We start from the raw sequence: 72,089 nt of genomic DNA, 5'->3' as shown, positions 1-72,089 counted from the left end.
TATTAACAACATTTTAAAAGTTGAAGCTGTACATGGAATAATCTTGTTCCTGCTGCATCAATTCCTCAAGATGCTCCTAACACTATGAGTATTCCTATTGAAATCATGATGCCAAAAGACTAAAACGAGGCATTTTTCTCCAACGCTAAGTTATCCTGCCACCCATGAGAAGAAATATTTGAAGCCATCTTTCAAATAACAAAAAATGACTAGCCACCAGCATCTCACTAAAATCAAAGCCCACCATCAATGAACCCCCCCCCCCCCCCCTCCCAAAAAAAAAGAAAAAAAAAATTAGCCTCCTCAAGTCAAGGTCAATGACGGAGAAAGGAAATAGAGAGTTAAGGAGTTACATAAAACTTTTGAGCCAAGCACCATGAAGAAAAAAAAAAAAAAAAATTAGATCTTGTTTTTGTGGTCTTGTTACAGCTCTTAAAGTTTCCAAATTTTTTTACAAAAACCACTTTTTGATCTTGTTTGTTTTAATTTTGTTATTTTTTTGTATTTTTAACAATGGTGAGTTACGGAAGCCTAATGGAGTGAACCTCAGGTGAACAACAGAATTAACCAACCCTAAGAATATCAAAAACATTTTTTGTACAATGCTCCATTTTGAGGGGGTAGCATTACACATGATTGGATCTAGGACTAAGCTAGCATGACTCTCCAAAAAGCAAAACTTTTAACATCAGAGTTTGCTTAACAATCCTGCTACAATTTACTAACTAGATTTGGCAGTTGAGCTTCATTTGAAACTTCTGAGGAAGAAAAAAAAAGAGGTGGTTTGAAAGAGCTCATACCTGAATAGATGTGATTTAGTCGCACTAGCTTGCCCAGTTGGTGTCCCAGCAACTTTCCTTTTGATTGTCTGTAAATTTACCAAGACAAACCGTAAAAATTTAAAGACAACAATTTGAGTAACAGTTAAGTTCAAGCAAAGAATATATCATATCAACGAATCCAAGTTAAGTATATATAATAAAGGAAACATAATTAAAGCAACAAAAAAGGGAAAAAGCAACAAAAAAAAAATTCTTATGGTTAGATTATGTTTTCGTTAATCGTTATGCCCAAGCCTTAAGTGGGTTTCCGCGTCCCACTTTGTGGCAATAAATAATTTTAATGCAAGATCATGAGAAAACTATGATTTATTCTTATAAAATTGCTAAAAATATTACAAGTTTAATTATATAATGCATGGTTACAAATTGATATGTTATGATTGACCGACTTTAACCGCTTAATAAATAAATGTTTTAAATGTGTTTTGATGATTCATGATTGGTAATAAATTAGTTTGTGAATTTTGGCCTTCTAGTTTCTAGGTGATAAAAATTGTAGTATGCATAATATTACATTTTTTCTTAACTAATCTGCAACCCTTGCAACACACACAAAAGTTATACATCATATGATTTTTTCTTATCTTCAATTTTTTCTAAATATGAAATTTGATAATTAATAATATGAATTATTATGCTTATATTTTTATATAGAATTATATATTATAGTGTTAAGCATTTATTATAATTATGTTTATATATAAAACTATATATTTATAAATTAAAGAAAATATAATGTGCTATGATTTTAATGAATAGAATGCTATAAAAAAAATATTTAAATGTAGAATAAATTTTAATTTTAATCAGATATGAAAATAATTATGTGTAAAATTGTGATATTTCAAAAATTTATAAGGAAAAACTTTATATAGTTAACCAAAAGTAAACGTATTTAGTTTATATATATATATATATATATATATATATATATATGTAGGAAATTTTCACGAATTCCTAAACCTGTGAGAAACAAAAAATAGAGAAAACACACGCCAAAGAAAAATAATCACACGCATAAGACAATATTTACGTGGTTCGGCAATTTGCCTACGTCCACGAAGTTGTAGGAATTTCACTATTATCAGGGAAAAATATAAAGTGTGGCTATAGTCTTTTTCTCTCTCACGCACAACAACAACCACAAATCCTAATCACAAAAAATAGCGTTTTCTACATCTTGTGCACAAGATTCACAATGGGCTACAAAACAGGCCAATTTTCCCGAGGGCAACACCCCCGGACCCCAAGGAGGCTTGTCCATGAGCGCTCCGGCTTGGGTCTGTTAGCCCAAGCCTCCGTTTCATAGACTAAGCCTCAAAAAATCTCCCATTAAAAAATCACGCAACATTATTCGGGTCGGGCCTAGTTGGGTCGGGTCGGGTCATCAACCGGATAAAATATAACTAAGCTCCACAAAGCCCAACAATATATATATATATAAACAAGTACACATATGTTATAAATGGTTCTCAAATTGCCAAAAGAAAAAAAAGAAGTTAATAAACTAGGCTCATTTAGGCCATCCTCATCAGGTTTGATAGAAAATTAGACATTTTGATCAAAATAAAATGTGGTCCAATCATAAAAAGTGTAGAATTTCCTTTGATTTAACTAATTTTACAAGACTTATATTTTCTGACTTATTTATTTATTAAAAGAAATGCTACATTCACAATATTTTTACAAAAAATTCACATGACAGGTTGTTATTGGTTTAATATAAGACCCACCACTGAAAATGATTTTCTTGCTCACCAATAACAGCATGTTATTCACCACCTAAAATTTATTAGGGATATAAAATTGATCGATAATTTTGTCTTTAAACTTATCTTTGAACTTATTCAATCAAAAGAGTTAAAGACGTATTATGATGTCTTTTTTTGATGAATCAATCGACATCTTATGATTTTTTCTCTTCTTCATTTTTTTCTAAATATGAAATTTGATAATTGTGACAATTATTAATATGAATTATTATGCTTATATTTTTATATGGAATTATATGTTATAGTATTAAGCATTTATTATAATTATGTTCATATATAAAACTACATATTTTTAAATTAAAGAAAATATAATGTGCTATGATTTTAATGAAGTATTTAAATATGCTTTCAAAAATAAAAATGAAGGATTTAAATATAGAATCTGTGGGGGGTAAATTGATTAAAATATGTATTTGGGTCTTGGGCCTGACTTGGTGGAGAAAGCTTGTTCAAGCATAGCCTTTGAGACCCGCAAACCAGTTCATGCTCTAAGGGTTGGAGGAGTTGTCCGAGGAAGGGTATTTCCTTAGATGGGTCAAGTAAAGGTCATAGGACATGCCAAGGTGTTTGGGAAGAATTCCGGAAGATCTGTTGGGTAAAGGCATGATTCACACGGTTGTTGGAAAGAAGAGTATATGATAAATATTAAAGGGGAAAAAAGCTGCTACCACCACATTAACGGCCCTGCACCTACCTCCCTGACCACATTAATGGAGAAATGACCTTTGAACAGTAATGCTCAGCCTTCCAGCTAGTGGTTAAAGACTTCAAGAAGGTGCCGGATGGGACAAGTATCTATTTAGAAGATCTGTGTTACATGTAGAGGGAGGAAGGAAGAAGAAGATGGCTATAAGAGGTCAAGAAAGACACCAAAGAAGGGGCGGGGGTGGGGGGGGGGGGGGGAAGAAAACAATAATCGCAACATTTTTCTTAAAGAAAGAAAGGCAATAGAAGTAGTCCTCGGCTTTCGTCCGAGGAGGGTTCCTTTGCTATTTTTGTCTATTGGATATGTGGTTAATGACAATCTAGTCTGTTTGCTTTCTGTCCAATATCCACAACCTAGGTTTCAAGTCCACACTCTACAAATTTTATTGTATAAGGCTCTTTGGGCCTGAACCCATCACGTATCTGGGTCCGGGTACAAATTGTGCACTTACAATTGGTGCCGTCTATGGGAATCTAGTGCTGAGGGAATTAGAACGTTATGGCAGGCTTAGATTCGCATCATGCAGAGTCTCGAGAATCCCAGCGTGAAGATCATTTCGAACGTCTCGAGCGTCTGAAAGATCGAGAGGGAAGTGTGCATACGCTGCACCCCGGTGGAAGCCATTCGCGTGGTAGAAGTAGATCCACCCATCGAGACGATGCTAAGGCCATGCAAAAGGAGATTGACCACATTAAGAAAAAGTTACACCATGCGAGACGGAGGCAGACGCCATCTCTTTCGGACCCTTCTTCTGAGGGCTCCCAAGGAAGCAACTACAGTCCAAGGTCTAGAACTCCTCTTAGTGAAACCTTCTCGTTCGAGAAGAACGAGCTTCCGGGTAGTAGGCATAAAAAGTTTCTCTCCAGGGGCTTGGGAAATGACGCTATGAGTAGGGCGTTACACTAGATCTCCAGGTTCCTTTTTTCAAGCAGAATTGTGAAGGGGAAGCTTCCACGACAGTTTACCTAGCCCACTTTCACCATCTATAATGGCAGGACAGACCCAGTTGAGCACGTCAGTCATTTCAATCAGAGGATGGTGGTACACTCTTAGAACGAGACTTTAATGTGCAAAGTTTTCCCCTTTAGCCTGGGGCCGGTGGCTATGAGATGGTATAACGGCCTGAAGGCGGGTTCTGTTGACTCTTACATGGAACTCACCAGGGCGTTTGCGTCTCGGTTCATTACATGCAGCAGAGTTCCTTGGCCTTTGGACTCATTGTTGTCTATGGCCATGAGGGAGGGGGAGACCTTGAAAGTGTACTTTCACAGGTACTGAGAGATCTTTAATAAAATCGACTGTGATTTTGACGAGGTGGCCATTAACACTTTCAAGGTGGGCCTCCCAATTGATCACGAGTATACGTTGGCTCATGGATCGCATTGACTAGTATAAAAAGGTGGAGGAAGATCAACAACAAGGGAAGAGGAAGGCGAAGGTTATCCCTCAGGAGAGGAGGGATTTTAGGTCGAATAGGTACAATAATAATAGGCCGAGGAGAGATTTCTCTGGACAATCTGGTTCAACCACTCCTTAAGTAGCTAACGCCATATTCCGAGAACTAGTGCACCAATTGTTGGAGAAAGTTCTCAAGGAACCCTACTTCAAGTGGCCCAGTAAGATGGCAGGGGACCTTGCAAAGCGGAATTAGAACCTTGTTTGCCAATACCATCAGGATGTCGGCCATACTACCGAGAACTGCCGAACACTTTGGAACCATTTAGAACAGCTGGTCAGTGAAGGAAAGTTGAAGCAACATTTATATCAGCCCAGTAGGCAAGGAAGCAACTCGGGTTTGAATCGCCAGAGAAATAATTCATCTCGGCCTCCTTTGGGAACGATTAATGTCATCCTCGCAGCTCTAGGTGAGACCGGTTCCTGTCCTACTAGGGTGATGTCCGTATCACACATTCTCGCAGAGGAATCCAGCTCCCGGCCAAAGAGAATCAAAGGTGCTTCTCCGCCTATCTTGGGCTTCTCAGATGAAGATAAAGTCGGGACCATCCAACCACATGATGACGCCTTGGTGGTTACTCTGAGGATAGGGAACTACGATGTAAAGAGGGTGATGGTCGATCAGGGCAGTGGTGCGGATATTATGTACCCTAATTTGTTTAAGGGGCTTAACCTGAAGCTCGAAGATCTTACGGCTTACGATTCACCATTAATAAGCTTTGAAGGGAAGGTCGTCATACCAAAGGGACAAATTCGCTTGTTGGTGCAGTCAGGTCTGGAAACAGTTGATGTAGATTTCATAGTGGTTGACGCTTATTCCCCATATACGGCCATCGTTGCAAGGCCTTGGCTGCATGCCTTGGGTGCTGTTTCCTCATCTCTGCATGTTAAAATGAAGTTCCCATCGGGAGGACGAATCAAAGAGATTCTCGGAAGCCAATTAGTAGCAAGGCAGTGCATTTCGGCTGCAGTGTTGCGCCAGACCAAATCGGAGCCCTCGACCTCGGCCGCGAGAGGCTTATAGCAATTAACAACTCTGGATGTGCCTGTCGCGGTGACAACAGAGGAGGCAACGTGTGAAGAATTAGAGAGATTTGTTATTGATGATGACCCCGAAAGGTTCTTTCAGGTTGGGGTTCGAATACCACATCAGGAGAAGGTGGAGTTAGTGAAGTTTATGAAAAATAATATCGACGTGTTTGCATGGGATCCTTATAAGGCTCTGGGAGTTGATCCAAGTTTCATTTGTCATCATTTGAACGTCAATCCTGCCATTATTCCCAAGAGACAACCACCTTGGCGTTCCTCTAAAAAGCATGCCGAGGCTGTCAAGGAAAAGGTGCTCAAGCTCAAAAGGGCTGGGGCTATTAAAGAAGTTTTCTACCTAGAATGGTTGGCGCATACTGTTGTAGTAAAAAAGAAGAACTGGAAGTGGAGAGTGTGTGTGGACTTCACAGACCTGAACAAGGCCTGTCCCAAAGACTCATTTCCAATGCCTCACATCGATCAACTGGTGAACGCCACAGTTGGGCATCCTCGGATGAGTTTTTTAGATGCCTTCCAAGGCTATCACTAGATACCTTTGGCGCTAGATAATCAGGAGAAAACCGCCTTCATTACTCCTACGGGAAATTATCATTATAAAGTGATGTAGTTTGGTTTGAAAAATGCGAGGCTACCTACCAAAGAATGATGACCAGGATGTTCGAGTCGCAGCTTGGAAAGACTATTAAGGTATATGTGGATGATATGGTGGTAAAGAGCAAGATGGTACCTATACATGTGAAAGATTTGGATGGCACCTTTCAAACACTTAGAAAGCACAAGTTGCGCCTTAATGCCTCTAAGTGTTCTTTTGGCGTGGGTTCTGGTAAGTTCCTAGGCTATATGGTGACTCACAAGGGAATAGAGGTGAATCCGGTGCAGGTCAGGGCCATCCATGGCTTGCAACCACCTCGGAATCCGAAAGAAGTCCAAAAATTGACTGGGATGACTACTGCTCTCAGCAGGTTTATCTTTCGGTCCGCTGATAGGTGCAGACCTTTCTTCCAGTTGCTGAATAAATGGAAAGGATTCCAATGGATCGAGGAATGTGCTTTGGCTTTTCAACAACTTAAAGAGTATCTTTCTTGGCCACCCATCATGTCTCGACTGGAGGTTGATGAAGTGTTGTTTGCATATATAGCTGTAGCTATCCATGCTATCAATTTGGTTTTAATACGGGACGACAGTGGGGTACAAAGACCGGTTTACTACGTTAGCAAATCTTTGGGTGAAGCTAAGGTACGTTATCTACCTTTGGAAAAAGCAATTTTGGCCGTAGTGCCTGCTACGCGGAAGCTTCCACATTATTTCCAATCCCACACCGTTGTGGTTCTAACTCAACTTCCTCTTAAGTCGGTATTGCGAAGTGCTGACTACTCAGGGAGGATAGCCAAATGGGAAACTATTCTGGGAGCCTTTGATATCAGGTATATGCCTCGCACCTCCGTGAAGGGCTAAGTTTTGGCTGATTTGGTGGCAGAATTCGCCGAACCCTCGTTAGAAGAAACTGCAAAGGAGTTGCACATGGATGAAAAATCAATTGGCATGATCATGTGCAAGGGGCTTTTGGTGTGGAAAGTATATGTTGACAGCGTAACGAACCAGAGAGGGTCGGGGATCAGGCTTGTTTTGGTGTCTCTCGAAGGAATCACCTTTGAAAAATCGTTGAGATTGGCATTCTCGACTACCAATAATGAGGCTGAGTACGAAGCTGTCTTAGTGGATATGGATATGGTCCAGAAAATGGGGGGAAGGTTAGTTCATATGTTCTCAGATTCTTAATTAGTCGTGGGCCAGGTTGTGGGGACCATAGAGGCGAAGGGTCCAAGAATACAAGAGTACCTGACCAAGGTTAAATGTTTACAATCCAAGTTTGATTCTTTTATCCTGACGCATGTTTCTAGAAGTGGAAACACCCATGCAGACTCATTGTCCACGTTGGCAACATCCTCGGCACAGGGTTTGCCAAGGCTTATCCTCGTCAAAGATTTGCTGAGACCCGCTTCAACAGCTGCAAGTGCCATACGTATTCATCAGGTAAGACTCGAACCTAGTTGGATGGACCCCATAGTTTCTTTTCTAAAAAACAACGTTTTGCCCGAGGAGAAGTTTGGAGCAGATAAAATTCGTCGAAAGGCACCTCAATTCTAGTTATCTGAGGATCAGAAGCTGTATAAACGCTTTTTTTCCAGACCATACTTGCTGTATGTACACCCTGAAGCGACGGAGGCACTTTTAGAAGAATTGCATGAGGGGATTTATGGAAGTCATACCGGAGGAAGATCCTTAGCCCATAGAGCTTTGACCCAGGGGTATTGGTGGCCCAATATGCAGAGAGAGGCTCAGGACTACGTGAGAAAATGTGACTAATGCCAGAGATTTGCTCCCAACATCCATCAGCCTGGCGGTGTCCTTAATCCTTTGTCTAGTTCCTGGCCGTTCGCGCAATGGGGGCTGGATGTAGTTGGGCCCTTCCCGAGGGTTGTGGGAAATAAAAGGTGGCTACTCGTGGGAACTGATTACTTCACCAAGTGGGTTGAAATTGAGCCTCTGTCAAATATTAGGAGTGTAGACGCCAAGAAGTTTGTCTGGAAGAACATTATCACTAGATTTGGAATACCTCACGCGCTTATTTCAGATAATAGTGTGCAGTTTGATAGTAAAGCTTTCAGAAAGTATTGCGGTGACTTGGGCGTCACAAATAGATACTCCTCTCCATCTTATCCTTAGGGAAATGGGCAGGCCGAGGCTGTTAATAAAGTTATAGTCAGCGGACTCAAGAAGAGACTGGATGACGCAAAAGATAGATGGGTAGAAGAGTTGTCACATGTTTTGTGGATATATCGGACTATACCGCGAAAATCCATAGGACAAACACCCTTCTCCATGACTTATGGGGCCGAGGCAGTGATACCTTTGGAATCTAGGTTTCCGACATTAACGATGGTTTGCTGGAGAAAAGCCTGGATTTGGTTGAGGGACGGCAAGAGGCCACCATGGTTCAACTGGCTTATTATCAGCAGAAGCTCAAACGAGGATATAATGCTCATGTGAAACTAAGGCCACTTGCACCTAGAGATTTGGTCTTGAGAAAAGTCATGGGTACTTACAAGATATCAGCGTGAGGAAAATTAGCACCTACCTGGGAAGGACCGTAACGAATCACTTCTGTAGCAAGTATAGGGTCATATCATTTAGCTGATCTAGATGAAAAAATTGTACAACGTCCTTGGAATGTAAATAACTTACGAAGGTATTACTATTAATGAAAGACACTTTTTTCATGTTTGTTCAATTACCATTACGTTGTATTTCGATCTATTTGTTACAAATATCAAACAGAAACTTGGTCATGTATGGTCCTCGGACCACGTACCTTGTGGAAATTAATATCCTATTGAATGTTAAACAGAACCTTAGTTACGTCGGGTCCTCGAACCTTCTACTTTGGGAAAATTAACATTGCGATCTATTTGTTACAAATATCAAACAGAAACTTGGTCATGTATGGTCCTTGGACCACGTACCTTGTGAAAATTAATATCTTATTGAATGTTAAACAGAACCTTAGTTACGTCGGGTCCTTGGACCTTCTACTTTGGGGAAATTAACATTGCGATCTATTTGTTACAAATATCAAACAGAAACTTGGTCATAAATGGTCCTTGAACCACATCCCTTGTGGAAATTGATATCTTATTGAATGTTAAACACCTTAGTTACGTCAGGCCCTCGAACCTTCTACTTTGGGGAAATTAACATTGCGATCTATTTGTTACAAATATCAAACAGAAACTTGGTCATGTATGGTCCTCGGACCACGTACCTTGTGGAATTTGATATCTTATTGAATGTTAAACAGAACCTTAGTTACGTCAATTCCTCGAACCTTCTACTTTGGGGAAATTAACATTTCGTCGGGTCCACTACTCTAAGCATCAAAACAAAAACCATGTCCTGTGGTTACCTGCTTCATGGAGATTGACGTATTGATAAACTGTGATAAGATTTACGGTTTGCTTTATATCCCAAACAAAATACCAAGTTAAGTCTTAGACTGTATGTTGTTGTACTTCATCTATTACAGTTCATGCATATAATTTACATTAAGGTAAAGTGAATTAGTATTTTACTATTGGAGATTGGAAATCAATTAAAGAACAACCCTTCAAGTTTCTCATTAATTTTTGTCAAGAGATACATTGGAAATGACACTTTGAAGTAAAAAAGTTAAGATAAAAGCCCTAATACCAAAAAATTTAATACATAAGGAAAGTAGGGTCCTAACTGGCCTATACTTTAAGTCTTGGTGGGGGGGGTCTTGCTTGGACTTACTGGCAACTTCTTTGGTCTTGTCCTCCTCCTATGTTTGTTTAAGCTCTGCTTCAAATGAGGTCTGAACTTGTTTCCCTTTGTCCTTTGCCACTGGTGGAGGAACGTTTGGCTCAGCATCCTTGCTCGGACGCTTCTCAGCTTTGCCACCTTGTTCCTTCTCTTTCTCGGAACCAGCAAGTTCTTTAGGAGTTGGAATGGGTTCTTAAAGGGCGGATTGCTGAGTTGGAGGCACTGTCTCGAGGTTTGGCGTGACAGGAGGAAGCTCTTCGAACACTTGGATGTTCTGAGGAATCCAAATGTTCTCAAGTTTCCTCAATTCTGAGGTCAAGGGAATTCCAACCACGTTCAGAGCTTCTGCCCATACTTGTTGGCAGTATTCCCTACATAGCTCTGTCAACTCTTCTGTCAGCCAATTTTTAGTTATCTCAACCCTTTCATTGAAAGTAGCTTTCTTGGCAGCCTCCATGGTTTCCTTGATGGTGCGAGCCTCTTCCCTCGCTTGAGCAAGCTCTTTATTTAAGTCAGAGTTTTCTTGCTGAGCTGTAAACAGGTCCTCGTCCTTCTGTCGCAGGAGTTTGCGTTGCCCCTCCACCTGTGTTTTGATCGATTTGAGGCTAGCCTCGGCACCATTTCTTTCCCTTTTTTCATCTGCCAACTTTTTGGTCAAATCCTCGTTCTCCGTTAGGGTTTGGCCTAAGGCCTTCTCGATCTCGATTCTGACCTGGAGTTCTGCTGCAGCCTTTTTCCGAGAGTCTTCCACCCATCTCTCTGCAGCAAAGACTTCCTGAATGGCTTGCGTTGATATATTAAACAAATGCATTATTGTTGAAGCAGATTCAATGTGCATACGAGCGACTGTACGCTAAAAGGTAATGAAAGCAGTAAGATGGAAGTAATTGAAGGACACTTACCAAAGCCAAGTCCCTTTTTAGGGAGAGAAAGAGATGTGGCTGAGTCATCTTATCTAGAACCTCCATGTCCTTCGGTAGGAGAAGAGGTTGCTCTAGTGCGTCCGCCAGGTGATGAGCATGTCCTTGCTAGAACGCCCTAATGGAGGACTGGCAGGAACTGGGGGCCCCATCTAGTTTTAGCTCGGGAGACCAATTAGCCTGTGCCCGGCGCACCTCGGCCAGGTCGCGGTTATCCCCACTTTTTGCCGAAGAGGCATGCGTTTTACCTTTGCCTACTTTCTGTTGTTGTTGTTTAAGTTTCTTCTGCCTCTCCACCTCCGCTTCCTCGGCTTCGTTCTTCCTCTTCCTCTTAGGATCTAGGGCGTGAATCTTAGGATCGGTGGGAGGAGGGGGTGGTGGCGCAATGGGAGGGGGTTGTGATCCAACCGCGTCCTTTTTGGAAGCCTATGTGCCCCTCCTGGACATCAGCTTTCTAAGGGTAGCCATGTTGTCTTCCTCTGAACTAGAGTCAAGCTGTGCTATTATCAAACCCTTTATGCCAGAGGTTTCCACAGACACGTTTTCTTCATCTGAAAGGATGACGAGGTGATCCTCTTGAGGTCTCTCAGCTTCTTTAAGGCGAAACTGATCAATTTCCTCGTCGAGCGATCATTGCAAAGATGTTGGTTCTTCTCGGATTGCTGTTGTCTGAGAATGCGCCGAGAGAGGAACTGCTGCGATGGGGCGAGAGTATAAGATGATGGAAGGGTCGTCTGGAAGTTCGTGGACCATAAGGAAGCCTAGCCTTGAAATAACTATCCTTTTACGTCTTTGATCACCCGCCGTAATCGCGTTGCCAATCTCCTGGAAGTCGTCTGATAGAGGGTCGTATCCTAATATAAGATGGGCTGCCCTCACTTGCAGATCTTTGCTTACGAACACCTCGGATCGGAGAACGAGATTGAGGTCTGCGACGCTGCAAAGACTTAGACGCGGCCGTACATGTTGTTTATCTACAAAAACATCCGAGGAGACGAGCATGGTTAGATCAACAATAAATATCAAAGAAAGATGTAATAATATACAATATAACCAAAAATGGTGAAGTTAATTGGACTAAGTCGCAGGTTAGGGAATCTAACTCCTATAGAGTCACACCTGGGTCTCCCCATTGGACTGGACAATGAGGACCGTCAGACCAGTTTCCCGAGGCAATAAGATAGTTGTCTTTCATGCCTTTGTTGGATTTGGAAAGACAGGATATGAGCCTAACAATGCTAGATCTGGATTTAAGGTAATATCCTACGCCTTTAAGTTTATGGCACTCATACATGAAAACGACGTCGTGCCATGTGAGGTTCAGACCCATTTGTTCATTTAAAGTGTCGACACAACCTAAGACTTTAAATACATTTGGTGTGCATTGATCTGGGCATAACCTATGGTTACGTAGGTATTCGCTAGTTATGTTCTTCATGGGAAGGGTCATCCCACCTTCTAGGAATGCGATGATGGGGATGATAACTTCTCCTTCTGCTCTAGCGTTACCTATGGCTTCTACAGGGCAATATCTCAAGCCTACGTCTTGAGGAATATGATATTTAGCCCGAAAACCCTCCATATCGGCGTCGGTATCTACTAAACACTTGAATCTACCCATGTGGTGGGGGTGTGAATATATGTTTAGAAAGGGAAAGGGTGTGATTGGTGGCCGAGGACAAAAGCCGAAGAAAAATGAGTAAAGAAGATTGAGAACTTATGGGAAATAGTTAGACGATTCTTCACGAGCTTCTTAAGAGGAAAGAGAATGAGTGATTCTTAGATTTGATTGATTTCTGAAAGGATGGGTGGAGATTTGATTTCCTAGGCGTTTTGGCATGTGGGAGGCGGCCTCGAATCAGAGTTATCCCGCCCAATTTTTTTAAGGAACCCGGACCGTTGGATGCACATCTAACTGTTGAACGTGGGGAACAAGACGTAACTTGCAGTCATTAATGCGTGTGTTCCGAGTTTCGAAGCATTAGGGGCAGTTTAAAAGAAGCGAAAGGACCCCTACACGTGTGGTGGTTCGCAAAGTGTATGGAGGCTGTGCTGTTGGTTCAAAACTCCATTTCTCTCCTCGGACGGGGGAAAAATGAAGTTTTTAGGGGCTATTATGGGGGGTAAACTGATTAAAATATGTATTTGGGCCTTGGGCCTGACTTGGTGGAGAAAGCCTGTTCAAGCATAGCCTTTGAGGCCCACAAACCAGTTCATGCTCTAAGGGTTGGAGGAGCTGTCTAAGGAGAGGTATCTCCTCGGATGGGTCAAGTAAAGGTCATAGGACATGCCAAGGTGTTTGGGAAGAATTCTAGAAGATCTGTTGGGTAAAGGCATGATTCACACAGTTGTTGGAAAGAAGAGTGTATGATAAATATTAAAGGGGAAAAAAGTTGCTACCACCACATTAAAAGCCCTGCACCTACCTCCCTAGCCGCATTAATGGAGAAATGACCTCTAAACATTAATGTTTAGCCTTCCAGCTGGTGGTTAAAGACTTCAAGAAGGTGCCGAATGGGACAAGTATCTATTTAGAAGATCTGTGTTACACGTGGAGGGAGGAAGGAAGAAGAAGATGGCTATAAGAGGTCAAGAAAGGCACCAAAGAAGGGGGGGAAAAAAAGAAAACAATAATCGCAACATTTTTCTTAAAGAAAGAAAGGCAATAGAAGTAGTCCTAGGCTTTCGTCCGAGGAGGGTTCCTTTGCTATTTTTTTCTATTGGATATGTGGTTAATGGCAATCTAGTCTGTTTACTTTCTGTCCAATATCGACAACCTAGGTTTCAAGCCCACACTCTACAAATTTTATTTTATAAGGCTCTTTGGGCCTGAACCCATCACGTATCTGGGTCTGGGTACAAAATGTGCACTTACAAAATCCTATAAAAAAATATTTAAATCTAGAAAAAGTTTTAATTCTAATCATATATTAGAATAATTATGTGTAAAATTGTGATGTCTAAAAACTTTATATGGAAAAAAATTATATAATAAACCAAAAGTCAAGTGTTTTTGGTTTATATATATGCATATATAAACAAGCACACATATATTATAAATGGTTTTCAAATTACCACAATAAAAAGGAGAAGTTAATTAACTAGGCTCATTTAGGCCATCCTCGTAAGGTTTGATAGAAAATTAGACATTTGATCAAAATAAAATGTAGCCCCATCATAAAGAGTGTAGAATTTCCTTCAATTTAACTACTTTTACCCCTCAAAGATTTATACTTTTTAATTTATTTATTTATTAAGAGAAATATTACGTTTACAACATTTTCACAAAAAATTTACGTGGCAAGTTGGTATTGATTTAATCTAAACCTACCACTAAAAATATTTTTCTAGCCCTAGTAATAGCAAGTTATTTACCACCTAAATTTTTTTGTGGATATAAAATTTCTCTATAATTGTGTATCTGAACTTATTCAATCAAAAGAGTTAAAGAAATATTTTGATGTCATTTTTTAATAAACCAATGGACAGCATCCAAAAAATAAATAAAAGCACACAAGCACACCTAACAAAGGCAAAGCATCAAGGCTAAACGTAAGCAGCTTTCCTTAGACTGACAACGTTCCTTACTCCAGTTGTGCCCATACGGCCATACCAAACTGCAAAAGATAACAGCTTTAAAGTCTTTTCCTTTCAAATTTGAAGGCCACCAATCAATTAAATTATCCCAGACCAGCTTGGGCTTAGCTATCAAACAGTTCTTCCATTTTCATTATGGAGAGAGGGAAAAAAAAAATGTAAAATCGGCTTATAACTTGGCTGTCAAGATAACTAATTCCTCTATGCATGGCGAAAGCTCTTCGGCATGAAGGGATAGAAGAATATGGAGGAAACTGTGGAAGCTATATGTTCCACCAAAAGTAAAACATTGTGTGTGGCATGGAATGCTCTAATTCGTTGGCTACTCTTCAAAATTTGCGATCTAGGAAGATAGTAGCATAATCAAAATGTCAATAGGAGGATGGAACAACGCTTCATGCATTGTGGTCATGCCCTTTAGCTAGAAATGTTTGGGCTTTGGTGAGAGGCAAAATACAAAAATGGCCTACTGATACAGATATCGACCTCTTTGGTCTGTTTAGTAGAGATTGCGGGTGCAATATTGAAATGTGGGCTAGCTATGTTGGTGTGGGCCATTTGGAACTCTATGAATAAACATTACTTTGAAAATACCCAACTCCAGCAAATATTGGATATGGCTCAAATCCTGTTGCAAGATTATAAGAAAGCAAACAGGATTTCCTTGCCCGTGTCTAGCAGCAGCTAATTGTCGTTGGAAGTCAAAAGAACCAGTCCATATTTGTATATTTTTTAACTAGATGATTTATATTCTGTGTAGATGCTGCTGTAGGTACACTTGTTTGTATTTGTCTTGTACATACTTTATATCATTAATAAAATTGTGTATCTTTTATCATTAATAGAGTGTAAGTTTGGATAGAGTTGAAAAATAAAAACTAATGTAGATTACGTTTTATCTGTGGGTCTTGTGCACTATTTACGGGACCTGCAAGTACAGATTTTAGTAAATATAACTTTAAAAATGGATCTCACGGCACTATTCACACATTTAAAAATTATTTTGTTATAATGTTTTTAATTTTCAGCAATAAGCGGGATCTAAACAGACCCAAAGTTGCATAAAACACTTTTGCAGTCGTATTGACAAGTTATGGGTTAAATGACTTGAGTAAAGAGTTTGTGTTTGTGGATTTTTATTTTTATTTTTATTTTGTGGCTAAACAATTATAAGGAGAATGAAAAACGTAAATGAATGACTTATAAGAGACTGGAGTTGAAGGATTGTTAGTGGTTTCTCAATTAGTGGTGTAGAGATTGTGATAATAATAGCTTTGAAGCTTTTTTTTTTTTTTTTTTGAGAAGAAGCTTTGAAGCTTTATTGTGTTAAATAAATAAAGTTATTTATCTTTACAGTGTAAGGATAGAAATAGAAAATAACCTTAATTTCTTACTTATAGTTTCATCATAAAATCAAATTACAAGATATCACTTTCGTCAATTGCACTTTTCTCCATTGCCTTTTAGGAAATTGCACACAGGAGATAGTTTTTTGTTGTTTTTATTTTTTATTTTTAAAATGAGACAATCTTGTTAAACTCAAGGGATTGAGGTTTTTGTTTTTTAGCATAAATTTTGCATAAAATTCTTGAAATTATAGTAATAAAAATATTAAATAAATAATTTAAATTGAATTAAAACACTGAAACAAAAAGATAAGTGCGGCTAGAGAGTCTTAAAAGAAAACGAGAGACAAGTCTATTAGTGTTGGTAATAATACATGTATAAAAAGATAAATTACAATTAAGATATACATATTAAAGATTCAAATTATTTGCATTCATAGTTTAGATATATATTAAACAAAATATGTATATATACATTCGTGGTGGAATAAAGTGACCAAAATAAGTCCCCTTCCCCTCACCTCTTTCGGGTGGAACTAAGTATTTAATTTTACCATCACTAATCCCATTGCAAGCTGGGCTTAAGCTAACTAAAAGTTTTGTAAGCAATAGTAAATCTTAATTTTTTTTATTGGTTAAAGTAAATTTTAATCATGGAAGGGAGAGAGTCGTATTCCGTCTCATTCACTCAATTATTTTCTCCCTTAAAACCACCCCCAAGCCCCCCCCCCCCCCCCCCCCGCGCGCGCGCGCAAACAACCCTATTAATCTTGAATTAATGAACCTTATAAAACCCCTGCAAATAACAAGATATCACTTCGGTCAGTTACACTTTTTTCCATTGCCTTTTAGGAAATTGCACACAGGAGATATTTTTTGTTGTTTTTATTTTTATTTAAAAAAAAATGAGACAATCCTGTTAAACTCAAGGGATTGAGGTTTTTGTTTTTTAGCATAAATTTTGCATAACATTCTTGAAATTATAATAATAAAAATACTAAATAAATAATTTAAATTGAATTAAAACACTAAAACAAAAAGATAAGTGCAGCTAGTGAGTCTTAAAAGAAAATGATAGACAAGTCTATCAGTGTTGGTAATAATACATGTATAAAAAGACAAATCACAATTAAGATATGCATATCAAAGATTCAAATTATTTGCATTCATAATTTAGATATATATTAAACAAAATATGTATATACACATTCGTGGTGGAATAGAGTGACCAAAACAAGTCCCCTTCTTTCTCAAAAAAAAAAGAAAAAAAAGGCCCCTACCCCTCACCTCTTTCGGTAGGAACTAAATTTTTTTACCATCACTAATCCCATTGCAAGCTAGGCTTGAGCTACCTAAAAGTTTTGTAAGCAATAGTAAATCTTTTTTTTTATATTTATTATTATTGGTTAAAGTAAATTTTAATCATGGAAGGGAGAGAGCCTTATTCCGCCTCATTCACTCAATTATTTTCTCCCTTAAAACCACCCCCAAGCCCGCCCACCCCCCCACGGGCAAACAACCCTTTTTAATCTTGATTTAATGAACCTTATCAAACCACTTCAACCATTGGTTTAAACCCCCCCCCCTCAAATCTAAGCTACCCTATCAATTTCCTCTCATTCACCCAATCGTTCTCATCTAAAACCCTAACAACCCCTTTCGAACTTCACTTCAATCACTCAAACTCTTAATAAAATCCTAAAAACCCCCAAAGGCAAAGACCATAACCTAAATGATCTCGTCTTTATTGCCAAATGTCAAACCAATTCTTCTAAGATGCAAGAACTTACATGCTAACTAACATACTTTTGGATGGAAAAGATCCTAAAACACTTAATTTTTTAAAATAAAAAGAACACATTTGAGGAGGTTGTGCAAAAAAGATGGAGAAATTTGTGTGTAAAAAATTAATAATAAATAAATAAGTATATTTAAATAAAAATAGAGAGAGACTAGAAAATGTGAAGCATTTTAAGTAAAATTTCAGACTGATGTAAATGTTATTTGTCACTCAACAGTATCAAATTATGAACAGTAAAAAAATTTAGCTTTAATTTTAATAATAATAAATCACCTAATATTTTAGGCTTTTTAGCTTATACGTGGGAAGTCTAGAGGACCAACCCAAATATTAAAATTTTAAATCTAGTCACCATCCACTACTCTTCAATCATAAAGTACCTCACTCTCCCTGTCCCTCTCTCTCTCTCCCAAACAGTGATTTGGGAAGTGGGAGGAGGTTCGGGGTTTTGTTCAGAGACTCTAAGGAGAAGAGTGGGTTTGCGAAGAATGGGTTTATGAAGGGTTCCGCCATTTGAGGAGGAAGAAAAAGAGGTGTGACTTTCTTTTCTTCTTCTTTTTGTTTTTTGTTTTTTGGGTTAAATTGGTTTTTCTTTTGGATAGTGGTTTTGGTTTTGTTTGGTTTGGCTGGAAATGGTTGTGGGAACGTTCAGTTGGGGTTTAAGGTTTCGGTTTGTGTTTTTTTGATAAGTTTTCGATGATGGGTTCAGTTTGGTGTTTTGTGTTTTTGTTTAGTTTTGATGGAAATGGTTCTGAGATTTTTAATTTTAATTTTTGTGGAAATAATGGTTTTTTATTATTATTATTATTTGAAATGGTGGTGGTGATTTTGTTTGGTTTGGTTTTAAATGGTTCTAGGAAGATTTAGTTGGTTTCTGCTATGAGTAAACTCGACACTCTTTGCCTAATGATTCTAAGATCACAAAAATCAATCTTTTCATATGGCAGTTTACTTATCACTGAGTCACTCTTAAGGGTTCTTCTCTTTTCTAAAAGAATGATAAGAGTTTCTAAACCTCGACTTGTTTACATTGGTCAAAAGAATGTTTTAGAGGAGGAACTTCTTGATTGTTGAGACATACTTAGTGCTTGAGAACAAAAAACTCATTGCAGGTATTAGATTCGGGAGTTGACTATGATGGTTTTTCCCAATAAATGTAGTTCTTATATGTGTAATATATAAAAATTAAAAATTAAAGTCATGTCAATTAAGGAAATAAGGGAGAGTATGACTTTGAATAATATAGATCGACGGAAAAGAGTACATGTGGCAGACCTTGACTAGTTTGTTGAGATCCAGGATCCATACCAAACTCAAATTTTTGGAATTAAGGCTTCTTGTTGTTAGTGTTGTTCCTTTTCTTTGGCTAGTGTATGGTCAAAGGTTGAATGCATGAAACTTAAAATTAATAATATCTGATTTAATAATATTCATTAATAGGATCTAGGATGCACAGATATTCCATTTTTAATGTAGTTCACATTGTCAGCTTTTAAAAAATTGAATTGCAGAACATGTCAATCACAAAGGAGGTGAAGGCTAGTGACGCAACAGCACAAAAAATGTTCAGCAAGGGGACACTAGTTGAGGTTAGCAGTGATGATGATGGTTTTGAAGGTGCTTGGTTTGCTGCAAATATTGTTAAAACAGTGGGAAAGGACAAGTTCCTTGTCCAATACCAGAGCCTGAGGACTGATGATGATTCAGGCTTTCTGAGAGAAGAGTTTGATACCCTGCATATTAGGCCATGTCCACCAGAAACTCTTGTTGTTGATCGTTTCAGTCTTTTTGAAGAAGTTGATGCTTTGTACAATGATGGGTGGTGGGTGGGTGTGATTTCTAAGGTTCTTGGTGGCTCAAAATATTTGGTTTACTTTAGGGACACGGATGAGGAAATAGAGTTTAAGCATTCTGACCTAAGGCCACGTCAGGACTGGATTGATGGAAAATGGATTATGGCTTCCCAGGTATGACTTCTCTATACTTGAAACTTGAGAACCTTTGTTGATCTCATTTTGTACTTTGGAGTTAAGTGGGGTTGTCTGTTTTGCAAACTTGACATGGCTTGCTCAATGTTACTAGTAATTTAAGGTAAGTTCACAACCATTTGGTCAAATTCAGGTTTTGGGCAGGGAGCTAATTAAATAATGACAGTACAAAGTTCGGTTATTTTCCAAGATTTTCTCTTTGAAACTTGAATTTAATTAATTATTTTGAATCCTGCTACAATCCACCTATTTGGAAAATTTGGAAGCTGGTCAAAATAAAGTGAATTAAAAGAATAGAAAAGAGGTAAACCTCAATGAAATTTGCTAAAGCCTTGGCCAGCTTCTTGTGATTTTTTATCCAAAAGTAATATCTGATAAGCTGAATGCAGTGGGAAGGGAGTGATTGTGTCACTTTTTTTTTAACCTATATGATTCTTTTTTCTTATAATTTTTTTGATTCTGACCTTGCACAAGTTAAGTATTATTTAGCCCAAGCAATCCTATATATATATGGTATTGAATTTATACTGATGGTTGGCATGTCAGGCTCTGATGAAGTTGCTTTACTTGTGATTGCTTGAGAAATCAAAAAGGCATCCCTTGTGTACCAGGAGAGATTGCATTACATCTGAAGGACTCTGCTTTTTGTAGCAGTGGAAGTCAACTGATGATTTTTTGATGAACAAATTGCAATTTTTAGATGTCATTGCAACTTGGTAACCTATTATTAGGCATTCTCAACGATTTGTTTATCCTTACCAATTTATTGGAAGCATGGTTTGAAATTATAAACCAAAGCAAAAGGCTAATGCTGTAAATGATTTCATGTAGATTATTGTATTGTATTGGCAACTGACCAGTGACTCCTCTGGTACTGTTTATTCCTAATCATTCAATATGCAACATGAATTAATTTTAGAAGCCTCTTTAAGGTTAGATGCCTGCAAGTTAGTAATAGGTTAAATGCATGTGATTGAGTGTTACTCAACTGAAATTAGTCCTGTGATTTTGTATTAGGCATCAAATAGAGTTGTATTTAAGAGTACTATCTGAAGTCTACTCTGGCTATTCAAAGCCAATATAAACATCAATAATATTAATGAAAAAATGTTTACAACTAATAAGATAGCATATTATAATAGGTGTATAATAAAAATGATATCAGAAATAGGGTTATTCACAGCTTGACACTTCAACAAGTTACGTAAAAGATTGTGTTCACGGAAATGCACAACCTGCAAGCTGGTCAAGAATACAATTGGGTATTGTTTCTTTCCCATGTTTGGCTTTCTTCATTGGTGCAAACCTTGTGCTGGATTCTAGCATGAAATCATGTTCCTGATTGCCCCATCAATGTTAGCCCTCCAGCTGCATATGTTTACATAGTATAGCGAAGTACCACGCATAAGCCACGTATCTAGAGAAGAGATAGTCAAATTCTTTAGGAACAACTATAAACCAACCCACCCATGCATCATAGGAGGTGAGTCTGTAATGGGGTTACAGAGAATTGTTTATGTTTTGGATTAATTAAATGAGTTGTCAACCATAAGAGATTTATAGGGTGTTTGGCAAGCTAATTTTAACACATTTTCACACATTTTAAACAATATTACATACTTTTTCACCCACACGTATATCAAAAACACCCAAATAACATAACTCAAACTACTCTTCCAAACACCCCCTTAAAGTTGCAAAATTAGATTCATATAATCTTGGCCCTTGATGATGATGAAAAATCACCAGTAAGCCACACAGTTCTCACAAAGTTGAAACAATACCTGCACAACAAAAAGAAAATACCTAACAAGGAGCATCGGTGTGATGCCTTGCCAAAAATCCTCTGAAGGTCAAGTTAGAACTTTTCGCAACCCTAGAGTTCTAGAGTTGAGTGAATTATGCGTACCTTGATTTATGGGGGTTCATGGGTTTTTATAGTAGAGTCAGCCTCTATTTCTTGCACATCAAGACGTTTCCTTCTAGGGAAGATCTTCTTTAATGTACGTATTTTACAGAATCCTTTTATAATTTAGAATTCTTCTCGTACTAGGATTCTTTGCAATCAATGTGAGGCGCAAGTTAATTCTATTTAGGAATCCTTGGAGCCAAAGCAAAACAGATGACTGCCACGTGTCACTTACATCCGTCCATTGTACGTCCGTGCACCTTGGATCTGTCGACTACAAACCTGTTAGCCTCATACCGTCACATCCAGTCAAATAGATCTATCACCTACATTTTTACTCCTCTTCAGTTTCCCTCTCATTCCATGGATCCGTCACCTATTCTACGTGGACCCATGGAATGACGGTTTGATTTTACCCTAGATAGGCGTGTTTGTTTGCTTGAATCGAGGTGTCCCTTCGTCTTCCGCACCGTTCCCTCTATATACACTGTCCATGCCTTTCATTTTTACATTTTGGAAAAAATTTGGTTGATTAGAGCAAATCCGTCCACTCTACTCGATCCGTTGCCTCAACGAGTTGATATTACTATCCTCTCAACTCTTCCGTCGCTTTCATCGTACTGTCAATCTGTGAGTATTTTCTATCAATTTCTCTTCTCTAATTTGTATGTTGGTCCGTCGTCTGTGTAGAGCTAGTGTCTTAGGTTTCTTTTATCCGTCATTTGTAGGTGTGAGATGTCTAGTGAGGCGTCAAATGGTTAGTCCCTTGTCTGCGAGGGAGCGGGCGACAAGGAGGTGTTCCCGTTAGGTCAAGCAGACCCGGGCACCTCCAGCGAAGAGAAGGAACCGTCAACCAGCTTTCCTTCTAATGTGGAGGATAAGAGGCAGGGTGAGAACGGGTCAGAGTATGACTCAAATGACAACTTAGACGGCATAGACCTTCCCATTCAATCCATCATAGGTCCTAATGGGTTTAGGGAATTCATCATGCTCCCTTTGTGGGAGGTGAATGACTTCATCTCGTCCATCAAGCAACCACACTTTAATACACTTAGGCAGAAGTATCAGATACCTAATAACATTCCCATTCGTCTACCCTGCAAGTTCGAGAAGTGTTATTACAAGGGCCTTGAAGGCGTTGGTGTATATGAGTAGATGCTCAAAGCGGGCTTACGATTTCTTCTAAGTGCCTTACACCGTCGTCTTCTCCAATACTTGGGTTTGGCCGTCACCCAAATTGCACCAAACGCTTGGAGGGTTTTTCTAAGTGTTGAAGTCTTATACAGCGTAATGTTTAATGGTGCGCAACAGTTAACAGTGAAGGAGTTTTTTCATTGTTATCGTTCGTCCGTGATTACCAAATCAAAGGGTATATATAGCTTCACGTCGAGGAGTCTAGTGCTCAGGCTAGTGTGCGAGACCCCGAACTCCAATCGTAACTAGAAGGGTCGATATTTTTTCCTTCAAGGGGATGATTGGATGTGTCGTCCTGGCGACCATGACTATATGCCTGCAGATAAGACCTGGGGCATAATGCCACCGTCTGGTATGTGCCCGTCCTACTTAACATGTTTGTATTGAACATTGAAGTTATTCTAACCGTTCACTTTTTGCAGCTCGGAACCATCCGCAAAGTACCACCGAACAGTTTGGCTTCGTAAAGAAAATTTTCCAAACCACCAGGTTGTTGAAGAGGACTTGGATAAAACTTGTCACTTTGGATACCCTTCATTGGTAGTGTGACGATCTAGAACCCACCATCGCTGCTCGTCGATACGACTCAGGAATACGCAAACGTAAGTCCTTTGCTTGTGCTTTTGTATTTTACCATCATTTTCACCTATCTACTCCTTGCAGAAATGGAGGACGCCAGGAGAAGGGCCATTATTAAGCAGCAAGCCGTTGTTAAGAAGAAACAAGGCGGTGATCTTGCCCCCAGGATGGGTTCAAACAATCCGTCCGTTAAGAGGCAACCGTCCTAGAAGTTTGATCGTCATAGCAAGAAACAGAAGGTGGTGATGGGGCTACCTGATAATCAAACTCCCGGCGTATTTAAGTTGCCCCCCAAGCTGGGCAAGGGCAAGGGTCTAATGAGCAATCCTGACCCCGTCAAGGAGAAACCGCCCGTCCTAATTAGAGAAGATTCCCAGTATGCCCTTCATCAAATTGCGTCTATTATCAAGGACGAAGATTACGAGGATCTGGGCAACCACGCTATTGAGGCCATGGGGGAGACGACTCTATTCACCCTTACACAGGTTCACACTCGTCACAAATCTTTCCGTCGAACTTAAATTAATTTCATACTTGTCACATTGTTTTTGGTTTAAGGGATCGTGATGTCGAAAGGGCTGTTTGACCATTGCCTTTCTCATGAGAAAACGTTGGAGCGCGTTAGTGCAAAGGCAGCGGCAACGGAGGAAGAATTGGCAGAGCTTAAGGCATGGAAGCTCTGTCATGAAGAGAAGCTTAAACTATCCAAGAAGGTTCGGGGGGAATTAGAGAAGGAGGTCGAGGCGATGAAAGAAGCCTTGGCTGAGAAAGATGAAAGCCTCCGTCATGCAAAAGCTAACGCCATCAAAGAGTACCGGGACTCCGACGCCCTTTTAAGTGAGCTAGGTATCTCTTTTGCTAATAGTTTTGACGATTGCCTCCATCAAGTTAGAGCTTCTTTTCCTGACCTGAACCTGTCTCACATCAACATAGATCCTGAGGGTCAGACGACAACTCCTCCCGTAGACTCTGTGGGGACAAATGAGCTCTTTGGGGAAGAACAAAGCGACGGTGAAGCCCAAAAGCTTGGTGAGAAGGGACTTGTTGAAGGTGCCTGTCAACCCGCAACAAAAGGTCCTGACGACAAGAGGATACCGTTGTAGTTCAGGAGCAGTACATACCCTTGTTTTTATATTTTTGTTTAAGTTCAAAAAATGTATGGGGGGACAATTCATTTATCCAAATTTGACTGCTGTCTTTCATAGGCTTTTTGTTAATGTTTGTTGTTCGTCTTCTATTATCCTTGCTCGCTTAGTATGTAGTTTTATTCTATGTTAGATACACCATCCTGTGCAGGAGTTTAACCCATCTATTTAAGCATTTGTTTTTAACTAATGAGTCTGTCTATATGGTGTTAAAATTGGCCGTCCTCTTATGTGCTTTTTATATGGACTTGTCGTATTTTTATCCTTCATATAGTGAACCGTCCATTTGATGGACTTAATGGATTTATCTTTTTAGGATAACCCGTCCACTTGAAAGGATTTAGTTAATCATGTAATTATCCGTCCATTATGTGAGTTAGTTCTCTACGGGACGATCCGTTGACTATCTGTACTTGCTAATTTTTCAATCTACTTTGGATGATCCGTCCACTACGTAAACTTTGTAACTTTCGTCCTTAATAGGACAGTCCGTCCACTTTGTGAACCCAATTTCATCCTTCTTAGGATGATTCGTCCACTATGTGGACTAATAGTTTTCGTCCTTAATGGGGCAATCCGTCCACTGTGTGGACTACTAATTTTCGTCCTTAATGGGACGGTCCGTCCACTTTGTGAACCCAATTTCATCCTTCTTGGGATGATCCGTCCACTATGTGGACTTGACAGATTTTTATCCTGCTTGGGATGATCCGTCCACTACATGGACTTGGTAACTTTTGTCCTTAATAGGACGATCCTTCCACTATGTGGACTTAGTAGATTTCGTTAATTATGGGACAGTCCATCCACTTTGTGTTCCCAACTTCATCCTTCTTGGGATGATCCGTCCACCATGTGGACTTTAATAATTTTCGTCCTTAATGGGACGATCCGTTCACTGTGTGGACTATACTAGAACTTGAGTAAAAAACATTCCACATGCTCTGAATAAACTCCTCTTATTATAATGGATGGGTAGAATAGTGTTTATAAAAAATAAAAAAATTGCCCTTTGGGCATTAAGAGTACTATAGAAAATAAAAACTACAACTATCTGCTGAAGAAGATAAATTGGAAATGAGGAGGGTGTTATTGTCATCTTCGGTCATCGTCTACTGGTAGTACTTCTTCAAATGCTTTGTGTTCCACGGGTGACTCAATTTTCGCCCTTCCATTGTCTCTAGGTAGTATGTTCCCTTCATATGAAACAAGGTGATCCTGTATGGTCCTTCCCAGTTAGGTCCTAACTTCTCCTGTGAGGCGTCTTTTGTAGCGCCGATTACTCTCCTCAAGACAAAATCTCTAACATGGAAGTCCCTGTGGCTGACCTTAGAGTTGTAATGTTTCACCATGAGGTTCTGGTACCACGCTAATCTTTACTCGACCGTCACTCTGACTTCGTCCACCAGATTGAGCTGTAAGCGCATGGCTTCATCATTCTTGTCCTCGTCGTGGTTCCCAACCCGGTAACTTGTAAGCCCTACTTCTGTTGGGATGACTGCTTCGCTACCATATGCCAATTGAAACGGTGTTTCCGCTGTTGGTGTCCTTGCCGTTGTCCTGTATGCCTATAAAACACTTGGCAATTCATCCGGCCATATTCCCTTTGCCCCCTCGAGCCGAGTCTTGATGATTTTGAGCAAGGATCGGTTCGTGACTTCAACCTGTCCGTTGGCCTGCAGGTGGGCGAGCGACGAGTAGTGGTTCTTGATCCCTAGCTGTGAACAGAAATCCTTGAATGCATCGTTGTCAAATTGCTTGGTACTCTTGGTATACCATACCAGCAAATAATATTTCTCCACACAAAGCTCTGGATATTTTTTTTCCGTGATAGTGGCCAAAGCCTCTTCTTTCACCCATTTAGTGAAGTATGCCGACCACTAAGAACTTCAATTGCCTTACTACTGTTGGGAACAGACCTATGATGTCTAACCCTCATTGTGCGAATGACCGTGGGGCCGTCATAGGGGTGAGTTCTTCCGTTGGTAGCCTTATGAAATTGCCAAACCATTGGCACTTGTCGCAAGCTTTGACGTATGTGTCGGCATCCTTCTGCATCGTTGATCAGTAATATGCTATCCGGAGTAGCTTATGCACCAAAGGCCTAGACCCAGAGTGATTGCCGCAAATTCCTTCATGGACCTCCCTCATAACATAGTCTAATTCTTCAGAGGCGAGGCATCTCAGGTAGGGTCGAGAGAAGCCCCTCTTGTATAGAATATTTTTAATTAGGACGAACCGGGAGGCTTTAACCTTTAACTTTCTTGAGGCCTCCTTGTTGTTTGGCAATTTGCCGTCCTTTAGATATGCGGCTATTGGAGTCATCCAACACTGTTCATTGCTTGCCTCCTGTACACCAGTACCATCTATTAGTGATGAGAGTTGAACGAAGGATAATACCTGGTTGGGGATGATCATAGGTTCTGCGGAAGCTGCTTTTGCAAGTCGGCTGGCATTTTGGTTCTCTTCCCTTGGGATTTGAACCAACTTGATCTGGATGTTACTTGTACGATCCTTCACTTCCTCGAGATACCTCTTCATTCTTGCACTTATAAATGCCATTAACCTGCCTGGTCACGATTTGAGAATCAGAGTATACGATCATACTGTTAGCTCCTACAGCTATTGCGAGGTCCAGTCCTGCTATTAAGGCTTCGTATTCCGCTTTGTTATTGATTATGGAAAAGTCCAGATGGATCATGCACTCGATCTTGTCTCCTTCTGGTGTGTGGAGTACCACGCTAGCTTCTTCCGCATGTTTATTGGAGGATCCGTCTGTGTGGATGCTCCATATGGGAGCTTCCTCTGCCCCCTAATCCTCCGTGAAGGTGAACTCAACGATGAAGTCCGCTATTACGTGCCCCTTCACAATAGTTCGTGATTGGTACCAAACGTCGAACTCACTCAGCTCGACCGCCCATAATGCCATTCGTTCCGCAGCTTCGGGGCTACTCATCGCTTTGTGTAGGGGCTTATTCGTCATGACATTTACAGTGTGTGCTTGAAAGTATGGTTTGAGTTTTCATGCGGCGGTCACCAATACGAAGGCTAACTGTTTCATCTATGGGTACCTCTCTTCTACTCCTCTGAGCGCTCGGCTTATAAAGTACACGGGCCTTTGCACCTTATCTTCTTCTCTAATGAGAGCCGCACTGACGACCGCTGGAGAGACGGCTAGGTATAGAAACAACTCTTCCCCTAGCTTGGATGGGCTGAGTAATGGCAGAGAGGAGAGATACGCCTTCAAATCTTTAAATGCCTTTTGGCATTCGTCCGTCCATTCAAACGATCTCCTCAGCGTGCGAAAGAAAGGGAGACATTTGTCCATTGCCCTTGATACGAACTTGTTCATGGTTGCTATCTTGCTATTCAAGTTTTGTACCTGCTTTACCGTCTTTGGGGGAGCCAACTCCATGATCACCTTCACTTTCTCCGGGTTGCCTTCAATACCCCTTTGGGACACCATAAACCCCAAAAATTTTCCTGCGGTTACTCCGAACACACATTTGCTTGGATTCAGTTTCATGTTGTAAGATCGAAGAGTGTTGAAAGTCTCCTAGAGGTCGCTCAAGTGGTCGGATTCTTGAACGCTTTTTACTAGCATGTCGTCTAAGTAAACTTGCACATTTCTCCCAATCTGGTGCGCGAACATCCTGTTCATCAATCTCTGATATGTGGGTCCTGCATTCTTGAGTCTAAAGGGCATTACTTTGTAGCAGAAGAGCCCCTGACTTGTAACAAACGAGGTCTTCTCTTGGTCCACTTCATCCAACTTGATCTGGTTGTAACCGGAGAACGCATCCATAAAGCTCAAAAGTTCATATCTTGCGGTCAAGTCTACCAGGGTATCAATACGCGGGAGCGGGTAACTGTTCCTTAGGGCAGGCCCTATTTAGATTTGTGAAGTCAACGCACATTCTCCACTTTCCATTTGCTTTCTTTACCATTACCACGTTCACCAACCAATCCGGATAGTATACTTCACGTATGAAATTTGCTTCCTGTAACTTCTGTACTTCCTCGGCTATGGCTCAGTCTCGCTCAGGGGTGAACACTCGTTTTTTCTATCGGACAGGAGAGAATGAAGGTGACACATTCAACCTATGGACGATAACTGATGGGTCGATTCTCGGCATGTCTTCGTAACTCCAGGCAAACACGTCCTTATTTTCTTTTAGGAATGTCGTGAGTGCTTGCCATACTGACTGGCTGGCCAAAGTACCAATCCTTGTGGTCCGTTTGGGCCTAGAGTCATCGAGGGGTACTTCTTCTAACTCTTCCACCGGTTTTGCTACCGTCCGTTGTTCCTCGATGTTCATCATCTGTAGGTGGTCATCCATCTCCATCATGGCTACGTAGCATTCACGCGCAGCTACCTGATTTTCACGTAGCTCTCCAATTCCATACTCGGTTGGGAACTTGACCATTAAATGGTAAGTCGAGGTCACGACCTTCTAAAAGTTGAGAATGGGTCGTCCAAGGATGGCATTATAAGCCGACGAGCAATCGACCACGAGGAATGTCACATCTTTAGTGATCTACTAGGGGTAATCACCCACCGTCATAGGCAATGTAAAGCCCCCAAGGGGGTAAACCCTTATTCCTCCAAAGCCGACGAGTAGGGCATTCGTAGGAACCAGTTGTTCTCGATCAATCCCCATTTTCTGGAATGCAGGGTAGTAGAGGATGTCAGCCGAGCTTCCGTTATCCACCAAAACTCGGTGCATAGTGTAATCTCCTGCTCGCAAGCTGACGATGAGCGCATCGTCATGTGGGTGGTGAAGATGTCGTGCATCCTCCTCCGAAAACTGGACGACCGAGTTATCAATCCGTGGCATCTTTGGTGTAGAACCTGTCATCTGGACACTCTGCACCATCCTTAGGTAGGTTTTGCGGGCCTTCTTGGACGATCCTGCTGTAGCGGTGCCCCCGACAATCATCCTATGTCTCCTATCGGTGGTTTGGGACGCTCGTTCTCCCGTTGGGGGGCCTGGTCTTATGGCAGATTCGTCTTTTCCTTGCTGACAAATCTTTGCAGCTTTCCTTGTTTGATAAAAGCTTCAATTTGTTGCTTCAGGTCATAGCAGTCAGCCGTATCGTGGCCGTGATCACAATGGAAACGACAATATTTGTCCCTTGACCTTTTGTTAGGATCCCCTCTCAATTTACCGGGAAAGGTCAGGGCTCCTTCATCCTTTATCTGCATTAGCACTTGGTCGATCGGAGCTGTCAGAGGAGTGAAGCTCGTGAATTTCCCTGTAAGTGGTTTGGAACGTCTGTCCTCCCTTCGTTCTCCAGTCCTGGCCATCTTCCGTCCTCTGTCTAGTGGTGTATCTTCCTGTCTCTCCCTTTTCCTAGGCTTCTCTTCCCTAGCCAATAACGCGTCTTCCGCGTTCATATACTTGGTTGCCCTATAAAGTACATCTAACATAGTTTTTGGGTTGTTCTTATACAAAGAGAATAGGAACTTACCCTTTCGCAGCCCATTGGTGAATGCTACCACAAGTATCTTGTCGTCCGCTGCGTCTATCGAGAGAGCCTCTTTGTTGAAGCCAGCTATGTACGATCTTAGTGTCTCGTCTTCTAGTTGCCTGATGCTCATCAGACACGCGGTGGATTTCTTATACCGATGACCCCTGATAAAGTGTGACACGAATTGAGCGCCCAACTCCTTGAAAGTACTAATGGAGTTCGGCGTTAACCGGTTGTACCAGATCCTCGCGGGTCCCTTCAGCGTAGTGGGAAAAGCCCTGCACATGATCTCATCCGGTACCCCTTAAAGGTGCATGATGGTCTTGAAGGATTCCAAGTGGTCTAAGGGGTCGTTGGACTCGTTATAGCTCTTTACCTAAGGCATGCGAAATTTTGGAGGAAGGAGACATGAACTGACAGGCGCTGTGAAAAGCGAATCAGTTCGTTGGACCAGGTCATCGAGGTCGCTGGATACTCAACCTCTGAGGGCGTTCATCATCACGTCCATCTGTTCCCTCATCATCTGCATCTCAGCGGCTATGTGAGGTGGGAGAGTGTCAGAGGCAAATGATTGGCTGGTGTCCTGTCGTTCCGGTCTGCTCGAAGTGTTGCTACCCTCGGGTCCTTCCTGGTTTCTCCTCTCCGCGCTTGTCCCTTCCTGGTCTTCCTCCTGTGTGCCGAGATGTGCATTTTTTTGCCGCAGCTACTCTTCCAAATCATGATTCTGCTTGGTTAGGCGTTCAACTGCCGCCGTGAGCGTTTGGACTTGTCTCTCCAAGACCGTAGTGTGTGGTTCGTCGCCCTGATTGTTGGTTGTTGCCATCGAACGAGTGAGTACCATGCAACTTTTTATCTCAGGGATAAAGCAACAGCTGATTACTTTTCCCCACAGACGACGCCAACTGATGATGACGAAAAATCACCAGTAAGCCACACAGTTCTCACAAGGTCGAAACAATACCTACACAACAAAAAGAAAAGACTTAACAAAGAACACTGGTGTGGTGCTGGCCCAAAACCCTCTGAAGGTCAAGTTAGAACTTTTTGCAACCCTAGAGTGCCAGAGTTGAGTAAATTATGCGTACCTTGATTTGTGGGGGTTCATGGGTTTTTATAGTAGAGTTGGCCTCTGTTTCTTGCGCATCAAGACGTTTCCTTCTAGGGAAGATCTTCTTTAATGTACATATGTTACAGAATCCTTTTATAATTTAGAATTCTTCTCGTACTAGGATTCTTTGCAATTAATGTGAGGCGCAAGTTAATTTTATTTAAGAATCCTTGGAGCCAAAGCAAAACAGATGACTGCCACGTGTCGCTTACATCCGTCCACTGTACGTCTGTGCACCTTGGATCCATCGACTACAAACTTGCCAGCCTCATACCGTCACATCCAGTCAAATAGATCCGTCACCTACAGTTTTTCTCCTCTTCAGTCCCTCAGGCTATATTGGGGCAGTACTTTACGAGTTAACAAATATGTGGAGCGTACTTTTTTTTTTTTAATGGGAAGTTAACATTATTCGCTATAAAGATCTATTACCTGAGTAGCAAAATGAGTGAGGATGTCCCGTGCATGGAATCTCACAAAATATATATAATTCAACAAAATTCGGTTATTCAACCTGTTACCAAGCAATAATTATTTTAAACATGTATTAATTCAATTAGTAAAGTCTCTTATGGTTGCATAAAAGATCTAGAATTCGATCTCCACCTATACTAAAAATCAATTTGTGCTTTAGTTGAATACTTGGATGATAAAGAACAAGTATCAGAAGACGTCAACAGGTGTAGACCATGTAAATATATAAGAAAAATATAGCATAGTCATTGAAGAATTAGATCGTTGAGGAACAATTTGGCCGTTGGGAGTTGGGACTGAGTTCTATGACTAAAAACATCATAAATTTGTAAGCAGAGCATCATTTAGACCGATGAAGAAGAGGAAAATTACAATAATGCCATTAATTAGAAAACCTTTTAAGGTTAAAAACACGCTGAGGTTATAGTCCAGTAAATGTCTCTGCCCCATTTCCTCTCTCTCCACCCGTTCCCTACCTTTTTTATAAAAAAATTTATCTGCAATTTTTTTCCTCCTCAAGTAGAAGGTAGAAACTTGATTGATCAATAAAGTAAATGTTACATAGTATCACTAAGCATGGGTGGGGTTACACCTTGCCATACTTATTAGTTATTAGCTCTATCATTTTCCAAATGAGGCAACTAGTTAAGGTGCATTATAAAATAAGAGTGGTGTTTATTTCACATATGCTATTACACACAAAGTACATGTACGCACAATTTTGTATTGCCAGCTTTGTCAATCGTAGAGGGGGGCAAATAGTAGCAGTGATGTTATCAGTCATAGGATTGGCAAAAAAATTTGGCCTCAATAGTAAGATGATCACGTATGAAATTATAGACATTATATGTAAGGTGTAAATATCAACAAGTCTAAGAATTTTTTATAGTTAAATATGCATATTGTACTAATTCACAAGAAGTCAGGGTCAACTCAATAAGATTTGAGGCATAAGGAGACAATCTTATATAGAATAGTATTTTCTTATATTAAGATATGAATTAAATACTAATATTTCATTTAAATTTCTATACTATATAATTGTTTACAGTCATTACTTTAAAATTTTTTTTTGGTTGCAAAATTACTAACTAAATTTTGTATTCTAGTTTTTTTAATATCTCATTCTTAGTTGATGATATGGCTTCTCTTCCTAATATTTCTTGTGACCGTTAGTTTTAGATAGAAAAAAAAAGAGTTTGATGTGAGTAGTTATCAAAAAATGCTTTTTAGACAGAGAGAAGGTGATGACTAGTTGTAACTTGTAAGAATTCTTTTTTTTGAATAAAAAAGTACAAAATTCCCTCCCCTTTCTGGATCTTGATAATATTCAGTTGGTGGTCGAAGTTGAACCCCATTTAGAAACTCTTCAACAGTAGAGATTGCACGTAGAATTTTTTTTTTTTTTTTAAGCGTACGTCTTTTGTCTAATAGCCTCATGATAGTGTTCAGGATTGCTATTGATTAAACGTGATCCATATGATCAAAACATTGCAACATTAACCCACAAATGTGTATTTAATATTTAAAATTTGGGCACATCAAAATTTTCGACAATGGACACCAATAAGGTGATTTGGGTTGAAGTTTTTACTTTAATATCAAATCATTAAACAGTGTCATTATTAAAACAAATCTTTTGAAATTTCGATAAAACTTTTGAAATCAAATCTTCAAATCGCAATTTCATTTGGAATCGTAATTTTATAGCACATATTTCATCCATAATTGTAAGTGTAACCCTTAATCAATTTAAAATTTCGATAATACTACAATTATTAAAAATTTCAAACCCCTTCATGTTTGATCTTATGAGATTATTTTTATTGAATTATTTTATTAAAATTAAATCGAATAAAAATAAATCGTACCTAAAATAAATGAGATTTTTAAAAAGTATATGTAAGGTTGAATTTATTTAACCATGTGTTGGCTTTATTCCGTGCCAAATTTGCTTATAATTTAGCAATTAGATACCCTATATTTAAGTGAGAATTATGTAAGGGTTGTATGTGAGAGAGTATGAAGAAAACTCAAGATGTGTGCAATTCAAACGAGTCTCGTGACTGGCTCGCGACTGGCAAGTTGCTAGAATGACACACGTGTAAAGCATACAGGGAGCTGAAGGGTCACGATAGCTGGAGCACTACTGGACAAAAAATATAGTCTAGCTTGGTAGTTATCTCATGACTCAAACTCACGACTCGTTCCAATCGCGAGGCCAAGTTGCCAGAATTCTCTGTTTTGATGAATACTGACTTTTCACATTCTTCATGTACCCTACTATAAATACCCTTATACCCACGAGATGTAGAGAGCTTCTAGAGAGAATTTTGAGAGAGAAACCCTAAAGAAAACTAAGATTGACTCATCCACAATCTTTGCTTTTTGATTCTCCAAATTCCTCTACTCTCACCATCTCCATTGACATACCCTTGGGAAGTTCATTTGCCAAATCCTTATCTCACCATATTCATATCAGTGAGGATGTATTTTGGTGCTTGGGAAGCAGTTCAGAGAGGATCAATTCGTTTGGTTGATGCAATGGGCTTATTGTGGGATTCGGTAAGTTAGAGAAGACAAGATTAGGCATAACCCGTTGGTAGCAAAAGCTTGGAGGGCTCAAATACATTGGGTAGACTAGGCTTGGAGGGTCTTTTGTTATTCATGTACTCCAACTTTATTCTCTAGTGGATCATTTCACCACTTAGAGGGCGGCAGAGAAGTTTTTCGCCGAGTTCTTCGGTTTCTTCTTCAATAATACATGCCGGTATTATCCTTGTATTTGCATCTCTCTAACCCTTACTATCTATCTTTAATTACTGCTGTGTTGTGTTTGATTATGGCGTAGAGTTGTTTATTTGTTTGAGTTTTAACTTATACTCATTATTCCACACATATATTGTTTGTGTTGGTAATTTTGAAATTGGGGTATAAACGTTCATTAATGTTTTACATGTTATTTGAACCTTGTCAATTCTCTCTCTTGTGTATGTTTCTTAAAAAAAAGAAAAAAAGAAAAAAAGAGGGGCCTAAGGACCAACCCATCTTTAATAAAAGGAGTGGGGGAGCTCTGAGAGGGTAAAAATTGCTAAATACCGTTTATTTTTTTAAGTTCGTAACAAACAACCATATTTTCAAAGTATCTAGAAAAAAGCCTATGTTTTGGAATTTGATATTGCTGTTGTTTTTAAATGCTACCTCGAACCTAACATTAATCGACTTTTATGAGTTTTTTTAAGTAGAACTTGATATTATAGCAATGTCAAATTCTATGCAAAATTTTCAATAAAATAAAATAAAATAAATGGCAAAATATGCTAATGTTGAGTTTCAGGTGAAACTCGACATTAGCAATATTGTGTTTCAAAAACAGAGATATTTTACTAAATACTTCAAAGAGATAGTTGTTCGATTAAATAGTTTAAAAATAAAAGGTAAATAGTCATTTTTCCCTTGGAAGAGGGCCGTTAGGCAAAACAAAAGGCAACGGCTCAAGCTGCAACAAGTTTGAAAGTGGATATATCTCTGGTCGTTACCATAAATATATATATCCACATTATCTAGTTGAAAGTTGAAACCAAGCTCATGCTGCTTTGTGTGTGTGTGTGTTTTTTTTTTTTTTTTTTGGGGTCAATTTGTCACTGCGAGAATGCTACGTACTTTGATTTGGTATACCAAAAATAACATGCATAATATTTTTTATTTTACCATGAATAAGCATTTTGTTAAAAAATAAAGATAATATAATCAAACCAACAGCACCCGAAAACAAAAACAAAAACATTACAAGAAGAACACAAGCACACCGTACAAAGGCTTTGCAACAAGCCTCCCATATAATGATCTTGACAATGCCGTCCTCAGACTGGCAGCATTCTTCTTATTCCAAACATAGCTTCAAAGGTTTTTCCTTTCAAATCATCCCAGACCAAGTAGGGCTTAGCAATTAAAAAAAAAAAAAAATCTTCATTATTTCTTTCTTTAATCTTCCATATAAGGAGCATAGAGAATAATAAACCACTGGATTCCCAGATAGCATGCTCGTTTATATGAGAAATAAACATAGCGGTAAATTATCAAGCAGCAACAAATAATAACGGCTGTAGTAATCCCCATAGAGTGTGGCACGACTGTGTAGGTGCCTGAGATAAATGCTACCAACAATGCTACGGTAGAATAGGCTGTGAAAATAGGGGTGATTCCTATCCCTTTGCGAGGAACGACTTCCCTAGAAATTGTTGAACTGCAAAAGTGGACGAATACGGAGGTAATGGACAGACCAAAAGCTAAAGTATTAGCTATCAGAAATACACGGAAAGCAGTTATTTTGCTTAATGCTGCCATGCCCTCATCCACACCTCCGTTTTTGAATCCACCAGGCACCGTGAAACCAGCCGTGAAGGTCACAGTTGCGATGAGTGTGGCTACCACCATAACGGTCTGCTTCTTTTGATTCATATAATCCAATTCGGAGGTGGACATTTTTTTGTCTTCTGACCCTTCTTCTGGTTCCAATTTCTGGATGCCCATTTGAAAGCGAGCTCCCCTTAGACTTGGTCGAGCGCCTTCCTTCCACAATTGGATCTTGTTTTCATCATGTAAAATTTATAAATAGATGATTTTTGTATGGGAAATTCAAAAACTAACATTGGATAAAAACTAAATAACATGGACGGAAGAACGTTGAGTAGAGCAGATGCAAAGTTTAGGGATATAAAATGCCAATTTTATAAAGTTTTGGGACGGAGGCTAAACGTCATATAAATTTGGGAGAGGAAAAGGAGGAAAACAATATTTTATCCCATTTTTAAAGATAAGTGATATGACTACAATATTTTCACAACAAATTTTAAGTAGTAAATTATATTTGGTTGTTATGTGGGGATAAAAAAGTAATGTAAATTAGAACCAATAACAACTTACCATCTATGATTTGTTATGACAATGTTATTAATGTAGCATTTTTTATTTATAAATGGATAATTTTTTTTGAATATTCGAAAACAAACACGTGGATGCATTATACATCTGTGATGCATTCTAGCTAGAATTTGAGGAAAATTAATACACAATTTTTTTTTTTTTTTTTGAGAAAAATACACAAATTAATTTGCTTTGTTCTAAAACAAATTTTTGGAATAGAATCTAGTTAGATACTTTAATTTTTCAAAGCGCTGCAATGACCACACCTAAATCTACACTCTATTTGCATGCAGTTCTGATGTTGGCATGTGAGTGTATTTCCTTATTTCATCTTCTTTTCTTATATATATGTGTGTGTTTTTCAAAAAAAAAAAAATCTACACCCTATTTCACAACTTGCTTCGATGTCATCTTGATCTTGTGATTGGATTTCAATACTTATATATGGAACCACCATAAAAACTTAACAAATTATATATATATATATATATACACACACCAATTCCTAGGTGATGCTTAAACATGTTATGAATTTGAATGTACAGTTGAAGATTTCCCGCATTTTTCTTAATTCTTATACTTTCTTCTTTTAACTCTTCGCTAAAGAGAAACAGGTCACGATTCACCTTAATTTGTATATTATTCTCTTATAGGTATTATAATTCTTATACTTTTTAATTTTATTATTTATTGCAATCAATGTATTATATATTATTGATTATTTCATAAGCCATTTTTTTAATTGAGTGGTAGGGTTATCTATAAAATATATAATAAATAAATATGAGTGATGGGTAGAGGATAGGCTATTACCTTAGCACCAGCTACATTGATATTATTGTAAATTACCAATACTCTTAAAAGTTTAAATTATTAAAAAATGGTAAGTTTTATCATTTAAGCATAATTCTAACATTTCTCTTCACTTGTAAATTACCGAGTCTCCTCAAAATTTAAGTCATACAAAAATGATAAATTCAATTAATTAAATATAATTCTATCAATATGTAGCTCTAACAAAAATTCTAACAATATATATATATATATATATAGAGAGAGAGAGAGAGAGATAATTTCATGTTATGGCGTTTGTTCTTGATGGATTGATTTTTAACGTCGGACTAAGAAATTAATATTGCATTCAGTAGAGTACGAAAGAGAGGGCACACCGTTGGTTTGGAGTGTTTTAACTTCATTCGTAACATAACATTGTCCATTGCAGTGAAGCCCTTCTTGTTCGTAGCATTTAAGTCAACACCAGTACCTCGTCTTCTTAACAGTAATGCAATCTCGATATGACCGTTGTTGGCCGCCAGATGCATAGGTGTGTTTCCTTCTTTATCCTGCTTGTTGATGAGACTCTCAAACTCTGGTCTCTTCAGAAAAAACTCGACTACTTCCTTCTCTCCACTTTCTGCAGCAACATGAAGAGACGTCTGACCCTTGAGGTCCAAAAACTCATAGATATCTGGACATGTTGTGATGAGTTCTTTCATTACATTGACATTGCCTTTTTTGGCCGCAATGTGAAGAGTAGATAAACCTTCATTGTTCATTTCATATGCAGGGGAATTGCCATTTTCTAAAAGCAGCTTAACATATTTCTTGTTACCCAGTTGTGCGGCAATGTGTAGAGGAGTCCATCCTAAGCCATCCCTTTGTTCAATTGTAGATGGGCATTTTATTATCACTTCTTTCACAAAATCTACGAGAATTCAAGGAAAACCTTATTGCTCACATTTGTTAATAGTACATGTTAAGAGCATTTTTCTTTCTTACACAAACTGTACAACACGAGGGAAGGAGCTTCGCACCATATTGTTCTGGTTAGTATATATTAAGAACATTTTCCCCCTTACACAACACAAGGAGGAGGTTCGAATCTATGTTGTATTCTTTTTGAGAATTAAATATTGCCACTGTGTCAAGACTCTTGGCATATATAGAATTGCTTGAAATTAGTTTTAAAACCTTTAGCTTTCAAGCATGTTGGGTACAGGGACAAATTTACGAGACAATTGATGAAAACAAAATTTATTACAATTTCATAATATTTTCGAGTTAGCATGTTACCTTAGACATGGGTCATTAAAAAAATTGAAATTATAAATTGTGATAAGTTCATATGTGAGGTGGTAGACTAATTTTAAATATTGTGACATTGTTTTTAATTTTTGTTGTGTCACTAACTTAAAATAGTAATATTCCGAATATAAGAAATTTAAACATACCAATATCTGGAGTACATGGCCTCGGTATATACTTCGAAGGAATGAGCTTGGGCTCGTCTAAAATACGTACCAAAAAAAGAATTAAAAGAATTAAAAAAATAACCAATAAAAAGAAGAAAAGATATTTTTACGGACAAAGTTTAGCTACAAAATTTGTTATTTTCTAACGCTACAACTTTACTCAATAAAATAAATATTACTATATATTTTGAAAATCTAACCATTGAATTGAATGTTCTTTACACGCTTAATACATATGTCAAATTTTTTGTTAATCAGATATTATTTACTAATAGTATATTTGAAATAATAAATTTATGTCAACATACTTATTTTAATGTTTGCTTTTCTTTTTACTTTTGTTGATTGATGTTTGACAAAGTCTGTCTAGTCTCTACAATAGATATATAAGTCGGGCAAGACTTAGATCTAGTGTTTCTATGTACTAGACTTATTAGAATGCGGACAAGTGGCAAGTGTTTGACACGCATTCGCATTTCAAAAAGTTCAATGCACAAGGATATTGGACCCAAGATATTTTCATATATATAAACTTGGTTCCAATATCTTTGAGTTTAACTTCAAAATAGTGAAAATACCGGACACCCTTATCGTGCTGGTAATTCTATAGGTACAAAATTTTTGTGGGGTGAGAGGGTAAATGTCGGTGTTCAAGTCTCTAGAAGAAAACTTCATACATATATAAATTTAGATTATGTTAGAGTATAATTTTTATCTTATAAAAAAATAAAAATAAAATAAAATAAATAAAAAATAACCTTCAAAATCAATAAAGTTGCCTCCTTTTTGGTTCTTTTCAAGTTTTGAACTTGGGTTGAACCTTGCTTTGGCCCGTTTTCAGAATTCTCTAGCAGCCCAAGATCAATTGGGCTTTAATTAATTAGGTCATGTATTACTAGCATATCGGCTCTATACTGAAGAGGGGATGCCACCCATGCAATTTGTAAAGAGTACCGTTAGGGATATTACCAACTCTATTATATAAACTTTATACATTAATTTTTCATAATGGTCGAGTTAAAGGTTGACCTTAGACAATTTATTAATTGACAATTTGAAGAAAGTTTTGATAACATTTTCATGAAAAATACAAAAAAAAAAAATGTATATAAAAAAAAAGAGTAATTTTTTTTTTTTTTCTTTTTTTATAAAAGATTTCTAAAAATGGTCCATCAATTTGTTAACTTTTCCTATTAAAAAAATTGAATTTAAAAATTTTCTATTAACTTTTTTCTATTAAAAAAATTATCTCATTAAAATGGTAATGTGGTGGTATTATTCACATGCTACATCAATTTGTTATTTTTTAAAATAAAATTTGTGAAGATGAATTTAGAGAAACAATTTATTAAACCGATAAATTATGCTTGGAATAACATTATTTGTGTATGAAAACCCTAGTGAAATTGATTTGCTAACTCACATCACGCATGGGATATAGCCATGACATTAACGCCTCGAAAAGACCACATCCTAAAAGAAAAGTGCAAAATATTTAAGAAGCAGAATGGAGCAAAACTTACAACTCCTTGTATGAATGACAAGTGCATGCAAGACATTCATGCCGTGCCTTCCAGCATAGGAGCAGTCTCGAGCAGCACTTAGGATATAAGAAGCCATGTCGTAGTGTTGTCTATCCACAGCGAGGAATAGTGCGGATTCCCCAGCCTTGTTTACCTGCATAGCCAGTTCTGCTGGATCATTCTCATTAATTAGTTCTTTCGCAACATCAAAGTTACCATATCGCACAGCGACATGCAAGGCAGTATCCCCATCTTGATTCACCATTCTCAGAAGCTGCTGTTGTCGGCCACCTGATTCAACATCCAGTTTTTTGGCTTCGTCTATTAGAAGCTTTACCATTGAAGAATCTCCTACCCTTGCAACAATGTGTAGCGGAGTATTGCCTTTGGAGTTTGTTTCATACACAAGGCTTGGTCTTAAATTAACTATCTTTTTTGCAGCCTCAAATTTTTTGAATTGTAGTGCAACATGAAGAACAGTGTTCTCCTCGATTGTCACTTCGAGAAGGGTACTACTATTGGGATTTGTCAATTCCTCAAAGAAACTTGAATCACTGGAGGAAGCATCTCGGAAGACTTTAGGATTCATTATCAATCTGTCTATCAGTGTGAACAAAATAAAAAGTTAATACTATTTTATTTTATTTACTTTTTAAAAAGTCTAATAAAACTAGGTATTACTAAAATTTTCCCAACATCCGTAACACACAATCAACGCCTGGCAAGGCAAACAAAAGAAGCGAAGAAATATAGCAACCTGTTTTTTCGCACAGCGGTAGAGTAAGGACGACCAGCAAAATGAAGGCGAGAAATGGATTTTCTAATAAAGCAAACAAGTATGAACAAAGAAAGTCATATGATTCTGAGGTAGTGGTCTAAGAGTGACGAGTGGTTTATAAGAATAAAGAAGTAAGGAAGAAGTGTGAGGATTGAGGTGTAGTGTGGATTTGGGAGGAGAAAAGAAAGTATAAAAAGGAAGAATGAGAATGGGACCCAGATCACAATAGATGGATCCCACACGCTTGAGGGGTATCTCACTATCTCACAAATCACAATAGATGGATCCCACACGCTTGTAAACCCACTTGTTGTGAGGAACTAAATGCTATATGTAATAATTGTTCCAGGTTAATGAATGGGCGGACACTTAAAAAAAAATAAAATTCAAAAATGACTAAATTTTAGGTTCCTTCGAATTAGTTTTTTTTTAATTTCATCTTATTCTAAATCATATGATCCATCACTTTCTTGATTAATATGTTCTTTATCTAATTCTTTTTGTTAAAAAAATAAATTTGTTAAGAAAAAGGCATAAAAAAATTTACAATTCAAGTAGAAGCACGTATTAAAAACTAAAAAAAATAAGAAGAAGAAGAAGAAGAAGAAGAAGAGCAGATATCACACTACAAATGTAGCAGACCAATCGGCTATAATTAAATGAATGTAATAATCAAATGTAAAATACATGCAATCATTGAAAATAGAAAAAAGCGAAAGAAAACCAAACCCATCAGTAAAACCTAGAAGCACTGAAGCAGAACAGAAACCCTAACCAAAAAGGTCCAAATATTAATCAAAAGACGATAAAATGGAGAAAATAGTCAAAATACCATTTGTGTAAGGACAATAAAATTCACCAAAATTCAATCAAATAAATGTATTAAAAGCCTAACCCCACTTCACAGTTCACACCCACCCACCGCCTCGTCAAGCCTCCAAAAAAGAAACAGGAAGAAGAAATTACACTGAAGGTACAATTTGGCTGTGTTGGTATACAGATATGTAGTAAAGGCACCTTAATTAAGTTCCTAAGGAGAGCACCTTTAAGACCGATAAAGAAGGGAAAGTGTTGAGTCTCATTCATTACAATGAGAATGCCATTAACGAGTGCGTTGAAAACGTTAAAATTAAAACCAGTTTGTTGAAGTGCCCATTTGTTTCAACGTTTTGAGTCCAAAAAGCACGTTTTGAAAAAAGCTAGCCCTTTATGTATGTTTGGTTCAGTACAAAACGTAACTTTTTGAAAAAAGTTGCGTTTTATATTTGTAAAGAAACGTGCATTTGCAAAATGGAACTCAGAGCTCCAGTTGCAAAACGCGCACAATCACGTTTTCTTGAGTTTTTTTTTTTTCTAAATTGCCCATAAGTTCTTTGTACTCAAAAATCACAACGGTAACCACAGATTCTTGATCTTTTCTCTCAATCATCTCTAAACTCAGTCTCAATCAAATATTCACAACAACTATATTCACAACAATCTTTTCTCTCAAACATCTTTAAACTCAATCTCAATCAAATATTCACAACAGCTACATTCACAACAATCATTTCTCTTAAACATTTCTAAACTCAAGCATAATCAAAATACAAACTCAAAAACACAATCTTAAAATTAATCAAATCATAACAATAGAAAAAAATAAAAATAAAAAGAGACAGCAGCCATCTGACCCATGGTGGAGCAATCAAGCAACCCACGGTGGAGCAAAAAAGAGACAACGCCTACCTGTGTCCTTCGATCAACGGTGGAGCATGCAATTGCTTGTTCTTAATTTCTGTGTTTCTTATCATTGCCAGAGTCTTCAAGTAGAAATAGAAAAAGTAAAAGAAAGAGAGAGCAAGAAAAAGAAAGAGAGAGCTGGAGAAAGGGAAAGTCCATCCGGAATGCACTAGAAAAAGAAAAAGAGAGTAATAGATAGAGATGGGAGTGGGTTACGTATGTGGTGGAGAAAAAACCAAGAGAAAAAAAAAAACATATGGATGTAATAAAAGATAAGTGGGTACTATTTGTGACATTTAATAAAAGATAGGTGTGTAATATTTAATAATTGTGATGTTACAGAGTATGCGGTAGAGCAAAAATTGTGAGTACTAGAACAACTCATTTAAAATATAAATGTTAATAAAATTTTATTTTACAAAGATTAATTTTAAATTAGTATTGTAAAAATATTGTGACATTTTATTATATTTCTAAACTTTTTAAGTTTTTAGTCGTTGGAGTTTGTTTCATACGCAAGACTTGGACTTAAATTAACTATGTTTTCCGCAGCCTCAAATTTTTTGAATTGCAGTGCAAGATGAAGAACAGTGTTCTTCTCAATTGTCACTTGGAGAAGGGTACTACTATTGGGATCTGTCATGCTCTCAAAGAAACTTGAATCACCAGTAGAAGCAACTCGGTACACATCGGGATTCATTGCGTATTGCCTTCCTTTTCCTTCTATAGTCGGTTATCAATCTGTCAGGAAACAAAAAATTACTAAAAATTGTTGGATCCTTCGCTGTAGACTGTGGATCTACCTATCTAGGTATTTGGCATTGAACACTCTCTCGAATATTTGATATATTTGACTCTCTCTAACTCTCAGAGTAAAGTTTTGATAAAATGAAAGAAAAGTTGAACGGAAGGATTAATATTGATATACGCGAGAGAGTAAAGACAGACAAAAAGACGAAGAAAACAAAAAATAGAGACAGTCAATGCCGGCTGGGCAGGTGATGGTAAAATTATTCAAAGTTTATTATGAAAGTTGAATTTAACCTTAAAAAAAAGTAAAAGTTGAATTTGAAAATTTGAGTAGTTGATGAATGAATGATAATAATTGTGATTTTTTCAATTGTTTGTTTTGTCTTTTAGTTTAGCATCTTTATTAATTATCACATAGACAAAATGAGTAGTGTCAAGCATACAAAATTAATCTTAGCTGAAGCATAGTGTAAAATGGTCATTTATAAAAATAACCGTCCGTATAGGATCGTCGTTATCAAGGATGATCATAAACACACATTAAAACCAACGACAACACCGAAAAAAAATCGGGCACACCAAACAAAAGCAAAGCAAACAAGGCTAAATCCAAGACGCCTCCCATGATCTTGATAAAGATTTCCTCATAGAGACAGCATTCCTCTCTTACTCCAATCTTTGCCCGTACATATTAACTTGCAAAAGATAGTTAGCTTTAAATCCCTTTCCTTTCAAATTGTGAAGGTCCCCAATTAAATATTTAAATCATTCCAGACTAGCTTTGGAAAATTTTTAGATACTTTCGGAGTACGAAGAAATGGTGTTCTCTCCTCTTATATTCATGATGGACCTTATTATAAATTTAATAAGTAGACTTTACCATAAATATGAGAGGAGGGAACATCATTTTCCTTATTTCAAGATTACCTAAAAATTACTCAACAAATAGTACACTTTCCTTCTTCTTTATTGAGAGAGGGAATAACATGTTACTTAGGAAGCAACAACAAAAGAGAACGGCCATAGTAATCTCCAAGGAGTGTGGCACCAACAAATTGGTCTCACTCATTCGCTTCCAAAAATCTGATAGAGAGTTTTCCTTGCCTTTGCTTTTTTCATCTCCATCGACATAACCAGCCAATTTTGGTTCACTTCTAGGGTCCAAATTCCGAATGCCCATCTTTAAGAGTGCTCCCTTAATGTTTAGTCGACCGCCCATCCGCCACAGTAATGTCTGAATTCCATCATGTAAAATGTATAAATGAATGATTTTTGTAAAATACTAAAGCTACCTACCCGATGGTGAGACTCATTTAGGAGAAAGAGAAGTTGCTGTGTTGGTCTGAAAAGGCCAAAAAAACAAAAAACAAAAAAACAAAGAAACGAAGTAGAGTAAAATAATGGTGCCCAACGATGTGTCCACACATGGCCACGAGCCCCACCAAGGCCGAGATATTACAAGAATGCCATTGAAGCTCAAATTTTGTAACTTAAAAACACTCAAAATCTATTTTTAGTTTTCATGACTGAAACATAAATTTTTTGAATTTTAAGTTACGGAAGCTTAACTCAAAATTTTTCCAAACAACATTAGTTTCAGCGGGTCCAACATTTTTTTGAGTTTTAGGTGGTGAAATTTGAGTTATATAACTAGTTTTCATCAATCCAAACACCCTCTCAATATCTCTAGTGAAAATAAAGTAAACTAGTGATTATGGGTTAAGGGGTGCTTTTATCCTGTGTTTGGAGATTGTTATGTGAATAGGAGACAAAATGCTTTGTTATATATTAAACTTTAATGTTACTTGAGTTTTTTTGGGGAAGTCAATTAGGGGAAATTTCCTCCTCTTGCCCTAACCCTGTCAGCGAACCCATGCAATAGTGATGATTCACCGATCAAAATTACACATCTTCAAATTGTGAAAAATTATGTGATCAAATAAAAATTGCCAACATATAACCCACTTAAAAAATCTCAAATCATCCTCAATAAGTCAATCTCCACCAACTAATATAAAAAAGAGAACATGGTCACTTCGTTTCCCTACGACCGATGTACTTGTGGAGAAACATTGTTGGCCTAAATGTCAGTGTCGACACAATCAATCATAATTACCCACATGTTTTCAAGGTTTTTAAAAACTCAATCATACCACCGCACACTCTTGATGTGGTGGTCACTCTACAAGTATGAGTGCTTGTGGGGTGTGGAAGACGAGTAGGAGTTCAAGTCTTTAGGAAGGAGATTTACACGCATATACACTTAGATTAGGCTATAGTAAAAATTCTATCTTGTATAAAAAAAAAAAAAAAAAACTCAATCATGAATAATTTATGTTGTTACAAAGGATAAGGATACTATAAATATTACTTCATAATCTTTGTGGGGAGTAAAAGAACCCAAGCGGGCATTTAGGCCTTTGGGCTCTAGCAAGGAGGGCTGATATGTTCTTAAATTAAGAATTTGATAGTACTGTGAATCGGCCCATGTGCCGAGGATCCGAGGATACAGCCGAGGGTGAGTTTCTCCTCGGACAGATCCAAGAGAACTCGGAGATTCGCTATGAAGGTCAAGGCGGAATTCTGTAAAGACTGTTGGTTAAAAGGGAGAAACCCTGAACCTTCTAGATGCACCGGTGTTAGAAAAATACCAAGAGCAAAGGCTGCCACCTCCACATTAAAGATTCTGCACCTACCTCCATGGCCGCATTAATGGGGAAGTGACCCCTGAACAGTAGAACTAAAACTTCTGGTCACTATTCAAAGGCACTAAGAAAAGAAATATCTAGGGGTGAGGGGGTTTGAGCAACACGTGGAGAAAGCATCAGGAAAGAAGTATATAAAGGGGGTGAAGGCCGAAGAACAAGGGGGGGTCCGTAACTAAGAAAGAAATTAAGAATTGTAATCTTTAAGGAAGAAAGAGAAATAATAAAGAAGTAGTCATCGGCTCACGTCCGAGGAGACCCATTTGCAATTATCATTCATTGTTTACAAGTGTTTGTACACCAGAGCCTGTTATTAAGTTCTCAGTACCTTTAATCTAGGTTTCCAGCCCACGCTCTACAAATTTCATTGTTTAAGGCTCATTGGACCTGAGCCCTTAGTTGTCTTTGGGTCCAGGTGCAATTGTGCACTTACAATCTTTATGTATATGATAATAAATATAATTAAAGGACTTTAACTACCTAATAAAACACTAAACTTGGAAGTTGTAAACCATGTAAGGAAGTTGTTAATGATGTTTGTGAACAGGACTCTTGGTGATCTTGCTAGTAATTGGGTTTGCCTGATGATTTTTGTAACTTGGTTCTTGCAAAGTATATATCCGATTTTAGGTAGGTTATCTAGAGATAGTGAAATGTTGATAAAGATGAGAGTTTGGGGTTGCCAAAGGTTGTAATGCGGAGGGACAGAGTATGGAGACGGGTTCGATACATTCGGTTTGAATTGTGGCGTAGAAATGGATTCGGGTCTAGGTCCGTAAATTGATATATTTGTAGCTTTTAAAAAAAAAAAAGATGTTATTAATAAAGATATCATTTTTTTTCCGTTAACCACTTAGACAAGAAAACCTATTTATGCAAGTAAATGTAAAAATATATAGAGCTCATTTTGAAATTTTAGGGAAAAAAAATGCTCAGTTGAAATATCAAGGATAAAAAAAATATAAACTTTAAGGATTAATAGCATATTTCAAAAAATAAATTTATGTCAACATACTAATTTTAATGTTTTCTTTTCGGTGTACTTTTGTTGATTGATGTTTAACAAAATCTGTCTAATCTCTAGAATATATAAGTTGAGCAAGGCTTGAATCTAGTATTTCTATGCATTAGACGTGTTAAAATGTGGACAAATGGGAAATGGCATTCCAAAAAGTTAAAGAGGAACATTGGACTAAAGCTATTTCCTTATAAGCATGGCTCCAATCTCTTTTAGGCTGCGTTTGGTTCAATGGAAATTGAATTCCGAGTGTAAAATGAATGCAGGGGAAAATGAATTCCCGTAAGGAAAATAAAATCCAGGTGTTTGGTCTTACAATGGAAAATAGTCTGAAAATTGATTTTCGGTGTTTGGTAACATTCTAAAAATGCTATTTTCCTACCAATTTTTCATATTTTCTCAGTCATTTTCTTAATATCCAAACAAATTTTATTAAGAAAATTTCAATATATACCTTTAAAGAAACAAAAATCTGCTCAAAACAATTCATTAAACTAAAAAATTTGTTCAAACTGAGAGGGAGGAAGAGAGATCAATTGAAAATTGAGACTCAGAGAGAGGAAGGTCATGGGTCATGGGTCATGGGCGACGAGATCGAGACGGCGAGATCGGTCATGGGAGATGAGATTGAGATGACGAGATCTGTGGCGCCAATGAGCTTTGGGTCAAGAACGAGAACGACGGCGCCGATGAGCTTTGGGTCGAGAACAAGATCGGTTTTGGGTGGATCGGTCTTGGGTGGTGACGATCTAGATGGCGACGCCGGTGCTGGGGTGCGATCTCGATGGGACGATCTCGGCGGCGCGAACTAGACGGCGCCGGTACTGGGGTGCGATCTCGATGGTGATGCGATCTCGGTGGGACGATCTCGACGGCGCGAACTAGACGGCGCCGGTACTGGGGTGCGACCTCGATGGTGATGCGATCTCGGTGGGACGATCTCGACGGCGCGAACTAGACGGCGCCGGTACTGGGGTGCGACCTCTCTTCTTTCTCTCTCTCTCTCTCTCTCTCTCTCTGAGCGCCTGTGAGCCCGGAAATGATTTGAAGGTAAAATAGAACCTGCATTCATTTTCCAGGTCAAAAGGCCCCTTTTTACGGTCAAAGTAAATTGCTTTCCGGAAAACTCTATTTTTTATGCGCAACCAAACACACGAAAATGGGTAAAAGTATTTCCTGAAATCATTTGAAGTCCAAACAAACGCAGCCTTAAGTTCAACTTCAAAATCAATAAAGTTGCCTTCTCTTCGGCTCTTTTCAAGTTTTGAACTTGGGTTGAACCTTGCTTCGGCCCGTTTTCAGAATTCTCTAGCTGCCCAAGATCAATTGGGCTTTAGTGAGGTCATGTATTACTCGTATGTCGGCTCTATACTGAAGAGGGGATGCCACCCATGCAATTTGTAAAGAGTACCGTTAGGGATATTACCAACTCTATTATATAAGCTTTATATATTAATTTATCATAATAGTCTTGTTAATGGGTGCCCTGGAGAAATTATTAACCAACAATATTAAGAAAGTTTTAATATCGCTTTCGTGAAAAATACAAAAAATTGTTAAAAAAAAGTTATTTTTTTCCTTTTTAATTTTAATAAAAGATGTCTAAAAATGGTCCATCAATTTTTTAACTTTTCCTATTAAAAAAATTGAATTAAAAAAATTTCTGTTAACTTTTTCCTATTAAAAAAATTATCTTATTGAAATGGTAATGTGTGGTATCATTAACATGGTACATCAATTTGTTATTTTTTATAATAAAATTAGTGAAGATGAACGTAGGGACACAATTTATTAAAGTGATAAACTATGGTTGGAATAACATTATTTGTGTATGAAACCATCACTAGACATACTATCTCAACAATCAGAGATTCAAAATGTTCACGTTTTTAAACATGAAAAAAATGAATGAAAAAAAACGAGTCTTGACTCTAGAGTATCATTCAACCTCGGTAAAATTGATTTGCTAACACGTATCATGCATGGGATATAGCCATGACATTAACGCTTCGAAAAGACCACTTCCTAAAAGAAAAGTGCAAAATATTTAGGGAGCAAAATGGAGCAGAACTTACAACTACTTGTATGAATGACAAGTGTATGCAAGACATTCATGCCGTGCCTTCCAGCATAGGAGCAGTCTGGAGCAGCACTTAGGATATGAGAAGCCATGTCGTAGTCTTGTCTATCCACAGCGAGGAACAATGCGGATTCCCCAGCCTTGTTTTGTTAACATATATAGTGTTGTGGGCTTTAGGCCCAACTAGTTTACTTGTTTAGCACTCTTACTTGTATAACACTCTTACTTGTACTACACTCATATTTACTTGTACTGCACTTATATGCCTCCTATATAAAGGCACTCATGTATATTCTTTCAGTGTGAAATACAATACTATTGAATTCAGTATTTCTAACATGGTATCAGAGCCATTGCTCTGACCTTTTCTTCGCAGTCTTGTCTTTATTAGTGTAACTCCATTCTTAATATTGCTTCCGCTGTCACAACAACTGCCACAATCTTTCACCGTTGAACCTTCGAGTCTTCCAGACATCGTCCTCAGGTTCCGGACCTGTAGCAGCCGCCGTTGGGGAGTTCGAACACTACAAAGACCACTGCCTTTTCCAGCACTGCCGTGAATATTGCTCCGAAAAATTTTCCGAAGGTACCAAGAAGATCGTCTTGCTCAGATCTACCTGTTCGTGAAAACCTTACAGTCATCGGAGTCTCCACGCGCCCTCACGCACCGCCACTCGCCAGATTGATCCTGCTCACGTCAGCTTGCCACGTCATCTGCCACGTTAGCTTGCCACGTCAGCCTGCCACATCATCACTGACGTCACCTTCCAGCGCACTGCTGACGTCACCTTTGACCGTTGACCGTTGACTTTGACCGTTGACTTTTTCTGGAGTTGACTTTTTGCGGCCCAGGTTCTCCTTACTCAGTTTTTCGCGTAGATTTCATTTTTGCAATCCATTTTTGCATATTTTGCTTCTAAATGAAGAATAAGGACAGGTTTTCTTCCTTTTGCAACAATCATCGCAGACAATCTAGTAAACGCTTTTGCAATTTTTGCAAACGTTTTGGCCATAATATTGAGACTTGCTTTCGGCCGCAATAACCGAATGTTTCAGTTCTTCTCGCCACTATTGCTAACATTGAGAGTGTCCAACCAATGGCTCCCGTCTTCTACGTCTAAGTCTTCAGGTCGCACTTTCACCATGACCACAAACATGACCTTAAAAACACCATCGCCAATGTCATTCGTATGGTTGGTAATGCATCTTATTCCTCTTCTCTCAGCCTTTGTCCGGTATGTCTCCTTCCTCTTGGCTTATGGATTCTGCTTGTTGCAATCATATGACACCTCACTCGTCCTTATTTTCTCGAATTTAAACCCGCACCACACCCCCTCTTACTATTCGCACAAGCAAATGGTTCCACAATGTCCGGTCATAATATAGGTTCCGTTTCAACCTCCAACTTCTCTCGTTTCTCGGGTCTTTAATGTTCCCGACCTTTCTTACAATTTGTTTTCGTGGGACAATTAGCTGAATTGGGTTATCGAATCATATTTGATTATTCCGGGGTGTATTGTGCAGGATCAAGGACGGACGGAGCTAGGGACCGGTCCCGCAGTCAGGGCGTATGTTTCCCGTGGACAACCTTCGTCTTCCACTTATTGCTCCTGTTTCTATTGCCGCAAATCCAGTTTCCTCTATTCCTTCTCTTGCTCTTTGGCATGCTCGACTTGGTCACGCATCTTCTTCCGTGTACAACAATTGGCTTCTAGAGGTTTGCTAGGTTCGTGTCTGCTTAAAATTTTGATTGTGTTTCATGTCAATTAGGAAAACAACCAGCTTTGCCTTTCAATTCTAGTGAATCTATATCCACTGATATCTTTGACCTTATTCATTTTGATATTTGGGGACCTTCCTCTGTCTCTAGTATTGGTAGATCTCAATATTTTGTTGTCTTTGTTGATGATTACTCTCGCTATAGCTGGATCTTTAATATGAAACATCGTTCTGAATTATTGCAAGTGTATTCTAATTTTGCAAAAATGGTTGAAACTCAATTTTCTAAACGTATCAAAATTTTTCGATCTGATAATGCTCTTGAGTACACTCAATATGCTTTCCAAGCTGTTTTGCATTCCTATGGCACTGTTCATCAACTAACTTGTCCAGGTACCTCTCAGCAAAATGGTAGAGCTGAACGAAAACTTCGTCATATTCTTGACACTGTTCGTGCTCTTCTTCTCTCTGCCAAAGTTCCTGCTCCTTTTTGGGGCAAAGCTGCTCTTCATGCTGTTCATACTATTAATCGCATTCCCAATCCTGTCATCCAAAATCAAACTCCATATGAGCGCCTTTTTGGGTCACCTCCAGACTATCACCACCTATGCTCATTCGGCTCTGTTTGTTTCGTTCTTCTTCAGCCACATGAGCATAACAAACTTGAGCCTAGGTCAAGACTTTGTTGTTTTCTTGGTTATGGTGAAACTCAAAAGGGGTATCGGTGTTATGATCCTATTTCTCATCGTCTTCGTGTCTCCCGCAATGTTGTCTTTTGGGAACATCGCCTCTTTGTCGAGCTCTCTCACTTCCGTGCTTCTTTATCTTCCTCTTCTGTCTTAGATCTATTTCCAGATGAGACGCAAATTCCTTCTGTAGCTGCTCCTGACCCTCCTATAGCTGATCCTGATCCTCCTGTAGCTGCTCCTGATTCTCCTATTAACTTCTCTGTCCAACCACCAGAAATCCTTGATCCCTTTCCTAGTTCCCCTTTTAATGAACAGGTGGAAGATGAACAGGTTGAAGATGAGCTACCCAACCTTGATCCTGGTTCCCCTGCTCCTGCTCCTGCTCCGCCTGAAGATCATGTACAAGACATTCCACCTCGTCACTCAACTCGGGTAAGGTCCATTCCTGCACATTTACTTGACTATCATTGTTACACTACCCTTGCTACATTGCACGAGTCTCACACCTATCGTGAGGCTTTCACTGACCCTTTTGGTAGATTGCAATGAAAGAGGAACTTGATGCATTATCTAAAAACCATACTTGGGACTTGGTCACTCTCCCCCCTGGGAAATCTGTGGTTGGTTGTAAGTGGATTTACAAGATTAAGACTCGCTCTGATGGGTCCATTGAGCGCTACAAAGCTCGTCTTGTTGCAAAAGGTTTTACACAGGAGTATGGGATTGATTATGAAGAGACCTTTGCTCCGGTTGCTCGTATCTCATCTGTTCGTGCCCTCTTAGCTGTTGCTGCTGCCAGTAAATGGGATCTTTTCCAGATAGATGTCAAAAATGCATTCCTTAATGGGGATTTGAGTGAAGAAGTTTATATGCAACCTCCTCCTGGTCTCTCTGTTGAATCAAACAAGGTTTGTCACCTTCGACGTGCACTTTATGGCCTTAAACAAGCTCCACGTGCTTGGTTTGCCAAGTTCAGCTCTACCATCTCTCGTTTGGGTTACATGGCCAGTCATTATGATTCTGCCTTATTTCTTCGTCGCACTGACAAAGACACTATTTTACTTCTCCTGTATGTGGATGATATGATCATAACTGATGATGACCTCAGTGGCATTCAAGAACTCAAAGATTTTCTCAGTCAGCAGTTTGAGATGAAAGATCTTGGACATCTCAGCTACTTCTTGGGTCTTGAAATCACTCATTCTACAGATGGACTTTACATTACTCAAGCCAAGTATGCCTCTGAACTCTTGTCTAGAGCTGGACTCACTGATAGCAAGACTGTTGACACTCTAGTCGAGCTTAATGCGCATCTGACTCCCTCAGGGGGGAAACCATTGTCTAATCCCTCTCTTTACAGACGCTTAGTTGGCAGCCTAGTTTATCTCAATCGTTACTCGTCCAGACATTTCCTATGATGTTCACCGGTGTGAGCCAATATCTGCTGCTCCACGATCGACTCACTATGCTGTTGTTCTGCGCATACTTCGGTACCTACAGGGCACTCTCTTCCATGGTCTTTTCTACTCGACTCAGTCTCCTCTTGGTCTCCGTGCATTTTCGGATGCTGATTGGGCAGGAGATCCCACGGATCGCAGGTCCACCACTGGTTATTGCTTTCTTCTTGGTTCTTCCTCTCGATTTCTTGGCGAAGCAAGAAACAAACTCACGTGGCCCGTTCTAGTACTGAAGTAGAATATCGTGCCCTTGCTGATACCACATCTGAGCTTCTTTGGCTACGATGGCTTCTCAAAGACTTAGGTGTGTCGACATCCTCTGCTACTCCTCTTTATTGTGACAACAAAAGTGCCATTCATATTGCTCACAATGATGTCTTCCATGAACGGACTAAACACATCGAGATCGATTGTCATTTTATCCGTTATCATTTTGTCCATGGTGCTCTCAAGCTAATCTCGATCTCCTGGCGCATCAACTTGCAGATATCTTCACCAAGTCACATCCTAAGGGACGCCTTCGTACTTTGGTTGACAACCTCAAGTTGGTCTCACATCCACCTTGAGTTTGAGGGGGGTTGTTAACATATATAGTGTTGTGGGCTTTAGGCCCAACTAGTTTACTTGTTTAGCACTCTTACTTGTATAACACTCTTACTTGTACTACACTCATATTTACTTGTACTGCACTCATATGCCTCCTATATAAAGGCACTCATGTATATTCTTTCAGTGTGAAATACAATACTATTGAATTCAGTATTTCTAACAACCTTCATAGCTAGTTCAGCTGGATCATTCTCATTAATTAGTTCTTTCACAACATCAATGTTACCATATTGCACAGCGACGTGCAAGGTAGTATCCCCATCTTGATTCGCCATGCTCAGAAGTTGCTGTCAGCCACCTGTTTCAACATCCAGTTTTTTAGCCTGGTCTATTAGAAGCTTTACCATTGAAATATCCCCAACCGTTGCAGCAACATGTAGTGTAGCAACATCCAATTCTCCCATCAGTTTTCTCTCTGATTTGGGGGAAAACTTGTTGGTGGGTCCGAGGAAAAAACATTTACACCCACCATTTATTTTCTTTCTTCCCCCACTCAATTAAACACATTCTAAAAAAGTTTTTTTCTCAATTTTTCTCTTAAATTTTTTATCCATCCTATTTCACCTTCAAACAAACACTCTCTAAAAATGGAGCCTAAAAATGGAGAGAAGGAAAACTTGCTTATAAGATGAGCTAAATGGGCTAACGGTCGCTTTTGTCTTTTTGGGCTAAATACAGAAAAAAAATATAAAAAGAAGGGGCCCGCAAGGACCAATCCATCTCTAATATAAAAGAAAGTGGGGAGCTGGGGAGAGGGCCATTGGGAACAACAGAGAAGCATCGGCCCAAACTACAACAGGTTGTCCATTTGGCCCACAAGTTTGAAGTTTTGTCAACGCAACAAATAGCCCAAAAATCAATCACAACTTTGAGCATAACTTAGTTTAGATTTTACATTTTTTTTTGGGATAGATTTCATAGAATTTCAGCACGCGGCATTTGCTCTTATGATGGTTAATCTTTATTATTAAACTAAAATATCAATCAATTTTTAGTGTAAACAAGATTCAAACCCCATATCACATTTTGCTTAGATAGTAAATTGCGATTGATGAACAATCATTTTTATATGAAATCATAATTAACACAATTTTTATAGTTGATTATTCACAACTTATCAACTTAATAAATTATGAAAAAAAAAAAGTGAAATAAATTGTGTCCCTAAACTTATTCAATCAAAAGAGATAAGACATATTTTAAATCTTGATGTCTTTAATCACTGAAAAGTATTAGTTTGGGGAAGTTCGTTGATGACAAACTAAGATAGGATTTTGAGAGTTACATATTAGGAGATAAAAATGTAAAATATGAAGAGGGGGGGGGGGTGTTGGGAATCCCGGTTTCAACTAGCTGAAGTGGATATGTCTTTGGTAACAACCATAGTAAGTAGTGCACCTTCTCATGAGAATAAACGTCCCTCACCAAAGTGTCAAAAGTTGTTAAGGTAAAAAAAAATCCAAATTCAATATGACTGCGAGAATGCTACTTTGGTATACATCAATCACAAGAAAAATAACATGCCTTTTTTTAAAATTGAATAAAAATAACATGCTTTTTTTAAAAATGAATATATGTTTGGTAAACTATAATAGACATGTAATGTAATAGTTATTCATATAATTTAACTATTTAATAGTTTGGTTATATTTTTATTACATAAGATAGTCATTCCTTATAAATAGCTATTTTTTAAAATGATGAATAACTATTCATCTCTAAAAAGGATGTAATACTTATTCCTTAGTAGATATATTAATTTCTACAATTAATATATTTATAAATAAACGAACTTTCTATATGCACATAACAATTATGTAAATAAAAAATCATAGAAAATAACTAATCTCTCTTTCAAATTTTAAAAAAAAAAAAATTTATTTTTTAGGAAATATAACTATATGAGTAAAATATTTCCTAAAATATATCTTAAGTTTGATTTAAATTGCTTTCATTCCATTGTCTTTAGGGTTCTATTATTGTTTTGTCACCAAACAAATTAATAGTAATAAGCATTACATTACAACATTTTGTATTTTTTGTAATATTTATTCATATTCCTATGTAATTATCATTACAGTCTACCAAACGTACCTTAAGAATTTTATTGAGAAGCAAAGATAATACAATCAAATGAACACCCCAAAAATAAATAAATAAATAAATAAAGCATTACACAAGCACACCAAATTAAATAAAGTGTTTGCAATAAGCCTAAAGAAAATAAGCCTCCCATATAATGATCCTGAGAAGATAATGCATGTTTTCGTTCGTCATACTGACAGCATTCTCCTTACTCCAATTGTGCCCATGCAAACTTGCAAAACATAGATTTGGGCTCTATTTGGTTAGAGAGGTAGAAAAGTGGGAAGATAAAAAATATTTTAATTTATCTCTTTTTTGTTTGGTTAGGAGTGTAAAAGTTAAGAGATGGAAAAAATGAGTTTGTATAAATTTATTCATATACCCTTATTAAAAAATGATGTCCAAAAAATACCCAAAAAGTGACCAAAAAAAAAACAATCACCCAAATTTATTAAAAAATAAAAATCATATAAAAAAATCATTTCTAGTTAAATAAATAAAATAAAAAAAACAAAACAAAACAACTATCACGCCCATGGCCTTTGAAGGCCGAATCTTGTCATATAATATTTTCATTTAATGATATAATATATTCTTTCATATGTGAGTGTTTGGTATCAACTTATTTAATTTTTTGTTAAAAATATTTTAAAGAATACACGTGCCTTGAAAATTTGAGAAAAAAAGTAAAATTTTAAAAAGTTGTATATAAAAGATAAAAGTTAAAAACTTGTCGAATAAGTAAGAGGCAAACAGACACTATCATGCTAAAATATTATTAGTAAAAATCTTGATTAATATATTTTATATTTGAACGAGAAAAATCCCTATCACCCAAGTGTCAAAAGGTTTTAAGAATAAAAAAATCAAAACCAAATTCAATAATATGGCCGATTCTTAATAATTAATCAACTATGTTCTCCTTCATCAATTAATTAATAATCACTGCATGAATGTTACTTTGGTATACAACAATCACAAGAAAAATAACATGTTTTTTTTTTTATTATAAAAAAAGAAAAAAGAAGAGACACACTGACCAAACAAAGGCAAAGCAACAAGGCTATAAACACAAGCAGCCTTGATCTTGATAAAGACAGCATTCCTCTCTTACTCCAATCTTTTCGCCCATACCAATTAACTTGCAAAAGATTGCTAGCTTTACAGCCTTTTCCTTTCAAATTCTGAAGGTCCCAATCAATTTAATCATCGTCCTTGACTAGCATGGGCTTTGCTATCAGGCTTTTCTTCCTTCTTCTTTATTGTAAAAGGGAAAAACACGCCACTTAGTAAGCAACAACAAAGAATAAAAGCCACAGCGTTCCCTAAAGAGCGTGGCACTACTGTTTAGGTGGCTGCAATAATAGCTACCGGTAAAGCACCGATAGACCAGTTTGTGAAAATAGCGTTACGTCGTGCCACGTTTCTGTGAAAAACAGGGTTCTCATGATCAATCGTTGCTGAAGCCCAAAAGTGGACGAATAGTGCGGTAGTGGAAAAACCAAAAGCTGAAGCATTAGCTATTAGAAATACACGGAAAGCAGTTTTTTTCCATGATACTGCTAAGCCTTCAAAATCATCTCCATTTGCAATATATCCACCAGGCAACGTGAAAGCTGCTGCGAAGGTCACAGTAGCGATGAGTGTGTCTACCATTATATTGGTGTCACTCACTTGCTTCCAAAAATCTGATACAGATGATGTTCCCATGTCATTGCCTCCTGCCAATTCTGGTTTACTTCTAGGATCCAGATTCCGAATGCCCATCTTTAAGAGCGCTCCCCTCAGGCTTAGTCGGGCGCCCATCCCCCATAATTTTATCTGTGGATTTCACTAATAGCACAATTAGGATAGAGACTAACTATAAGATTGAATTGTACAAAATTAAAATTAATATAGAGGACCGAATTAAATAAAAGTGAAGTTACAAAACAGATGAATTAAATTTCAGGTAAATTATATTCTAAGAGGTCTGAGGTTCCAACTCATGTACGAGACTTGAGAGGATAGTTGTCTTTGTTCTGTAGTTATGTATTAATAAATAATAATAAGAAGTAAATAAAATTAAAATCCCTTTTTAAAATAAATATTTTCCCCACCAAATCAAGTTGTCAACCATCTTTTTGTACACCTACATTCTACACCCCAAAAATAAAAGAGACAAAATTGGGACCAAGATTTTTTGTTTACAATTCCTATAAATTGTGCAGCAGGTATTGCATTCAGCAGAGTAGGATGGAAGGGGGGCATACCGGTCTCTGTAACTCGCTTGTAAACAAAATATTGTCCATTGCGGTGAAGCCCTCCTCGTTTGTAGCGTTTAATGGCCTATTTGGATGTTTAAAAAAGGAGGGGGAGTAGAGTAGAGGGAAGGGGAGTAATTCAATTACCTTGTTTGGGAGTTTTTTAAGGAATGAGGGGGAGGGGTTTCAAGGGGTTTCAAGGGGTTTCAACTACCTCCAATCCCCTCATTTTTAATTCCCCCAAATTGGAGAGATTTGGAGGGAGAGTAGAGCACATAAAATTATTGATAAAGTAAATTACCTAATTTACCCTTATTATATTTATAAAATTACAATGTTAAAAACAAGGAGAAGGGCTAATTACTCATTTCCCCCCTTACTAATTATAAAAACATCCAAACAAGGTGGAGGGTAATCATTCTCCTCTACTCTCCTCCCCACTACTTCCCTCTCCTCTACTCCCCTCTACTCTCCTCCCTCTCTAAACTCCCAAACATGCCATAAGTGAACGCCTCTAAGTCCGTGTACAATCCAGTAATGCCCTTTGATCGCTGCCAGATGCATGGGCGTGTTTCCTTCTTCGTCCTGCTCGTTCATGAGACCCTCCAACTCTGGTCTCCCCTTAAAAAATTTAAATGCGGCCCATCCTCCACTTTCTGCAGCAGCATGAAGAGCATTTCGACCCTTGTTGTCCAACAACTCGTACATATCTGGACATGCTTTCATGAGTTCTTCTATTACCAAATCAGGATACCTTTTTTTAGCTTGGCGGCAATGTGAAGAGCAGATAAACCTTCTTTGTTTCTTACATATGCAGGTGAATTGCCATTTTCTAAAAGCAGCTTGACAAATTTATGATCACCCATATGTGCAGCAATGTGGAGAGGAGTCCATCCTGAGTCATCAACTTGTTCAATTGTAGATGGCCATTTTTTCATCACTTCCTTCACAAGATCTAAGAAGATATATGAAAACATTATTAATTGCTCAGGTTAGTACATAATAAGAGCTTCTTTTTTTTTTTTTCATGACAGACACAAAACGGGAGAAGAGGGTTTGAACCTATGTTCTCTCCCTGCAACTCAATCGCAAAACGGTATAAATCCTAATAGATTATGGTTCAGGGGCAAAATTAAAAGATAAAGTTCAGAACGAAATTGATTTTGAAATGTTAATTAATATGAGTTAAATCGTAAACTATAACTAAAATACAACATATAGTATTTTACCAACCAAAAAATAAAATAAAATAAAATAAAAACCTTAAAGTAGAAATCCAAATATAATTTTATTTCGACAATTTAATTATTAGAGAGTAAATTGAGAAGATAAAATATATGAAAATTTTCCTATGTTTTTTAATTTCTTTTAAAAATTACAAAATGCTCTCTCTCTCTCTCCCTCTCTCTCTCTCATCCTAACTTTAGTTCCCAATTATTAAAAAATTGATGAATTAATAATGAAAATCCCTACCACATTGAAAAAAATATTTTTAAAAAATTAAGAAATTGTGAGGAAAAATGAGAAATCTTTCGCAATAATCAATAATATATTGACCCATGTTCTGTACTATCTTGATTTGTCTTGGTTTTTTATTCTTTTTTTTTTTTTTGAAAAAAAATTTAAAGAATGCTTCACTGCATATAGGAGAAATGTAAACTTTTTTTTTCCTAATATAGTATAAATTATGGGAAAAAGAAGTAGAAATGTAGAAGTTTTTTTTGTTGCGTTGGTGGTTGGTGGGTGTTTTTCTTTAAAAACTAAATGTGGGCTGGATTTTGAAATATGGTAAAATACTATTTTGGTCTCTAAATTTTAACAAAATTTTTTTTTTCATCTCTAAACTTTAAAAGTTCGTTTTTCATTCTTAAACTTTGTAAAGAGTTTTTTCAATGGTTTAGAGACAAAAATATGGATAAAAAAGAACTTTTTTCAATAGTTTTGGGAAGAAAAACAAACTTGTAGTAAAGTTTAAGGATATAAATAAAACATTGTAAATAATTTATGGATAAAAGAAGAACTTTTCAATAGTTTAGGGATGAAAAATAAATTTTTTAAAGTTTAGAGATGAAAAATAAACTTTTGATAAAGTTTAGGAATTAAAATAATATTTTACCCTTTGAAATATATAGATATGGGGGGTAAAAACTCTTGAATAAACGTTTGGGTTTTGGGCCTGATCGGTTGGTACCAGTTTATTTTTATCCGGGGCCTTTAGGCCCACAAGTCAGTCTACACTGCAGAGGTCCGGGGAGTTGTCCGAGGAGGAATGTCTCTTCGGACAGGCTCGACAATGACCCTGAGACTTGCTAAAGGGGTTAGAGGCAAGATTCTGGAAAAACTGATGGGTAAGAGGGTGATCCAAGCACCCTTTAGAAGCAAGGATGTATGAGAAATAATTGAGAAAAAAGCTGCTACCACCACATTAAAGACCCTGCATCTACCTCCCTGGTTGCATTAATGGGAAAATGACCTCTGAACAGTACAGTTCAGCCTTTTTGCTATTGTTTGAAGACTTCAAGAAAGTGGCGGATGGGACAAGTATCTAAGGGGAAGATTTGTATAACACGTAGATGAACCAGTAAAAAAGAAGTGTATAAGGAAACGAGAGAGAAAAGAGAAGGGGATCAACACTTTCTGCTCAGAAAAACAGGAACTAAGAATTGTAAACTTTGGTATAAAAAGAGAGTATTCATACATTGCAAGAAAATTCCATGGATTTTTTTTTTTTAATTTTATATTCTTTTAGGCTGACTTGTATCAAATGGGACTTTCAATCTAGGAGCAAAAGAGTGAAATCTAAAAGGCAATAAGCTATGAAAGGAGAGAACATAAGCAGTGTGTACATGCAAGAGATTCTTAGGCATTTAGTATCAATGCTTATTTGTGAATATACCCATAGCCTATAGGTTCTAATATGAGTGATCCTACTTTACTAGTAGAAAAAAAAAAGTTAGAAGAAATTTTAAAGGAAATTTTTAAGAAGATTATAAAATAAAATAAATAAATAAAGTTTTGGAGGCTTGCTCAAGCGAGCTAAATGAAGAACATTGCAAAGATTCAATGGAATGAGAATTGAAATTAAGAACAAATATTTTTGGCAAGAAAAGATGGTGCTTCTTTCGCATAGTAGATGCATTGAAAGAAAGATACATGAGCAAGTTAAAAGGTACGAATTCTGTTGTTCAAAAGTAATTTGATCCATAGCCTATGTTTTTGTATTAAATTAACTGCATGAGTTGCAACGTTTAATATTTGAAATTGGAAAAATTTTATGATATATATGTATTCTAAAATGGTCATGAATATTCTTAAAAGAATTAACTTAAATGATCTCAATGACAAATAAGTAGGAGCTGCGTCAATTTGTTTAGAGAATGACAGTTAAATTTGTGTAGATACATAAAGAATCATGGGGAAAAGATAATAGAAATGAAAGTATGGAAAATGCTATTTAAGAATAAAGCTTGGCAAATGTTATTAAAGAATAAAACCATAATAATTTGTGTGTGATATTTGGTATGATCAAGTGCATATAGTTGTTTAACGGATATGATGTAGGACTAAATATAAGGGAAAATTTGTATAGTTTATTAATGTTTGATAATTTATTTAATTTTCATAATTTTAGTATTTATGATTTTAGGTGTTTTTAAGGCTTTTCTTGTCAAATTAGAGTCCTATTATTAATGCAGGGTGTCAACTAGGATCAGATTTTAGGAATATTTCAACTTGGAAAATAAGTTTTTTGGAGCCTTTAAATAGGGTTGTAATATGTAAAACGAAATTAAAACTTTGAATATAAAAAATATTTAATTTCTAGAAAGGTTTTGTCTCTTATTTTTCTTGTGGATTTGAGGAACCTCTTATGGATTTAAGGTTTTAATTAAACTAAAATGAGATTTAGCCCCTAATGTGTTTCCATTATACGTCAGAATGAATCGATTCTAGTGCAACATTACATCTGTGTAATGATAATACAATTCAAGAATCATGAAGAATCCAACTGACGAACAAGAGCTTCATGGTAATGAATTGTGAAAATGAGAAAAAAAAAAAAAAAGAGTTAATTTAACTAACACTCTTGATGTTAAGGGCGGCAATTTGTGTTCGCGTGTTGGGTTCGTCTTGTGTCAACTCCTGAGTATTTGACTATGTGGATTAACACTAGCTGACATATTTATTAAATGGATAGATTCCTCAACCTAAACATGATCTGTTTATTAAACAAGTCAATCGTGTTACCTGTTTATTAAATTTGATCAAAATGTTAAAATATACAAATTTTAGCATTAACCCAATTGATCTGAACTATGAAAAACCATACAAATTGATTTTTTAATATGAAATTTAGAAGTAACTAGTAATTGCATCACAAATGTATATTTTCATAGAAATGGAAATCAAACAAAGCCATTAAAGTGATTTGAACTATGAAAAACCAAACAAAGCCATTAAATCATAGAATTATTCTATTGTATATTTTTATTGTTAAACCCTTCATTTCCTAACAATATTTTCATAGAAATGGAAGGAGCAAGTGGTTTGACATTTTTGAAAATGTTTAACCAAGATTTGATGGAAGGAGAGGCACACCAAGTAACAACTCTAGAGGGGAGAATGGGTTTAAAGAGCTTGTTAGAGATGCTCTAAGGTAACATTAATTGAAATGAGACTAAAACTCTTCTTTCAAGAAAACTAGCAACAGTGGGAACCAAACCTCAAATATATTTAATTTAAGAAGTTTAATGAATAACAAGCTATTGACAGTGATAAAAACTATATAAATTAGTGTTGTCTATCACGTTAATTTTAGAGGATGAGTTTTATGTTCTTAATGAAGTTCATAAACAATTAGATGTTCATGTAATAAGGACATAAGAAGAAATTTCACCTTTGCGAACACAAGAATGGTGCAACTTTGCTTCTAGCAAAATCAAAAGAATTTTCTCTTGTAAATGCCCACTAACTCAAGAAAAGCGCATGGCCAGCGTGTACCATCACTAAGGTTAGAGTCAAGGGAATTATTGTCTTTAGAAGAACCAATGTACCAGGACTATCCTAACCTTACTCGTGTACCCATCTTACAATGGAATCATCCCACAAGACATCAAGGCAACAAGAAATGTACTTAAGGAATAAGGAAAATGTTAATACTACAATCTTTGCCACAACTTGCACACATGGAAAGTTGTGTGTGGTGGAGTAAAATTGGTGAGTGCACAGCTCCAATACTCACAACTTGCTACATAAGTAAGTTGTGATCCTAACATTAAACGCACAAGAGCAAGACAAAATGTCTATATATCTCATAGACAAAACCTATATACATAGACAAAACCTACAGGGTTCAAAGAGCATTATCATAAGGTAGTGTCAATCCACCACCAAAGGACTTTGACACCATGCTCCCATCAGTTAGATACTTGCATGGCCATAATAGTACATTGTGTGCAGTAATTTCATTGGTTAACCACTTGTAGCCATAGACCAAGGACAGCAGCCCGATGTTGCACCTCCCTGGCAATAACGGCATATGACCCGTTGTACCTGCATCTGGCAAATCCAACATACAATGGAGCAATGCCACCAATGTGTAATCCAGCTACCTCCTCGTCCTATAAAAGAGAGGGAAGCTGGCTATGAAAAGGAAGCCTTTTTCCGGAAAAAGGTACATATAGTAGTAGAATAGCCGGAGAAGAGAGTAGAAAGCTTTTGTAAGAGGGAATACCTTGTAAAAGTTATCCTTTGTTTTAGTAAAATCTTCTCATAAGTAAGGGTTTGGTCGTTTGGCAACACTTGTGCGAGAGAAAATATAATCTAAGAACAACAATTTTATTTTTCTCTAAGAAAGTAAAATCTTCTTTTTCTTTTCTTTTTTTCAAATTAGAGTGACCCGTATTGAGATATCTAAAAATGGGTTTTAAAAAAAAACACTCAATTTGAGACGAATTGAGTAACTATTACATGGAGTAGTATACAACAAGGTTTTCGCTATACAATGTAATAAAAAAGAGTATTGTAATTTCACATTGAAAATGAGAGAGATTATAAATAGACTCATTCAGACCCAATACTAGTTACAGCGTTAACACACAAAGAATGATGTTCTTTTTGGTGGAGCTTTAAGCTTAAACACTTTGTGCAGGTTGTTCTAGCCATACAACATTTGTTGGACTGTTGTATACTGGTTACAAAGCTTCGCCAACCAATGACTTGAATCTCCTTAAAGAAAGCGATCCAAATAGTATTGTGTATTTTTTTCTCTTCATATTAAGAATATTCAAAAGTATTATTCAGTTTCTCTTTGTATTATTTCAATTATTATTGTGTTTGCACTAACAATTTTAAAGAGATTCTATAGGGGCTTGGGCCCTTGAAACTGGGAATGGCCCACGTCACCAAAGCCCAACACAGAGAGTGGTCCATGCGAACAAGTCCCATTGCAATGGGGCTAGGCCATATAGTTAAAGTCAAACACGAATGAGATGAGATTAGTTCACTAATAAGATGGGCAAGAGTTCCTGGTGAAATAGAGTTACGCTTAGGCCAAATTAGGCCCAACACCAATAAGCAAGCCAAAGGAAAGGCCATGAGAGGATAGTCAAACTGAAGTCGGGGCCGAGCACTGTCAACTACTTTGGGGAATTCGCTACGGAACACTAATTGACTTCTGGAACAAGTTCAAAGAGAATCCTTTAGAAACGTGAGGATCCCTAGGGATTCAGATGGATGTTGGAATATGTGTCAAGTGGGTAAGTAATGATAACAACCCCACTAAGATGAGACTATAAAAGGAGGAGAAGGTGAACATTGTGAGGTTGGTTGGAAAAAGATCGGAGGAGAGAGAGAGAGAGAGATTGAAACACTGAGAAACACAGGAGTGCAAAGAGGGAAACGTGAGGGGAGAACTTGCAAGTAACGTCTTGTTGAGACAAAACCAAGTGAAGCTTGGGGGCAAATTGGTAGGACCAAGATATAGCACACATAAATCAATTGGGACCCAAATACTACTGCTTGAAGCGTATCTGGTCACCACAGATTCAATACACATGGAGTCTACACAACAGAAACTAAATGAAAGTGTTGGAGATCTCAACAAGCCCTTGTGCTTTAAGGGAGCCCACTTCAAGAGGTAGAAAGGAAAGGTCCTCCTTTACTTGAGTCTTTTCAAAGTCGCCTACATCCTCATTGACGAGAATCCTTCAAAGGTTTCTACCAATGAGATGAGCGAGGAAGAATTTTATCTCCATCAAGTAAAGATAGATAAGTATACAAAAGATGAATACAATTGTCACTCTTATCTTTTGAATTTTCTTGTCGTTCATTTCTATGATTATTATGATACAATTTATAACTCTTTCAAGAAAATTTGGAAAGCTTTACAAAACAAGTACAATACCAAGGAGGTTGATGCAAAAAAGTATGCTGCTAGTAGATTTTTCCGTTACCAAGTGGTGAATGGAAAATTGGTGGTGGATTAAGCACAAGACTTCCAAATGATCGTGAAAATTGAGATCTGAAGGCATAAAGATTAGAGATAATCTGGTGGTAGCTGGCCTAGTTGATAAACTACCACAATCTTGGAAGGAGTTCCAAAGACTTTGCGGCACAAACAAAATGAGACATCCCTAGAGACCTTAATCACACACATCCGTGTAGAAGAGGAGGCTAGAGGACAAGATGCACTCATGACAGAAGAGAGTAATGGTAATTTCACCACAAAGGTAAACCTTATTTCAGCCAATAATCATATGCCCAAAAATCATTTTCATAGAAATGATCAATTGAAGCTTAAAAAGAGAGTTTTCAAAAATAATAATAGACCTCAAAGAAGGGAAAACCCGAATAAAAATTACAATAAGAACCAATGACCCCTTTCACAAGATCAATTTAATAAATCTTGTTTTGTATGTGGCAAGAGAGGACACATTGCTCAATTTTGCAAATTTTGAAAATGTAAATATGTTCAGCAAGCTAACGTAACAAAAGAACCTTTAGTGACTATGATTATAGACGTCGATATGGTGCAATATGTTGAAAGGCGATGGGCAAATTCTGATGCTAATAGGCACATTTGCTATGACAAAGATTGGTTCAAGTTATACACTCCCTTTGAAGAAGAAAAAACAATTATGCTTGGTGACTCTAGCAAAACCAAGGTTCTTGGGAGTGGTGAGGTTGGTTTGAAATTCACTTCTAGACGTGTGTTAACATTAAAAGATGTACTTCACACTCCGTCTATGAGGAAGAATTTGATGTCAAGCTTTTTGCTTAATAAGGCTGGCATCAAGCAAACTATAAAATCTATTAAATATGTAATCACTAAAAAGGGATTATTTGTAGGCAATGGTTATGCTTGTGATGGAATCTTTAAGTTGAATGTTGAGAATAATAAAGCATCTACCACTTCAGTGTATATACTTTCTTCTATTAATTTTTGGCATTCTTGTTTGTGTCATATAAATAGTAGATATGTGGGAATCATGAGTTGTTTAAATTAATTCTAAGATTGTCAAAAGATTTTGAAAAATGTGATACTAGTAGTCAAGCTAAGTTTACAAAAAGGCTTCATAAAAGTTTTGTAAGAAATACCAAATTGCTTGAGTTAATTTACTTTGATTTATGTGAATTTGATGGAATTTTAACTCATCGAGGAAATAGATATATATCATCACTTTTATTGATAATTTCTCAAAATATAAAATTGTTTATTTGTTGAAAAATAAAAGTGATGCTTTTAAAAAATTTCAAGATTTTTTAAAAAAAGTTGAAAAGCAATTCAATAAAAAAATAAAAAGAATAAGAAGTGATAGAGTCTGGGAGTATGAATCAAGTGCATTCAACACATTTGTTCAATCTTTAGGAATTATCCATGAAACTACTGCATCATATTCACCTCTACTTCTAATGGTGTGGCTGAAAGAAAAAATAAAACTCCAATTGAGTTAACAAATGCCATGTTAATTGAATCTGGTGCACCTTTATATTTTTAGGGTGAAGCTATTTTAACTACATGTCATATTTTGAATATGGTGTCACATAAAAAGTCACATACCACAACTTTTGAGATGTGGAAAGGACATAAGTCAAATTTAGGATATTTGAGAGTGTGGGGTTGTCTTGCTTATGTAAGGCTTACTAACCCTAAAATATCTAAACTAGATATAAGAGCTACTACCTGTGATTTTCTTAGTTATGTGACTAATAGCACAGTTTATAGAATTTTTTATCTTGAAAACAAAATAATTTTTGAATTTAGTGATGCAATTTTTCATGAAGAAAAATTTCCTTTTAAATTGAAAAGTGATGGGGGTGAATAAGAAAATATTTTGTCACAACCTAGTTCTTCTACTTCTCATTTACAAAATCAAGAAAATTTTGAAATGGAACCTAGAAGAAGTAAAAGAGCTAGAGTTGAAAAGGATTTTGGTCCTAATTATTATATTTTTAACATTGAGGAAAATTCCCAAAATTTAGTAGAAGCTTTAACATCACCTCATATAAATGATGAGATGGAATCTCTAATTTCTAATAGAACTTGGAAATTAGTAGATCTTCTACCAGGTTGTAAGACCATAGGTTGTAAATAGGTCCTTAGAAAAAGTTGAAACAGGATGGATTAATAGATAAGTTTAAAGCTAAACATGTTGCAAAAGGCTTTAAACAAAAATTCGGTCATTATTTCTTTGATACCTTTTCTTTGGTAACAAGAATTATATCTATTAGAATGTTAAATGCTATTGGTGCAATTTTTTATTTGAAAATTCATCAAATGGATGTAAAAACAACTTTTTTAAATGGGGACCTAGAGGAAAAGATTTATATGGATCAGTCCAAAGGCTTTGTAAAGCCTAAACAAGAAAGCAAGATATGTAAGCTAAATAAATCCCTATATGGCTTAAAACAGGCATCTATGCAGTGGCATGAAAATTTTGATTCCTACATGATTGAGAATGGTTATAAATCAAATGAATGTGATAAATGTATTTATTCTAAATCATGGAATAATTTACATGTTATAATTAGCCTCTATGTGAATGATATGTTGATTTTTGGCTCAAATATGCATGTTGTAATTGAGACAAGAAATATACTTAAAAGCCATTTTGATATGAAAGATCTTGGTGAGGCTAATTTTATTTGGGCATGAAAATTACAAAAACATATGATGAAATATTTCTTGATCAATCACATTATGTTGAGAAAATATAATTGTCAAGGTCATAGAAATGTTGCTACTCCTTTTGATTCTAGTGTTCATTTATTTCCTATGAATAATGACAATGAGATTTTTAATCAAAAGAATTATGCTAGCATCATTGGTAGTTTACGTTATGCTACTGATTGTACTAGACCTGACATTCCATATGCAGTAGGAGTGATTAGCAAATTTACTAGCAAGCCTAGTAAAGATTATTGGCTAGCTATTGAGTGAGTCATGATTCTCTCTCTACCACTGGTACCAAAAGCTATCGCTTATTTTATAAAAATTATCCTGATGTGATTGAAGCTTTAGTGATGCCGATTGGAATACTTTGTCAGGTGCTTTTCTCTCTACCACTAGTTATATTTTTACCTTAGGTAATGGTGCTATTTGTTAGAAATCTAAAAAGCAAACAATAATTGTTAATTCAACTATGGAAGGTGAATTAATAACATTAGTTTTAGCTAGTAAAAAGGCAAATTGACTCTGAGATTTGTTATATAAAATTCTACTTTAGGAAAAGTCAATTCCGCCTATATTAATTCATTGTGATAACACTACCGCAATTGGTAGAGTTAAAACCGTTATTACAATAGTAAATCTAGACCTATAAGAAGAAAGCACAAAACCGTGCGATCTTATTTGAGTAGTGGCATCATAACTATGGATTATATTATATTTAATGATAACCTTGGAAATTCATTTACCAAGCCTTGGCAAAAGATAGGGTCTAGAATACTTCAAGGGAGATGGGAATAAAGTCCATAGATTCATGAGCCATATATGAAGATACCCAAGGACTAGAGATTCTGAGAATTTGGTTCAATTGGAAAAATGAACCATATGATGGTCGTAAGAAATGCACTATTTATTTCTTTAATTATCTATTTTGTAAATTATTCATCCCTATAATGAATGTGCATTTATCCTGTAATGTGGAGAGGTTGAGCAAAAAATTTATAATGAAATTTGTAGCTCATATAAGTGGGATGTCAGAAATACAAGAGCATCCTTGGAAAAATTTCACCTATATAAGCGTGGGCATGGGGCTGCTCCCTATGAGATTTGAACTTATTTTAAATACACTCATTAAACTGGGATCAGCATTCAACCGTAAAGTGCTAGCTATAAAAACTCATGTCAACACCGGGGTTGTTATGTGTAAGCAGTGGCGCTTAATTTCCCAAAAGCAATCCTAGTTCAAGTCAAAGACCACTACAACTCCGGCATTGAGATCACTGTTTTACTAAGTGAAGGTACAATGCAGAGCATTTTAATATTATATAATTAAAATTGATTTATATTACAACATAAACGTAAAGATGCGGGAGTCAAATATGGAATATGAAAAGTTAGTGAAAATATTTAATCCTACGTTGAAAATGGGAAAATTTATTTTATTCCTTTTAATTGTGGTGATTAATGGGCTAATTGGGTTAGATACGTGCGCAAGGGTCATATGTTGTTCTAGCCATACAACATATGTTGGGTCCTTGTATCCTAGGAGAGACAAGTTAGGGAAAACTAATGACCTGAATCTACTTAAAGAGAGCGAGGGTTACACCTGAATCCAAATAGTGTTGTGTATTTTTTTCTTTTCATATTGATAATATTTAGAAATATTATTCAGTTCTCTTTGTATTATTTCCATTATTTTGTATTTGCACCAACAAAGAATACTTGAGTAATATGTTTCTTAGATTGAAGAGAACCCTTATTTTATAGAACATGCAATCTCAAATGATATAATTTCTTTTCGGCTTTATTTGTTAATGAAAATTCAATATTTCCTATAATTTTTTTTTTTTAAAAGAGTAATTGAGTCGAGGTAGACTATTTACCTTCTGGAATGGTTCCAAATTTGACCGAAGGTAAAAATTCTTCCATTCTATAAAATTTGTCAAATAACCCTTTCGGAAGATGGTCGAGCGATATCATATTGATGTCCCAAATGACAGTTATTAGGACCCGAAAAGGTCGAGATAACTGTTCCGATTTCTCCATTTCTCTTACTAGGACCAAATTTCCCTTGTTACTGTCTGCATTGGATAAATCAAAAGCAATAGAAATAATCATACCAGAGAAATAAGTTTTAAACACTCCAGCAAAACAATACACTTTAAAAATAAATTGTACTATTCATCAAAAAAAAATTATCAAAAAAATTAAACTCTAAGAAACTATATATGGATAAGGAAAATAAATGTAATTCTTTCTTCAGAGTTTCAGAGATGCCAAGGAATATTAGCCATTTGGATTCATTCTTGCTTGGCACTGTCCTAGCTAGGGAATACCTAAGGCATGCGTGGTTAATTGGAAGAAGGTATCTCATAAGACATTACTCTCACATCATGTAGGATCCAAACATGGTGTGAGAAAGGTGTCTCATTAGATTGTTTTATAAAATAATTTTTCAACTAATATTAGCAAGATTGTTTAGTTTGAGTAATGCTATAGAAATAAAAATTTTCACTATCTTTCTAAAAATTGTTAGAAGTGATATATTGGGATTGGTGTTAATTACAATGTGGCAATATATATTAGGATTGGTAAACTCTTTGATAGTTGAATAAGAGATTTGAGATTCAATCCCTGTCTACATCAAAAACTGATTAGTATCTTAGTCTAATGATAAGAGCTATCATTAGGAGCGGATGCCATAAGTTAAAACTTTAAAAATATATATATTAAGATTGGTTTTAAATGATCTTAAACTCTTAGATATTACTTGGAAAATAGGAAGTTAATTACAATTGTTGAATTAATCATGTGTTTTCTAACATTAAATTTTTTTTTTTTTTTTGGTGTACACATAACTTGATATTGAACAGTGAATGCCACCCATGCAATTTGTAAAAAGTAAGGTCAGGGAAATTACTTAGATGTGTGCATGAGTTAGATTGTAGTGTTTTTTTATATAAACCAACAATGGAAAATCATAATCCAACCCATCCACATAGGTTGGGATGGATTGCGTTGGATTAGTGGGTTGTGCATACATGTTTCGTACCTTAAAAAACTTAGAATTTTCATAAACTATTTAAGCACTTTTCTCATTAAATTGTTACAACTCACATAATATGCTTAAATTATATTCTAAATTTCTAAACTCATCAAAACAAATTTTGAAAATACCAAAATTAATCAAATTCAAAATAAAGATAATAAAATAGACATTTATATATGGTGGGTTGGATTGGCATGGGTCAGGTGGTTTCAGATCTAACTCGAGACTTTAAATAAAATTTAAACCCATCTCAACCCAATTCATTGAGTTGGTAGGTTGGATTTACACCCTTAATATTACCTATTTTTCTATATACGTTTTATAAATTAAATAGTAATCAATAAAAAAATAAAACATTTATTTATTATGAAGTGATAATGTAGCACCAATTACATACTACATCAGTTTGTAATATTTTTATTATAAAATTGGTTTTAGTTCTAATATTTTCCTTTTGTAATTAGGTAATGTTAGGAACTCAATTTGTTAAAATGAAAAATTGTTGTTGAAACAACATCATTTGTCTTTAAAATAATTGAGAAAATTTTTGTGTAACTACACATTATTTGCAAAATTGTTTCGCTAAACCACATTGGATATAACCATGATATTGAATGCCAAGA

At 37.0% G+C, this 72,089-nt stretch overlaps 5 protein-coding genes across 7 annotated transcripts in view; 1 reads left to right on the top strand and 4 right to left on the bottom strand.

Annotated features, from left to right (window-relative positions):
• The first annotated feature begins 18,187 nt into the window (after positions 1-18,187).
• LOC142628343 (protein AGENET DOMAIN (AGD)-CONTAINING P1-like) lies at positions 18,188-20,693 on the top strand. The gene is made up of 3 exons (XM_075802452.1): positions 18,188-18,360; positions 19,339-19,794; positions 20,362-20,693. The coding sequence occupies exons 2-3, from the start codon at positions 19,342-19,344 to the stop codon at positions 20,386-20,388; spliced, it is 480 nt and encodes a 159-aa protein (XP_075658567.1). The 5' UTR covers positions 18,188-18,360; positions 19,339-19,341; the 3' UTR covers positions 20,389-20,693.
• An 8,945-nt stretch (positions 20,694-29,638) lies between these two features.
• LOC142628368 (uncharacterized) lies at positions 29,639-30,400 on the bottom strand. Its single transcript, XM_075802482.1, has one exon. It carries the CDS (start codon positions 30,398-30,400, stop codon positions 29,639-29,641), a length of 762 nt encoding a protein of 253 aa, XP_075658597.1.
• Positions 30,401-35,539: 5,139 nt separating this feature from the next.
• LOC142628339 (protein ACCELERATED CELL DEATH 6-like) lies at positions 35,540-43,064 on the bottom strand. 3 transcript variants are annotated; one of them, XM_075802447.1, is made up of 5 exons: positions 42,904-43,064; positions 40,398-40,997; positions 38,854-38,910; positions 37,792-38,327; positions 35,540-36,283 (listed from the first exon to the last, which is right to left on the bottom strand). In XM_075802447.1, exons 2-5 carry the CDS (start codon positions 40,984-40,986, stop codon positions 35,681-35,683), a joined length of 1,785 nt encoding a protein of 594 aa, XP_075658562.1. In that variant the 5' UTR covers positions 40,987-40,997; positions 42,904-43,064; the 3' UTR covers positions 35,540-35,680. The 3 variants fall into 3 exon arrangements, with proteins under 3 accessions (XP_075658562.1, XP_075658559.1, XP_075658560.1); XM_075802444.1 differs by having other exon boundaries at positions 40,398-40,993; XM_075802445.1 differs by lacking the exon at positions 38,854-38,910 and having other exon boundaries at positions 40,398-40,993.
• Positions 43,065-56,958: 13,894 nt separating this feature from the next.
• LOC142628341 (uncharacterized) lies at positions 56,959-58,327 on the bottom strand. The gene is made up of 2 exons (XM_075802449.1): positions 58,262-58,327; positions 56,959-57,830 (listed from the first exon to the last, which is right to left on the bottom strand). Exons 1-2 carry the CDS (start codon positions 58,298-58,300, stop codon positions 57,357-57,359), a joined length of 513 nt encoding a protein of 170 aa, XP_075658564.1. The 5' UTR covers positions 58,301-58,327; the 3' UTR covers positions 56,959-57,356.
• Positions 58,328-58,744: 417 nt separating this feature from the next.
• LOC142628340 (protein ACCELERATED CELL DEATH 6-like) overlaps positions 58,745-72,089 on the bottom strand; it is a 14,694-nt gene continuing 1,349 nt past the window's right edge. The window contains exons 3-4 of the mRNA XM_075802448.1: positions 70,301-70,498; positions 58,745-59,207 (exon numbers count right to left, since the gene is read on the bottom strand). Of these exons, the coding sequence (XP_075658563.1) occupies positions 58,990-59,207; positions 70,301-70,498 (416 nt within the window). The 3' untranslated portion in view covers positions 58,745-58,989. The remainder of the gene's footprint in view (positions 59,208-70,300; positions 70,499-72,089) is intronic.

This window comes from Castanea sativa, chromosome 3, assembly GCF_040712315.1.
Source record: "Castanea sativa cultivar Marrone di Chiusa Pesio chromosome 3, ASM4071231v1".
Lineage (NCBI taxonomy): Eukaryota > Viridiplantae > Streptophyta > Magnoliopsida > Fagales > Fagaceae > Castanea > Castanea sativa.
Note: the sequence above shows the minus strand (reverse complement) of the source record. Positions and strands in the feature narration are given on the sequence as shown.

What these genes read in the sequence shown, in the direction of transcription:
- LOC142628343 (XM_075802452.1), top strand. Translation starts at nt 19,342, where the DNA reads ATGTCAATCACAAAGGAGGTGAAGGCTAGTGACGCAACAGCACAAAAA. An exon ending in AATGGATTATGGCTTCCCAG is followed by an intron (nt 19,795 to 20,361) that starts GTATGACTTCTC and finishes TTGGCATGTCAG; the next exon opens with GCTCTGATGAAGTTGCTTTA.
- LOC142628368 (XM_075802482.1), bottom strand. Translation starts at nt 30,400, where the DNA reads ATGTGCAGGGCTTTTCCCACTACGCTGAAGGGACCCGCGAGGATCTGG.
- LOC142628339 (XM_075802444.1), bottom strand. Translation starts at nt 42,968, where the DNA reads ATGATAAGAAACACAGAAATTAAGAACAAGCAATTGCATGCTCCACCG. An exon ending in CCGTTGATCGAAGGACACAG is followed by an intron (nt 40,994 to 42,903) that starts GTAGGCGTTGTC and finishes ACTGATAGACAG; the next exon opens with ATTGATAATGAATCCTAAAG. An exon ending in TAAAACACTCCAAACCAACG is followed by an intron (nt 36,284 to 37,791) that starts GTGTGCCCTCTC and finishes GATGAAAACAAG; the next exon opens with ATCCAATTGTGGAAGGAAGG.
- LOC142628341 (XM_075802449.1), bottom strand. Translation starts at nt 58,300, where the DNA reads ATGGACAATATTTTGTTTACAAGCGAGTTACAGAGACCG. An exon ending in CAAGCGAGTTACAGAGACCG is followed by an intron (nt 57,831 to 58,261) that starts GTATGCCCCCCT and finishes TGAAATCCACAG; the next exon opens with ATAAAATTATGGGGGATGGG.